This window comes from Camelus ferus, chromosome 3 (assembly GCF_009834535.1).
Source record: "Camelus ferus isolate YT-003-E chromosome 3, BCGSAC_Cfer_1.0, whole genome shotgun sequence".
Classification (NCBI taxonomy): domain Eukaryota; kingdom Metazoa; phylum Chordata; class Mammalia; order Artiodactyla; family Camelidae; genus Camelus; species Camelus ferus.
The window spans coordinates 48,100,281-48,172,062 of record NC_045698.1 but is presented as its reverse complement, the minus strand read 5'-3'; the positions used below and the strand labels follow the sequence as shown (position 1 = coordinate 48,172,062).

General features: G+C 43.7%; 1 protein-coding gene and 3 long non-coding RNA genes across 4 annotated transcripts; 2 read left to right on the top strand and 2 right to left on the bottom strand.

The window, feature by feature from the left end:
• Positions 1-36,629: 36,629 nt before the first annotated feature.
• LOC116661625 lies at positions 36,630-39,575 on the bottom strand. Its single transcript, XR_004317583.1, has 3 exons — positions 39,187-39,575; positions 37,807-37,893; positions 36,630-36,817 (listed from the first exon to the last, which is right to left on the bottom strand). It is a non-coding gene; the product is annotated as an uncharacterized LOC116661625 (long non-coding RNA).
• Positions 38,216-43,289, top strand: LOC116661647. The gene is made up of 3 exons (XR_004317595.1): positions 38,216-39,217; positions 41,074-41,176; positions 41,962-43,289. It is a non-coding gene; the product is annotated as an uncharacterized LOC116661647 (long non-coding RNA).
• Positions 43,290-50,414: 7,125 nt separating this feature from the next.
• LOC116661636 lies at positions 50,415-54,034 on the top strand. Its single transcript, XR_004317592.1, has 4 exons — positions 50,415-50,437; positions 50,728-51,911; positions 52,175-52,316; positions 53,892-54,034. It is a non-coding gene; the product is annotated as an uncharacterized LOC116661636 (long non-coding RNA).
• Positions 54,035-59,766: 5,732 nt separating this feature from the next.
• On the bottom strand, positions 59,767-64,077 carry TMEM174 (transmembrane protein 174). The gene is made up of 2 exons (XM_006176699.3): positions 63,364-64,077; positions 59,767-63,174 (listed from the first exon to the last, which is right to left on the bottom strand). The coding sequence occupies exons 1-2, from the start codon at positions 63,996-63,998 to the stop codon at positions 63,069-63,071; spliced, it is 741 nt and encodes a 246-aa protein (XP_006176761.1). The 5' UTR covers positions 63,999-64,077; the 3' UTR covers positions 59,767-63,068.
• Positions 64,078-71,782: the final 7,705 nt, after the last annotated feature.

The window sequence follows — 71,782 nt, the reverse complement described above, 5'->3', positions numbered from 1 at the left end:
GGAGGCTGTTGCAGTGATCCAGGTGAGAGAGAAATTCCTTAACTAGGGCCGTGAATGTAAGTGTAAGAGGAGGCAATAGATTCTAGAAGTATTTAGAAAGTAACATTGGTATGACCTGTGATGGTTTGGATTGGAAGAACTGGTAAACGAAAGTGATTGTAGATGATCCCCGCTTCTAGTTTGAGTGCTTGAGTCATTAGTAGAGCTTCTCACCAAGAGAGTATTAGAGGAGGAGTCTGGCTTGGGGGTCGAATGAAGAGTTCAGTTTTATACATGTTGCTTTTGAGGTGCTCATGGGACATCCAAGAGGGGGTGACCAGAAGACACCTTAATATAAGTGTTTGAAGCTCAGAGGGAGATATCAGGACTGGTGCCAAGACTTGGGAGGCCTCGACATATAGGTGGTGTGGTAGTCAGCCCCCAGGATGGCCCCTAATGATCCCTGCCTTCTTATATTTGTTCCCTTGTGTAGTCATTGGGTGAGAATTGGTCTGTATAATCAATAGATTGTACATATAGCATCACCAGCAGAAGTGATAGTATATGACCGCCAAACTTAGGTCACAAAAGAAATTGTGGTTTATGCCTTGGTCTTTCCCTTGGATCACCTGTTGTAGGAGAAAGTGGCTGCCCTATAGTGAGGACACTCAAGTAACCTTAGAGAGAGGGCCATATGAGTGAGCCATTGTGGAAGCAGATCCTCCAGCCCAGTCAAACCTCAGAGGACTGCAGCCCTGGCTGACAACTTGATTCCAACCTCACAAGAGATCCTGAACCACTCAGTTTGGCTGTTCTCAGATTTCTGACTCTTAGAAGGAAACTATGTGAGATGAGTATTTGCTGTTTTAGGCTACTAAGTTTTTTTTGGTGATTTTTTATGCAGCAATAGAGAAATAATGCAGGTGGTAATTAAAGTGGTGACCTCCTTCAGCTCCCCTCTCACTCTCAGCAGATGATCCCCACCCCTGACTTTGTAGGAAAAAAAAATATGCCAACAAGCTGTAACTCTTTCCATCTCCCATTCTATTATTCCTGGTCTCTAAAGGTATTAATTCTGCACCTGCACTTACCTTTCCTCCAGTCTTAAAGGAAGACTTACCTATCTGCTTTGGAGCAAAATGATGACTCTTTAACTTTATGATATTAATTTCCTGGGGCTCCTGTAACAAAGTGCCACGAACGGGGGTGGCTGAAGACAATAGAATTGTTTTTTCTAACTGTTCTGGAGGCCAGAAGTCTTAGATCGAAGTGTCAGCAGGGTCATCCTCTCTTTGAAGGATCTAAGGAAGGATCTGTTCCATGCTTTTTCCCTTAGCTTCAGTGTTTGCCAGCAATCCTTGATGTTCCTTGGTTTGCACTATGCAACTCCAGTCTCTGCCTCCGTTCTTTTTTCATATCTGTCCTTTCCCCTCTTAGAGGGACAACAGTCATATTAGATTAGGAGCCTATGTTACTCCAGTATACCTCATCTTAATTTATGTTTTAAATATGCAACAACCCTATTTCCAAATAAGGTGACATTCTGAGGTTCCAAGAGTTAGGATTTCAACATATCCTTTCCACCCACCTAAGCGTTCCTCAGTCTCCTCTGCTGACACCTCATCTTCCATCCATCTCTACTGGGGAGTTCCCTGGAGTTCAGTATTTGGCCTTTTCTTCCAAAGCTACATCCTAAATCTATTTAGTCCAGGCAACAATTCTGAGTCCAAGACCCATGTATGCAAATGGCAGCTAGACAGGCGAAGCTCAGAAGCCACCTGTCCAAAACCAGCCCAACTCTTGGTTTGCTCCTCCGTACCTGCTTCCCCTCTTGTAATCCCTTTCTTCTTCATTTCCCTCCGTCCCCGAGTCTCCTAAGTCAAATGTGTGGGGCTCATTTTTCATTTTCCTATCCTGTACCTGAGTCGTGTCACTCCTGCCTCCTAAAGGACCCCCGGATCTGGTCGCTCTGCATCACCTCTTGCCTGGTTCAGGCCCTCATCTTCTCTCTAATGAGGCCACACTGTCCTCACTAGTCTTCCAACTTCTACTCTCTGTCCCCTACTCAGTCTTCCACACTGCTGCCAGAATCCTCTTCTATAACTAATCTCATCTAATCATGTCACTCTTGTGCTTAAAACCCCTCAGTAGCTCTTCTTTGCTTTCAGGATACCATCCAAAATTTCCCCATGGCCCACAAGGTACATCACTAGATCCTGGCCCTGGCTGTCCTCTATGGCCAACCTCACACAAATCTCTTTCCCTTTTTATCACAGCCCAAACTCTAGCCAACAGGATTACTTATTTCAAACATGTTGAGTTCTTTCATGTTCCTGGGGGCCTCTGCCTCCTTCGCTCTCCTTTTCAAAATAACGAGCATGTGATGACGTGCGGGGAGCCTTGCGAGGGGAGGTGGGAAGATACGGCAGTGAAGTCTGTGGGAGCACATGGTACAAGGGTACCGTGTAAGGGCACCACGTAACAACTCCGTGTCCTGAGGCCTGTCCTGAAAGGGTCCTGGGTAGGCAGACCTGTCTATTACACTCACTTGAGGATTTACCTTTGCCATGTAAGGCCTCGCTAGTGGAGAGGGAGGAGGGTGCTTGCAAGGAGATAATTCTTCTGGGAATAAGCTGTTTGATAACCATTTCATGATTTCCTCTCCATGGTGATTCAGGTCAAAGTTAGAACAAGTTTGTTTCCTTTCCTCCTTCCTGTCTGATTGGGGGGAGGGTAATTAGGTTTATTTATTTATTTATTTTTAGAGGAGCTACTGGGGATTGAACCCAGGACCTCCTTCATGCTAAGCATGCGCTCTACCACTGAGCTATACCCTCCCCTCCTTTCCTCCTTCCTAAATCAATCTCACTTTTGTCCTTTTTACCCAGAATCACTTTTTTCAATACCCCTATGTAATACTTATTAGGCATACAGAAAAACGAGTTTTTTACCAAATGAATGGGTAATGTTTTAGAGCAATAGCCTGAAGCACATTATTTTAAGACCTAATACATTGCCCCATATCATTTCCATCTGAGGTGAACTCGGTGTGCTGGGTGGTACGTCCTGCCTGGGAGGAAGGTGGGTGCCTTTTTCTCTCCAGGTACTGCATTATCTGGTACAGGGCAAGGGTTTCAGAAATTTTTGAATGAATAAATTTTATCTGCTTTTCCCTTGTCTGCAACAAACTTAAAAATCAAGACTCATTTTCCATCTGCCAACTAGACTACATCTGAGATACTTCCCCAAACCAACTATGTGAATACCCAGAGAGTGGAAATTAATTTTCTTAACACTTTTCAAAAGACAAAAATATGGATACTCTCCCCACCCAAATAATAATTTTTTATCTTAATCCCTCTTGTCTAACATGAATAGTTTTTCCATTTCCATTGGTTGAATTTTCTGTAGCTCACTACTTGCCCTGATGGCCTGAATCCTTGAGAGTTAACTAAACCCTTTATTTGTAGGATGAGACACAGTCTAGATTCTAGCTTTGGGAAAAGTTTTGGCCCAATTTAAAAGCTGATTGTAATGAAATTAATGAATTTTTGGACAGCTGGCCCTCTCTTAAAACCCTAATCCACCGCTTTCAAATGTGAAAAGGACCTCACATCAAGAAGTCATGGAGGTTCCTTAGAGCCCTGTTTAAACTTTCTGTGAGCATCAATTAGGAAGGGCTGTTAATAGGTCTATGCAACACTGATTTATTTAGAGAATGTCATGTGCCTGAGCACTGCCTTGGCAAGGAACTGTGCTAAACATAGAGATACACACTCCGTGCCCACTGGGCTCACATAAAAGGGAAAAAGTATGCAATAGGGGTTTACCTCAGTGGGGTGAGGCTTGATATTTTCCAGATGGTGACACCACAAGTGAGTTCAATAGAAATATCTTTAGAAAAAGATGCTCGAATATTAAATAAGCAATGAATATACATCAAGCCCTGATCTGCTGCTGCATCTCTTTACATCTGGGCTGGGAGTGGCTCTCGTCCCTAGCTGCAGATGGGGTGGTCTCCTCTGTCAGTGGGAGGCCCCATTAGCTGTCCCATTAGGAAGACTCTTCTGGCAGGGCAAATGCTAGAACTGGAACATTGTCCACAAATAGATTTGGGACTTTTCTCAGGGTGAGGAAAGCAGCAAAGGAGGGACTTGGCTTGGTTGCAGGAGTTAAATTAATTATATGCATTGTGTGTGAAAGAGCTGGCATTTCTTCCTGAGTCAGGAGAAAGGTCAGTAAACACAACAGTTAGGAATGTTTGTCAAAATGATGATCGTGAAATACCTCAGGCACAAACTGACCGAGGCTCCAGAGAGTCATTGATAAGACAAGAAACTATGGAGAGGGAACACGAGTGAGCTGTTTGAGGGGAGGGATGGGGAAAATGGCTGCCTTACATCAAGCACAGTGTAGGTCTCTAAGGAAGTCAAGGCAATGATGAGAGTCTCACGGCATTGTCTGCTTTGCTACCCTGTGTGTGTGTGTGTGCGTGTGCGTGTGCGTGTGTGTGCGTGTGTGTGTGTGTTGGCAGATGGAGTTCAGGGGGTCCTGGGAGAAGAGGGGGAGGTGGTGAAGGCCTCGGGCCCTGCTTCCCTAGTGCCTGCACGATCCCTTCACTTGCTAAGGAGACACAACTTCCGGTTTTTGACTAAAGTATATAGAATGCTCAAGACAAATGAGTACTGCCAAAACTCTGGGTTTTGATGTCAGGCACTATCAGTGGACAGCTTTAGAGATATGCAGTTGTACCATGCTATCAGCTGCTTCAGCCCAGTCCCTGTCAGAAGCAGTGCCAATGAAGTCTTAAGTCTCATCTGCGTGAAGACAGAGCCAAATACTTCCCACAGAGTCTTTATACCGTTGGTGATGGGTTAATGTTCAAAGACTCATTGAAATGTCTCTGAAACCCTGACCTCTGGCAGTGTTTCCCAAATGTCCCTTAAGATGAGAATGACCTGGGTTGCTTCTTAAGCCACAGATTGCTGGGCTTCGATCCTCATGTACCAAGACAGAATTTTCTGGAAAAGGGATGTGGTTATCTATGTATTTAACAAATGTTTCAGGTGATATTTGTCATCAGGGTTCTCAGCCACGAGGTGCTTTTGAAAAATGCCTATACCCAAGTTCAGTGCCGCAGGGGTGCAGTGGCTCAGCTGTTGTGGGACAGGGCCCAGGCACTGGGTTCCTGGGGTGACTGTAAGAAGCACTCAGGTGACTCTGGGACCTGGCATGTGTAGTGGTTGTGCTTGCAAGGTGTGGAGTCAGGCTGCCCGGGTTCACCTCTGGGCTCTGCTGCTGCTTCTACCTGTGCAGCCCCAGCCAGTTCACTTAACTTCTCTAAGCCTCCGTCGCCTGACTCTAAAATACGAGCTGCGATATGACTTACCTCTGATTATTTTGAGGATTAAAGAGCTAATTGTGTGAAATACCAGGCACATTGCAAGCACTCAGTAGCTTTTAGCTTTCATTATTCATTTCACATGTGCCTCCGTGTTAAGAACTGGGACACAAAGATGAAGATGTGACCCCTGAGCCCTAAGGAAGTTTACTGTCTCTTAGGAGAGACGGACATGCAAGCTAATGGGTGATGGTAGGATAGGGCCCCAGGAGCAATATGGACAAAGCATGTGAGCTCAGAAGGAACAGTTAGCATGTCTAGCAGAAGGCTGTATCAGGGAGATGCAAGGGAGCTGGGGTTTGAAGAATGGGAAATATCCAACCTGACTCAGAAGGTAGCAGGTGGGCAATCGCAATGGGGAGAGCAGCACGTGAGCAGGGGGCGTGAGTGGTATCTCAGGAGATGGTGTTTCAGCGTGGCTGGGCTTAGTACTGGGGAGGTGAGCCTGAAAGGCAGATTGAGATCAAATTCTGAAGGTGATATTTGGGGTCTGGGTCTTTTAGTGACCCAGCACCAGAGGACTTTTCAGTTGATAAGTGACATAACTGGATCTCTGTTTTAGAGCAACAGTCTTGACAAAAGCTTGGCGGATGCTGATAGGAATACAGGATAGGGATGCAGGATGAGGAGGCAGGAGACTGGGTGAAGACAGGAGTGTAAATTTCATTAACTCATTTAGCAGATATCTTTTGGGCACCTGCTGATGGCAGACACTAGATGCTGATCTACAGCAGTGAACAGACCTAGTCACTGTGCCTGCAGTTAGAAGGTGGTTCCAGTAGTCCAGGGATGTGACGGGGAGGCCTGCAAGGACCAACGGGGTAAAGTAGGGGAGGAAGGGATGAATTGGGAAAGAAGTTGTGGAGGTCCAACCAACAGACTTGGGGAAAAATAATCCAGATAAGATGAATGTATCAGAAGAAGAGAGAAATTATATAGGACACCATGGTACCTAGGCGGTGCATACAGGTGAGACCACAAATCAGTGGTTCCAATTCTGAGGCTCCCACTGATAAGGAAGGATTATGGACTAGTTGCAACTTTTTAAAAAGCTGAATATGAATGTGTGTTTAGTCATTCCTATTAAGAAGGTGGATGGTAACTATGTTGGCTGGCTGTTGCTGTGTTACAAACTGCCCCCAAATGTAACAACCACTGACTTAAACAAACAACCATTTATTGCGCCTCACATTATGTGGAATTTAAGCAGGGCTTGGCGGGGCAATTTCTATTCCATGTGGCATTAACTGGGGTCATGAGGCAGAATTCAGCTGGTGGTCAGTCTGGTCTGGAGGCTCCAAGCTGGCTTCATTCACATGCCCAGCACCTTGATGAGGACATCTAGGGGCTGGGGCTCAGCTGGGCCTCTCTGCTTCTCCATGGAGATCAGAGCCTCTCCATGTGGTCTCTTTAGGCGGGTAATCTGACTTCTTACGTGGCAGCTGATAGTGCCAAAAGACCTCCTGGAGGAAACGGCTGGTATTCAAGCTTCAGTCCAGAACTTGCACTGTATCTTTTGTGTGTGTTCTATTGGTCAGAGTCATCAGGGGCCAGCCCAGATTCACAGGGAGAGGAAATGGGAAGATTATTAAGAATTTGCAGCCATCTTTCATCCAACCCATCAATTAAAATTTTAATTTTCTTTGCCTTTAAAAGCTGATATTATAGGAAACTAAGTTGTATTCTAAATTATATATCCTAAGTTATATAAGCATAAAATATAATTAGCAGTAATGACTGATTAAGTAGAAAGGGTAAAATTGGATCACAACATGAGCCCCTTGGGAAGTCCAATAAAATATAATAAAAGGATAATTATTATCACCCTTGTGATAAAAAGGTTGACAAGCACGCACTCTAAAATCTGAACTACCCCCCATGGCCCACCAGCCTACGAGGTCTGCCCCCTGCCCCCCTCATCCCAGGCTGTGCTCCCTCTCATTGTGCTCCAACCACCCTGTCTTCCTTTAGTGCCTTGATCTCTCCAAGCTTTGTCCGATGATAGAGCCTTGGTGCACACCTTTTCCTCTGTTTTTAGATTTTTTCACGATTGACTCTTTCTCATTCTTGGAGAGGCCTTTGCTGACCAGCCCATCTAGGTAGGTTCCTCATCCAGCCCTCCCATCACAAGTTATACTCTAAGACTGCCCTATTTATGCTCTTCGTGGTGTTCGTCACAAGTGCCCCCTCCCACCTCCCAGGATAGAATCCTGTGCAGGTAAAATGTTGACCATTTAGCTCCTTCCCGTATCCCTAGCACCTTGCACAGTGCCTAACCATAGCAGGCAGTCAATAAACATTTATTGAATGAATGAATCTTTGTCTCAGGCATCCCTAGAAAATTCTGTCATCACCTGTCAGAGAGCAGAGGAAGGGACTGCCTTGTTGGAATGATGCCAGTTATGACTTGGCAGAGACTATGTTGAGGGTGCTGAGCCCTGATCTTGGCAGAACATACTCACTGGCCCACAGAGGTTGCTGGTGAAAAGAATGAATGGGAAATGCTATCAGAAAATGTCAATTTGGAAGGTGAACATTTATGAACTGTAACACATGGCAAAGCTCTTAATAGACCCATTTCCTATATCCCGCCCGTCCCTGTATTCATCCTGGGTTGCTCCACGGACCTTTAAAATCTGGGTGACTTGGCATGATGCTGAAGAGGTAGGGAACTATTGTAGCCTGGACTTGATGTTTGGTGTATAGAATTATCATCATCTGGAATCAGTTGGGTTGTAAGTGAGAGCACCCTACCTAGAGAACTTAATAAAATGAATAACAAGCAACCTCACAGGCATCCAGAACTAGAAAACCAGAGTTATCTGGCCACAGTGGTCTGCACCAGGAAATAAAGAGCTGAAGCTCCTTCCTCCTCCTCTCCGTGCCTTGGCTCTGCTCCCTCACCTCTCTCCCCAGAGCAGCTGCTACTGCTTCCCATGGTTGACCACCTTATGACTTCAGTTGGCAAATGGATTGACTTCGGTTCTGACTCCAAATGACCTTTGGGCCATTACCATCCATCAACAGGCTGACTCAGTCTCTGTCTCCATATGTAAATACCCTTGGGAGGAGGGTTGTCTCAGCTGGTCTATAAATTGACTCCCCAATGGGTCAGGTGTCTCTCCTTGGTCCAATCATCTCAGGACAGATCTCTGAGTAAAAGAGGCAGCTGGAGCTGGGGCAGGGGTGGGGCTGAGGGAGAGGGGAAAGGGAAGTGGACCAAATAAAACAAAGTTTTCTTGAATGTAATTCTTGTAACACTCCAACCTCTAGTTGTACTGTTAAAAACAGCCTCAATGACGTGAGAAGAAAGTAAAAATAGCATTACCATCGTTTCAGAACATTTCCTAAAGTTTGCCCAGACTTAATAAGCCTGATGAAGTCTTAGTTTAAACTAGTAACTGAAATTTATTAAAGCAATATAATATTCTTTATGATTCAAGCAGGTCCCATTCTAACCTCCTAAAGCTTCTTTAAGATTATTTATCATAAAATATCTTTAAATTCTCTCAAATGGAAATAGGTCAAGTAACATTATTTGACTTAAATATTACTTAAACTCTAAGTCATTTTTATGTTTGAATTTTTAACAGACTATATTGTGATGTATATACATATATATTCATTCAGCATGCATATAGATCGTTCAGTTCTGTTGAGCTAACCAAAGCCTAATGGTTAATTCTAGAATTGAGTTTTTATAAGTCTGTTTCTTAAAAATCATGTTTGAAAAGAACAAAATCATGCATCAAATGAAACCAGAAAGACGCTTCAGACACAGAGGTCAGTGGAGATACAAAGCTAAAGGGGGTCATATTTTCTGCATCCTTAGTAATACACTCACATGGGGGGGGGGCGAAAATTATTAAGAAAGGAGACTTTGGGCCGGAATATGAGACAGTAAAATGTCAGTGTATGTCACCTGACTTAAAATGAAACTTCCAGAGTCTTCAGAGAGACATCTGTCCTGGCTCTCATGCACTTCCATGAGCTTGAACCATGACAGGGAGTCCTGAACAGCAAATGGGGGGATAAGGATATCTTCACCAAAGGTTTTTAGGAAGATTAAATGAGTAAAGCCATGTCAAGTGGTTGGAATACTATTTGGTACATGGTACAGCCTGTGGAAGAGTTGACCCTTACTATTGCATTGCAGCCATCCACCCCCTTACCTGCACTGAGAAGGTTTTGCCCAAGTCAATCACCTGCTTTGAGCTCTCTGCTCAGCTTACCTTCACTCCAGCCAACTCCGTGGTTACTCTTGGGATCCTGACCCCTCCCCAGTTCAATCAACACAGGCTCTGGGCGTTCTCTGTTAGAAATCTTTGAACCTGCAAACTGCCAACTTCTCTTCTATTTTCGTTTGAAATCACTACGCGGCATGAATGGTGAGAACTGTCACACAAACATGTCTCTGCTTACTCATGAACTCAAATATTTAGATTCCAAAGGAAGTGTAACTTTTTCTCTGCTGTCTCTCTTTTTCGCCACCTTGGAGGGGTGGGAGGGTGAAGAGTGGAATCCCAGAGAAATAGCTTTAGGAGCTGAGAGGAGCCAGAAATTCCGTACACTTAGGGCTCCCTTGTGAAAACACAAAAACAAAAATAAAAATGCCTCCTGCCACTTCAACATCTCTGTTCCACTGGTGCCCCCCACCATTCGCTTTAAAAACAAATGGAAAAAGCCGAGTGTTGATGACAGTCACTGGGGGGTTAGAGTATGTCCCAATATGGAAGAGGCGTGCTCTTTCACAAGAGACAGCTCTGTCTTGACTGACAAGCCCTTAAAAACAAAAGCCACAAGTAAAATGCCGGGGTGGGGGGGGTGCGTGTGCGTGCAAACTCATGGGTCGGTGGGAGGTGGACTTCCACCGGAGTCTGGATTTGATTTGCAGGATTATGAATTGTCTTGAGTATTTTGAGAAAAGTTGGAGGATTTGGTGGATATTTAAGAATTAGAAGTTTTATTTGAGGGACATTTAAGGATAAGGAGTTGGTTATTTGGGAAATATTTAGGGCAGACTCTGTCCTTAACTACTTTCACAAATCTCCTTTGTTTCCAGGAAGTTTGAGGTTCTTTAAAAGAGAAATTTGCTCCTAAAATTCAGGGGTGAAGATGAGTTGTAGTCAACTGTAAAGACAAGAAAAAGATAAGTGAAAAACCTCAATCACTGCTTAAAGTTCTTGCTCTAGATGTCCGTAACTTCTACTCTGAAAATTTAAGGTTCTGTATGTTGTATAAGTACTTTAAAACATCATACTAACCTGTGGACTAAGTGGGACAATATTTTTTCCTATTACATTTTTTAAAAATTTAATTTGATTACTAAGGAGGCCATACATCTTTCTGTGTGTGTATTTCCTTTCCTGTGAATTTTTTGTTCATGTTGTTTTGTCTTTGGTCATCACACACATACACACTCACAGACACACACATACACACAAAGTATTGAGTTACAAGTTTTTCAATTTTATGAGTGATAGTATACCAAACTTAGCATTCTGCAACTTGCTCTTTTTAAGCTCAATATTGTATTGCTGAGATTTATCCATTTCGACAAACTACAAGCCTGGTTCTTTCTTCTTAATGGCTAAATTGAATTCCACTGTATGACCAAACCATAAGTTATTTACTGTGCTGTAAGGGATCTCTTTGTATGATTATATATATTAACCCTATTTCTGGTTGGCGTGTGTGTGTGTTAGTTACAAATCTATTTCCCCATGTCTTCTTATTTTAATAATTTTTGTTTTTGCAGAAGTATAAAGTATTTTTATAGAGCTAAATCTGTTGACTGTTTCCCCTGTGATTTCTTCTGTTGCTTCAAAGCATACAGTGTGCTCACCCCTCCAAAGAAGAACTATTCTTTCATGTTTTCTTGTATTTTTTTCTGGGATTTGTATTTCTTTTTAGTTTAATTCTTCAGTTACAGTTAAAACCAGGAGGAGAGGTATGGTGGGAACACACACACACAAATCCCCCTGATATAATAATCAGTTGTCCCAGCAGGGTTTATTAAATTCTATTTTTCTTTGCTTATAACTTCTTCATCACATATTCTTATGTATGATAAGATTTATTTCTGGACTTTATATTCTACTTAATTCTTATGTTTGGTGTTATTTCAGTATTTGAATCCTATTTTATTGCTGTCATTTTAAAATATATTTTCAGAGCTGGCAGCCTCCATTGCTCTTCTTTCTCAAAATATGTCTTTGATATTCCTACACATTAATATTTATCAATTTTATTAAAATGTCATAGTTTTTAAGGAATATTTTTGCTGGGTTTGGGTTAAAACTACACATTAAGTTGAAAGAATTGATATTTCTTATTTTACTCTCCACTCCAAGGCAGTTTCCAGTTAATTCCTTTGTCTTTTCTTTTCTATACAGTCATCTCCAAAAAATTGCATTTTGACTGGTTATTTGAAATTTTTATTCACCTTGTATTATGTAAAATTTCCAAAATAATGTTAATGTTATTAAGGCCAACCATGTTCTGGATTATTTCAAGGGAACATTTAAAGTTATCTTTGCATAATTTTGGATACTGGCTTAAGAAAGTATCCTGTTTTCTGTTATCTTTTAATGTTTTTATGTGAACCTCTATTAAATGATCACATTCCCTCTTAGTGATTCTTATTAATATATAGTTATATCACTATATTCATAAACTTCCCTAAATTACAGTATCCTTGAATTGGGGGTAAATGTGATATTTTATGTATTGTACTTTGTATTCAACATATAATGTTCAATTTTGTCTCCCCAAATTTTGCATTTTCAAAATATCTTTAGGGTTTTTTTGTTTATATTTATTGGGTTTTATCAGAATTGTGTTTGCTCCAACAAATAGCCTGGGTACCTTTGCATGTGTGTGCACGTAGAGGAACATCTGTCTGTGTGACAATTTGGCTTTCTTCTGCTGGAGTGACTTATCTTATTGGTGCATTTAGGGTAGAGCAGGCCCTTACCTCCTTCCCTCCTCTTGGGAGCCAGCTTGCCCACAGAGAACATGCTTTCTGATCTATGGCTCTTGGCCACACATTTCACAAGACAAGCTCCGTGTGGGGGGCATGTGGTAATTCAGTGCTGCCTGTGCAAAGGGTGTGGATCATCCTAATGCTGAGGTTTAGTTCTGAAAGATCTATGGTTGTCACACATCTAAGCCACATCCTCCAATACATCATTTATTAGCAATAAAGCTATGATTTTGATTTCCATCTGTCTAATTTCCTTACCTGTCTCTCGATTAATTCTGACTTTTAATTGGCAGGAAAGGGCCCTCTAAAACCCGAACTGTCCAATATATGTTTAAAAGGAATTCCAGAAAGAGAGTTTAAAATGAATGGAAGAAAAACAATAATGGATGTTGAGGGTTACACAACTCTGTGAATATACTGGAACTACTGAAGTGTACACTTTAAATAGGTGAATTTTATGATATGTGAATAATATGTCAATAAAGATGCTTTTAATAAAAGATAATAGCTGAAAATTTTTCACAAGAAAAGATTTCACAATTTATACAAGAATGGCAGCTAGGTTAGCAGACTTCTCAACAAAAGCCAGAAGGCAATGGAATAATATCTGCAAAACACTGACAACTAGAATTCTACACTGGCTAAACCACTAGGTCAAAAGCCAGGGTGAAAAAAAGACCTTCTCAAAGTCTGAGATCATTTACCATTAATGCACCTCCACTGAATAAACCCAAAGTAGGAAGAAGGAAATAATAAGACAAGAGCAGAAATAGATCAAAGATAAGTCACACTTGAAATAAAAAGAATCACCAACGTCAATAATAGGTTCTTGGAAAAAAAAAACTAATAAAATAAGCAAACTGATTTAAAGACTGATCAAAAAAGAGAAAAAAAGCACAAATGTAGAAACTGAGCCTACCTAAAGATTTTTTTAAATTACAGGATCATTTTCAATAAGTCATTAAATTTGAAAACTTTAACAAGATGATCATTAATCCCAGAAGAATATAAATTATCCAAGCTACATATGAAATTAAAAACCTGAATAGAGTATTAGCCATTAAAAAATTGAATTCATAGTGAAAAACCTTCCAGTCATTTAAGGAACTGGTAATCCAAGTATTATACAAACTATTCCAAAGAAAGGTGGGAATGTCCCAAGTTATTTTATCTATGATTTCTGGGTCCTCATTCTTGTGTCTCAACTATTTTAGCTCCTGCCTCACTATTGATCTCTCTTATCTTCATTCTTGGTGATTCCAGTATACACTTAGATGACACTTCCAATAGTTTGAACACTCTGTTCCTTGAGCTCTTCTACTCTGGTGGTCTTGTCCTCCACCTGCTCACCCCTGTGGCTGGAACCCATCACAATCTAAATTTCATGTGTCCCCTCTAACCACCACCTCTAACCACCTTCTCATATCTTTCCAGCTCCTTATTTCTAGCACTCTGAATTTGAAAACCCTTGGACCTACCAGGGCCTCCATCCGCTGGTCCTGCCACCTTTTTCACTCCCTCTCCTGCCCTGATACTCTCCTCCCTTCCCACCTTGTCCAGCTGAAATTCCTCAGTACTGTTGCCCCTTTCCCCTTAGGCCTACTCATTTGGCAAAACCACGATCGTAGTTAAATCCAACTTCCCACCTACTCTGAGCCTGCAGAAGAAAAACACGTGCCCAATATGAAGGATTCATTTTAAAGCCAGGATCACAAACCTCAAGTGAGCCCTTTAATGCTCCCTGGCAGACGTACTGTATTTCCTAGTCCATTTATTTCCTGCTCTCATACTTGACTATATCATACCTTTTCCTTTGTTCTCATATTTCCAATACCTCACCCCACGTCCTCACCCACAGATAACCTTGCTTTCCACCTCAGTGAGAAAATTAAAACAATCAGAACTTCCCTCCATTTCAGAACTAGACATCATTTCCTCTGATTGAAGGGCTGGTAAAGGACATCTTTCCAGCAATTGCACTCTCTCTCTCTTTCTCTCTTTCTCTCTCTCTCTCTCTATTGGATCATTTTATTAGCATATAAACATGATTATTTCTTCCATCTTAAAAGAAACTTTCTCCTGACCCCCACCAGCTCCACTCAGTTTCTCTGCTCATCATTGTGGTGAAATTCCTTGAAAGGGTTGTCTACACTTACTTCTGTTCCTTTCCTCCTATTCTCTTTGAAATGGAGATTTCCATCAGGTTTTCCCCTGCCCCACTCCACTGAAAACACCCTTTTCCAGTCTCAGCAGCATTTAAAGATGGTCGGTCACTCCCTTCTCCCTGTTAGCCTTTCTTCACTTGGCTTCTAGGGTACTTCACTCTCTCAGTTTCCTCCTGTCACTGTTCACTCCTCAGTCTCCCCAGCTGGTTCTCCCTCTTGTTCCTGACTGCTTGACTTTGGCGTCCTCTTCTCTTCCAATACTTGTCCCTTCATTGTTCTCACTTAGTCACACAGCTTTACATGCTGTAAATAAGCAACAATTGCCAATGTTCTCTTTCCAGACCACACCTCTCCCCTGTGCCCCAGACTCATATATCCAACTGCCTAATAGCCACCTCCACTTAGATATCCAGTAGGCACCTCAAGCTTAACATGGCCAATACTGAAATTCTGACGTCCCAGCAACCTATTCCACCCCAGTCTTTCCATCTCGGTTGTTAGTGATGTCATCATTCTGGTAGCTTAACCCTACATTCTTACAGTCTAAACCCTGTTTCTCCTAATATTCCATATCCAACAGGAAATTCTGTTGCTTATACCTCAAAACATACCTAAAATCTGACCACTTATCACTTATCCCACTGCTACTGCCCTGCTCTGAGCTTCTATCTCTCACCTGGACTCCAGTAATAGCCTCCTGACTGGTCTCCTGCATCATCCTCCCCCTTCTGTTGTCCAGAAATCCCTTAAAAAGTAAACAAGTTCATGTGTTTCCTCTGTTCAAACCTCCACAGGCCCTCTACAGGGAGAATGCTTACCCTACCCACACACCCTCCTCCATCCCTTATTTCCATCTCACCTCTGACCTCATCTTCAACCCCTCTCCTACTCCATCCCTCCACTCCAGCCACACCAGCCAACTCTCTGTTCCTTGAATAGCCAGGCTCCCACTTTAGAGCTTGTGCTGTCACTGTTTCCTCCACCTGAGATGTTCTTCTCCAGATATCTGCATAGGTAATGCCCTAATGCCTTCATTCCAAGTTTTTGCCCAAAGAGCATCTCAAACAGGTCTTCTCTAAAAATTGCAAGCAACCACGCCACCACCACCACTACACTCCCCATCATCATACCCTGATTTATTCTTATGAGCTTTCTTAAGATAGAATTCACATACCATGAAATATACTCATTTAAAGTGTACAATTCAATGGTGTTTATTATCTTCACAGAATCGCTGCAATTAATTTTAGGACATTTTCATTGCCTCCCAAAACACCCTGTACTGATTACAGTCATTCCCCATTTCCTTCAAATTTCCCTCCCTTCAGCCCCTGGCAACCACTAATCCACTTTTTGTGTCTGTGGATTTGCCTATTTCTGACATCTTATATAAATGGAGTCATACAATATGCAATCCTCTGTGATTGGCTTCTTTCACTTAGCATTAAGTTTTTAAGTTTCACCCACCTTGTAACATGTATCAGTACTTCATTTATTTTTATGGCCAAATAAAATATATCATATTTCATTTATCCATTCATCTGTTGATGGGCAGTTGGGTTTTTCCACTTTGGGGCTATTTTGAATAATGCTGCTATAAGCATTTGTGTACACATTTTTGTGTGGACATAAGTGTTCATTTTTCTTGGATATATACTTAGGAATAGAATTGCTGGACCATATGGTAACTCCATGTTTAAACTTTTGAGTAATTGCCAGACTGTTTTCCAAAGTGGCTAGACCATTTTATATTTCTACCTACAGTGTATGAATTCTTCCATGTCTCCTCCAACAAATTTTATTGTCTTTTTTAAATTCTTGCTTTATTTTTACAATAGCACTTATCATCTTCCAATATGCTGTATCATTTATTTCTTACATGTTTTATTGTCTGTCTCTCCACTATAATGTAAACTCCATGAAGGCAGGGATTTTTGGCTTCTTTCATCTATTTTGTTTGCTGTTGAGACTGCCTAGAACATAGGAAGCACTCAATAAATGTTTGTGGATTGGAATGGAGTGGGTTTAGTATAACAGATACCAAAACCAGACAATAGCAAGAGAAAAGGAAGTCTGAGTGTGTCTCAGTATCAACGCAGTCACAAATTGAAATAAAATGTTACCAGTGAAATAGATTAAGATTATGAAAACCATGTGTCCCTCAGACAATATAAACTAAAAAAGATAAAGCTAGCTACATATTAGCCAGCTACTGGGAGAAGAGACACAGGGCCAACGAGTCCATGGCAATGTAAAACAAAAAGTCACAGCTGAATTTTGCTTCCTACAGGGCCCATAGCTCATTAACCATGAAAGAAGCAGAAAAACAAATCAAGGAACCCGTTTTTCCTTCAGGAAGCCAGCAGATCAAATGGATGCCAACTTGGCACCAAGTTTTGTTATAACTCGGGCAGGCTCAACCAGGCTTCTGCACAGGCACACTGGGTCTTAGCAAAGCTAGAGTAGAAAGGAAAAACTAAACAGGAAGTGGGTGGGGGGACTAATAGCCTAGCGGCTTGATGCAGTGCAGAATTCTTGTGAGCTTAGGCTGGTATGCCATGGGGTCCAATTCAGTGTGTGGTGTGAATATTGAGTCAAGCAGTCAGCTCTCCCAATTACCAGTCCATTCCCAGCAGGGCCCCAGCCACTGGCCAAGATGTAAAGGACAGGATTCTGTTCCATCTACCCCAGGGGTTCCTGGCAGAGATCAGACAGGGTGTCAAACCAGCCAAATGGGTGGAGGGCAGGTTGAAGCCCAGGGGTAGGGGTAGGGGTAGGGGTCAGGGTAAGGGGTAGGAGAGGAGGGAGAAGGATCTGGATGGCCAAGAAGTCTGGCTGTGGGAAGTGAATATAGTATGGTTTATGTGATATATTGGAGGGAGCAGGGTAGGAGAAGATGACAAGGGACACAGTTTTAGATGTTTGGCACTTGTTCTTTAATACCTTGTTGTGTTTTGTTTTTTTCAAGGGGAGATGTTTATCTGGTCCCTGTAGGACCTTTCCAGCCCACATCTAAATGTTGCATTCCCCACTCCACTGTAGCAGGGCCCAGCAGAGTAGCCAATAAGCCTTTATAATTTATAAGTTGGCCCCCATTTCCTGAATGAAGAGACTTTCCACAGTATAGAATCTGCACCCACACAGTCTTCCCAACACTTGCTTTCTTCCTTTGGGCAGCCCCAGATCGCCCCCAGGGCAGGGCGTGAGATTCATGGGACATCTGAACTCTGCCCACAACACTTTTTAACCCTACGGCTACCCCTCTGACTGCGCTGACCTTTGATTGAGGAGCGGGGTGCGGGGAGGCAAGAAAACTACCCTCTTTTTACTCCTTGTTATCCCACCCTGTCACCTCCGTTTTCTACGAAACACATGTACGTTTGGGGGAAAAAAAGTCTTTCATCTTGGATGTGTTTTCTTTAGTAACAACTGTGTGTGGGAGGGGACGGGGGAAGGGAGAGAGGGCAGGGAAGGGGGTACCAAAGTGCCCAGCAGCAGGAGCACCTACAAAAACAATCCTCACTTGATGAGGCACCGAGGGAAAATCTTACTAAGGAAAGTGACTTGCAACTCCAGGAAGGCTGGGCGTCTCACGGTGGGCAGTCCAGGACGGCGATGGGGAGCGGGAGGGATGAAGGGAAAAGAGACGGAGAGGGGGAAGGGTAGGAGGAGGGGGAGGGGGCGGTCCCGAGCAATTCAATGGCGCTTTGATTTAACAACTCCAAGCCCTTTGAAAACATTTTGCCAAGAAAAGCTTGCCATCAACACGTATAATCTCTTATCAGAGGCCCCTGAAAGCCCGGGCCCCGGGGTTAATTCCCCCATCGCAATGAGTTTGAATCAGCTCTAAACCCGCAGTGACATGAAAGCGCCCGAGCCTCGGGCCGCACAGAACCCACTGCGATCCGCCGACCGGGGAGGATTACGGGGCCTGTTCCGCGGCGAGCTCGCCGGCGGGACGGGCAGGCTCAAAAGAAAAAGAATAATTAGGGATAATTGCTTGTGTCCAAACACAAGCATTAAGGCCCCCTGTTCCCCTTTGGGACTTTGTGAGCCAGAATGAAAGAGACACCCCCTGTTTTGACAGCTGGACCAGCGGCCTGGATCCGTGACCGAGGGAGGAAGCGCTCCCGGCTGCTGGGAACGCGGCCGAGCCGGGCCGCGGGTGGGCGGAGGCCCCGGGGCCCGGAGCCGACCGAATCCACGCGCGGGGCCCGCTTTCGCGCTCAGTCTTCCCGGAGCTCGGAAAAAGCGGATTGTCTCCCCTCCCGGCGCCTGCGGCCTCGAGGCTGGGAAGCGGAGGCCAGCGCCCAGCTCACGGCGGCGGGTTGGCGGAAGGCGGTCAGGGACTTGGCGCCCGAGCCGCCCAGGGCGTCGGGTGCAGCAGAGCTCTGGTGGTTCCTCTAGGCAGATTTGCACCCGGAGCCCCAAGGGGTCTCTTCAGACGCACTAAAGTTCACAAGATGGGAATGAATATCCAATCCCACATCGCTGGGCCTGGGGCGGCCTGCGCCACAGTTGGAGACAGCCGAATCCCAGGGTGGTCCCAGCCACATCCGGCTGAGCCCTTGAAGCTGAAGCCCGCGTAGGAGGCCTCCCTTCGTAGCTTGGAAGTGACAAGAGAATTAAACGCAACTAGGGAAATGAGCTTAATGTACTCGTTGCATCAGGGCTCACCAGCGTGGCCCACAATCCCGAAACTAGCTTGATGTTGGGGTTTGGGGCCAGGGCTTTCCGGAGGACTGAACAGGCCTCAGCCAACAATCTCGGGGCGGGGTGTTGGGAACAGGGGCGAAGTTTCTGGGAACTTGGCTAGTTTGTCCTTCGTAGTCCAGGAAGCTTCCTTGCCCAATAAGACCAAGCCAGGTCTAGAGGGATCTTTGAAGGAGCAGGGTGGCGGTGGGGGACAAAAAATGGCTCGTGCCAGCTGGATACCAGCTCCTGAAGCGAGGGGAGGAGAAGAGAGGGAGGAAGGTGGAGAAGGGAGAGAACCTGATGGAAATACGGTCTTCGAGACCACCCGCAACACCTGGACCACCCAGGCCGAGGCCTGGAACTGCGAAGCCTTGGGGCCTGCGTGGCCAACCGGCTAGAAAGTCCGTAGCGGCAAGTGGATCTTACAGAAGGCGGGTCCCCCAGAGTATTACGAACTGGGGTCTCCATGGCGGCAGGCAGGCCGGCGGCCAGCGGAGTCCACACATGCGCCACCCCCAGATGCTCCGCTTCCAAATACAGATCATATGCGGGACTGAAGGAAGAGTGGGGAAGCGGCGCGGCAGACACGAGGGCATGAGTGATTAATTAAAGGGAAACCACATCCGACAAGGAAAGAGTTTTCAGAAAGAAGCCGAGTCCGAGAGGAGCTCTGACCCTGCAGCTGTGGCCCAGACGGATCCGCCCGCTTCTGGGCCCTCCCCACGCATTAGAGGACACGCGCTGGGGCCTGCTGGGAGTCGGCTTGCAAAAACTGTGTGCTTTAAATAAAGCTCAAGGTGAAAAGTTTCTGGGTTGGCCTGGGACTAGAGGAGGTGACTGGAGTGATCTCTGGGCATCTCCTGGCTGCTGCAGTCACCTGGGTCCTCCACAGTGGCCTTAGAGCACTAGCGGGTTATATACAGGCCCCACAGGGGTCGCCTACGTTCACCTGGCCAAGCAAAGCCAGCTTGGGTTCACCAGACGTGACTATGCTGGAGAGAGATTTAAGATGGAAATGTTCAGATCCAGACAAACGCGTACTTGCTCACATTTTTCTGTCCTTCCTCTCACCCCGTGGCAAGGGTGAGGGGGCATCCAATGACAGCAACATTGCCAAGAAATAGAGAAAATGCTATTTGCTGAATATTTTCATTTTCCTTCTAATTGCCAGTGTTTATTAAAATACCTTCAGCTTGTTGATAATTAAATATAAAATAAAGCTTATAACTTTAGTAGATTTTGAAATTTTTGTAATTATAGGCTTCGGATAATTTTCTTGGCCAGAGAATAGTGGGACGATTCTAAATGAGGAAAGGTATTGTGTTTCTATGCCATAAAATGATGAGCTTTCCCACCTCCCTCTGGGGAGTGTAAAAGTCAGGACGTCTTTTAAAAGCCTTGATTTGCGAAGTTTCCTTCCTAGAAATGGGTGATGCTATCTAAATTTTCGAACTACATCACACTTTTCAGGTTAGGCCTCAGGTTTAGAGGCAATTACGGCTTTATTTATTTGTTTTGGGGGAAGGGGAGGGTGCTATTCTGATGACAGCAAGGGAGAACTTCCTGCTCCTTTCTCCTGATTCCGAAATCTTCCCTCTTCTCTCTCCAGCTGCTTGACCAGGCTGCCCTAAAGAGAAGGCTTTGGTTTGGGGTTTTGTTTTGTTTTGTTTTTGAGATTTAATACTGCATGTATTTCATCACGCCACACTGGTTTCGACAACATATAAAAGCCATGAAATTTAATATTCAATTTCAGAACCTTGGCCAAGAGATGAAATTATTATACAAGAAGAAAAAAAATTGATTCTTGGGGAAAAGAGAACTATCGAATTTATACTTCCTCGGAATTATAACACTTTTGCTTGCGCTGCCTGTTGCCTTGGTGGGCTCAAAATAGGCGAGACAAACCGAAAAAGGAGGTGTGACAATGACATAATACGTCTGAATCCATGCCCCGAAAACGTCAGTTTGGCGTTCCAGAGTTACTCCATAGTTAGCCAGCGGGCCGCACCCCAAACAGCTTGGTTACCAGAGAGCGCGATGCAGGAGGGAGGGAGGGAGGGTACCGGCCAGCGGCGGCCGAGAGGCAGGCGGGCCGCCGCGGGGAGTTGCGTGTCTGCGCTTAGACCGGACGGGGCGGGGGTGGGAGGTAGGGGTACCGTTAAATAAAGAACACGATTCGGAATCCAGAATTGCTAGCGCCCCTCGCAGGGATTTGGAAGGATAGTGCAAGTGAAGGACCCAGAAGTTTAAGCTTCGTGAGTTTGGCGGTAAATTCGCTTTGGGGTTTTAAAAATATATCTGTTTGCCCCACGAGTCCAAACTGCTCAGGCCTGCTTGGAAGCCCGCTGGTTCAACGAGGCTTGGGGTCCGCGTGACGCGGCCCTTGGGCGGTGAGGAACCTCGGCATAGTTTACGAATGTCCCTCTGGAGCTTGGGAATTTTTTAAGGAGCTCCCCCTCGAAGAGGGGAGACCCAGGCGTGAGCGCCTCCAGCCAGAATCCTCGGCGCTTCGACGGGCCCCGCTCCGATTTTAGCCCCGCGGCCGGGGAGCGCTGGGAGACCAGGGCTGGGTCTTCCAGCGCGGGTCGCGACCCGCTGGAGGTGCGCTTGTGCCCTGCGAGTCCCGCAAGGTCAAGATCGCGGGTCCAGCGAGCCCGCAAGCTGGGCCTGCGCCCGCCTCGGCCGTGCAGGCGCCGGGCGTAGCGGGCTCACAGCCGCTGCCCAGGACGCGCGTCTCCGGATTCGCTCGGCCAGGTGGGCCCCGGGGTCGGGGGAGAGGGCAGCAAGCAAGATCTTTCTTCCGATAACAAGGCCTCCTTTCTGCCGTACCAGGCCACGCAAATCCTCCTGGGAACCCAAGGTCCAGGGAGATTGCTGGCAGTCGCTGGCCCTGGCCAAATGGCGGGAGTTCAGTTTTAAAACAGATTTCAGGCGTTGAGGTTTTGCTGATGGACTCAGCTTCTCCTTTTAAGAGGCAAACCCAAGTTCGGATGGAAAAAGCTAAAAGGTGTTATCCACTTTTGAGTCTTCCTCTTTCTCCAAAGAGCTGCATGTCCCCCATCCTTCACAGCTGCCTGCACTATTACAGCAATGAAACATTTATTTTGTGGGCTATGTTAGAATTAATGACACGAAGATCTATAATTTTTAAGGAGGAAATAGATATTTTTACCATTGTTCCTATACACATTATATGTGTGCGTATCTATACAATCATATTTAAATACGTGTATATTTGCTAGAGTATACTGTGGACTTAAATTTGCATTCTAAGACTGCAAAAATACAGTCATGTATTACATCACACATGCTGTGCTTCTCAAAGGCCAGTTACAATACTATTTTCTTTCTTTCTTTCTTTGATTGAAGTATAGTCACTTTACAGTGTGTCGATTCTGGTGTACAGCATAATGTTTCAGTCATACATATGCATACATATATTCATTTTCATATTCTTTTTCATTATAGGTTACTACAAGATATTGAATAGAGTTCCCTGTGTTATACAACAAGTAAAATGCAATTTTCTTTTAGTTTTTATTTAGAACCTCTAAAATAGGATCAGACTCTGTTTCTAGAATGTACCTACTCCACACATGAAAAGATAACATGTATAAATTGTACTTACAATGGAATGTTTAAAATTCATTTCTTTCTCTAATATAACCTGACTTCAGGGCATGGGGGCTTCTACTCTTGGAGGGACCCTTAGGCACAGTCAGTTCTTGGCTCCAGAGCAGTGCCTGATGCTATAAAACACTACATCTGGACAGATTTACACAGAACAGAAGCTTTAATTTCACTATTCAAATTCCAGCCAAACAGCTTTGGGAATTTTTCTATGTTCCAGACCTCCTGAATGTTTTTCCAGGTTGTATGGTTAAGCCCTTAGCCTATGGCAGCTCAACCAAAATCATGACATTATTAGACACAGAAATGAGATGTGTTATGATGTTTTTTTAAAATTGTGTCTACACTGTGGAACAGACATTTTATTTTAAAGATGCAACTACTATAACATTGATGAAACATTTTATGTGTATATGACAAAAATTTGGAGCTGGGCTTTTACATGTGAGGGATATTTTATTTGTAGTCCTTTACTTGAAACTGTCTTCACACAGTTCTATTTTTTCTAAATAACAATTTTACAGAGACAGAAATAAAGAAGGTATTCAAGGTCATTCTTCCAGACATCATCTGAATGAAACTGATTTCTTCCTATTGAGACAGGCATGGATTATCTTCTAATTTTAAGATAAATGAATACTAACCCTCATGCACTGTTGATGGTAATGTAAATTGGTGCAGCCACTATGGAAAACAGTACAGAGGTGCCTCAAAAAACTAAAAATAGAACTACTATACAATCCAGCAATTCCACTGGGAAAAAAATGAAAACACTAATTAGAAAAGATATATGTACCCCTATGTTCATTGCAGCATTATTTACAAAAGCCAAGATATGGAAGCAACCTAAATGTCCATCAGTAGATGAATGGATAAAGAAGACATGAGACATATCTATATATCTATCCCTCCCCACATATATATATATATACAAATATATACATACACATACATATGCACAATGGAATATTACTCAGCCATAAAAAGAATGGACTCACGCCATTGTGACAACATGGACAGAGCTAGAGAGTATTACTAAGTGAAACAATTCAGACAGAGAAAGACAAATACTGTATGATTTCACTTATATGTGGAATCTAAAAAACAAAACACATGAACACACATAACAAAACAGAAACAGACTCATAGATTCAAAGAACAAATAGGTGGTTTCCAGATAGGAAGGATGTAGGGGGAGGAGAGAAATAGGTGAGGGAGATTAAGAAGCACAAAATTCCAGTTGCAAAATAAATGAATCACAGTTATGAAACGTACAGTGTGAGGAATATACTCAATAATTAGGTAATATCTTTGTATGGTAACAGATGGTAACTAGACTTTGTGGTAATCATTTTGAAATATATAGAAATCTTGAATCACTATGTTGTGTACCAGGAACTAACATAGTTTTGTAGGTCAATTATACTTCAAAGACAAACAAACAAACTCATAGAAAAAGAGATCAGATTTGTGATTACCAAGTAGGAGTTGGGGAGAGAGGGAATTGGATGAAGGCAGTCAAAAGGTACAAACTTCCAGTTATAAGATAAATAAGCGCTAGGGATACAATACAATATGATAAATATAATTAACACTGCTGTCTGTTATATATGAAAGTTGTTAAAAGAGTAAATCCTGAGTTCTCATCACAAGGAAAAAATACTTTTTTCTGTTTCTTTAATTTTGTATCTCTATGTAATAATGGAAGTTCATGGAACTTATTGTGGTAATCACTTCGTGACATATGTAAGTCAAATCATTATGTTGTATACCTTAAACTTATATGATGCTTTATGTCAATTATATTATAATAAAACTGGAAGAAAAAAATTAAAATGTAAAATAAAATACGTGACTGCTATTTACATTGGTAGAAAGACCACTCAGAAAGCTGTTTTCCTCTACTGCTAATGAAAAGTATTTTGCATTTCCCCCAAATGAAGCCTGGAATATTTTAACTGGACTGCCAGGTGAATCACCTGGCATTGATGTGCTGTTCTGGGGGATTGGAAGTTCTTCTGGTAGGCCCTGGTACGTAGCGTTATACTCTCAAGATGCTTATAACTTACCACGAATACACTTCAGGACATACATTATGAGAAAAGATGCAAGTCAAATACATATGTACATTCTGCAAAAGCAAAGAAATTTGCATTATAAGAATTAGGACAGAGAATAAACTAAAAAGAATTCTCCCTGATGCTAAATCCATTTATAGCTGGTAAAATAATTATGAACATTTCCCCCCCTACATATATTTAGTCACATATATATGAAGCTTGGTGCAACCATGCTATGTAGCAGCATTTCTGCAGAGCCCCCTCCAAGCACCTAAGAAGTCTCAAATAGTTAAGGTACCCCCTACATCTTCCTTCCTCTACAGGTCCTGCTTGTGGAGAATAGTGGAAAGTACAATGTACTGAGTTAAACAAATATTTAACTTGCTCCATATCCAAGGCAAGTCAGATTTCAGGCCAACATATGGGCTCCAGCTCAGGGCTGGAGACCTGGCCTCAGGTTGGGCCTCAGAGTGAATGATGTGTGGCCATTGTTGGAGGCCCTGGCTGAGACAAACAGACTCTGGGTCACTCACCTTTCCCAGGACTGTGGAGAGACTGAGGTCTGTTTAATTCCAGAACCCATCACAGCTTAAAGCTCTCTGAGGTAGGCCCAGCATGGTTGATCTTGATTCGGAATTTAACTTATTTGTCCAGCTGAGTTCCTTTAGGGCAGGCACTCTGACTTATTGATTTGGGGTTCCCCACATTTGGCACCATGGTAAGCATTTGATAACAGGTGTGATAGGTGACTAAAATCATTTAAGTTCCTAATATGGAAGATCTCCTTAGTTAGGGTCTTTGGGTCTTTTGGTGGCTGCAAAGCATCTAGATGTGTGCTGGGCTACAGTGGCCATGAGTCACATGTGGCCACTGCTGCTTGGAACGTAGCTTGTCCAAACTGATAGATGCTATAAGCATAAAATACATACTGGATTCTCACAGGTTAGTACTAAAGAAGAATGTAAAATAACCATTTTATATTGGTTATATGTTAAATAATACTTTAGATCTATCTGGGTAAAATATATTTGTGGTAGTTACCTCGAAGATGACCCCCTGTGACCCCAGCCTCCTGGTATTCATGCCCATGTGTAATTCCCTCCCCTAGAACATATGCTGGACTTAATGGTTCAATTCTAACAGAATTTGTCAGGAGTGATGGGATGTAACTTCCAACATGAGATCACAAAAAGACTGCAGCACCTTTCTTAGAGGCTCCTTCTCTCCCTCACTAGCTTGCTTCCCGCCCCCCCCCCTTCTATCTCAGAGCCCACTCACCAGGGAAGAACAGACTCTCATGGGGAGGATGCCAGATGGAGAAGAGAGACCCCGGGGGATGAGAGGTCACATGGAAGAGAACTGTGGCTTCTCAGTCAACAGCCAGCAGCAACTGCCCGCCATGGGAGCCATGATTTTTGGAAGTGGACCATCATGCCCGAGTCAGTTCAGAAGATGTAGCCAGGCCGACAGCTTGACTGCAAACTCAAGAGAAACCCTGAGCTAGAACTATCCAGCTAAGCAGCTTGGGTTGACCTATAGCAACTGTAAAATAATACAGGTGAGTTTAAGGTAAGTTTTGGGGTAATGTGTCAGTTACACAGCAATAAATAACTAATACACTGCTATTTAAATTAATTTCACTGGTTCCTTTTTACTTTTAAAAAAGTGATTACTAGACAATTTTAAATTGTGTGGTGCACATTATATTTCTTTGGGCACCACTGAGTGCTTCAAGTTTAATTTGGGACTTTAGGGAGATGGACTCAAATTTATGATATAGATAACCATGAAATATGTAGGTATAAATCTTACAAAATATGTTATAATCTCTAATCGTTTGGCTAAGCCAATTTCTGATGTTTACATATTAAAGAGCTGTGGATTGAGAGTTGAGTTACTCTCTTCCCATTTTAGCCCCCAGTTAGTCGGAAACTGTACCCAGAGAGATCACTTTAATGTTCCGTCCAGCTCTAACATTTTGTGATTCAACAACTGCTCATTTCAGCATTTTTTTGCTACCAAAGAGTAACAGCAGCATTGGTGATCACTAGGTCAGCGGTTCATGTGATAATGAACCAGCATTAGCAGCTCCACTTGTCCCAAATGGTCTCTTAGCAGAGAGTGGTGAGAGGGTCAGGATAGGGTGTGGACAAGCTTAGACAATGGGACACTCTCCAGCACACCCCTAATTGCCTCTGCTGTCCTCTGTCACCCTCCAGTCTTTCCTGGAATCTTTGCATCTCTGTTCTTCACCAGTCCTGACATCAAGAACACCAGAAAACTGTGTTTTCATTTAGGAGTATTGTAGCTAAGCTTGAAATTGGGAAGAAATAAAGGACTTAGCTTTCTATTTATTTGTATTTGCAGAACCACAGAGAGCCAAAGTGCGAATTAGAAAACTATTTTAGAAAACTGTATTTTGACTGGATTTTATTTTCCTAGTACAGTGACAAGTTCTCACAAGTCTTCAATGATTTTTCCTTCTTTTGACCTCTACTCTATTTACAGATAATCATAGAATAGGACCATGTTACAAGAATAAACATAGTGTTCTGTGCTTTTCTTCTACACTTAGTTAAGAAATTCTTTTCCTTATGTCTTAAATACATTTTATTTTGAGAGCGTAGTTGCAGATGTAATACACTGTACTTCAAAAGGGATGACTTCTATAGCAATAGTTTAACCGAAAGCAGATAGTCTACTAAAAGGCTATCATTGATAGTTTCAGTCACTTAAAAGTGACCCTTGATAAATGTTGCTGAAAATATTCCAGCTTTGGACTTACTGGGTGATGAAATGAAGGGCAAGGACTGTTATACAAGCCATTATTTCATAAATGATAGTGGATAGTGGCCACTCTGACATTTTGTATTAAAAAACTAAGCAGGTTACTAATATAAATTAGCATTACTTTGGCAGATGGCACTTACTGTTTTGTTGCATTTGATTCTTCTTTATTTTTTAACTTCATTTATTTTTTGGAGGGTAATTAAGCTTATTTATTTATTTTTATTAGAGGTCCTGGGGATTGAACCCAGGACCCCATGCATGTAAGTCACACACCCTGCCACTGAGCTATACCCTCCCCACTTGTTCCATTATATTTATTTCTATTAGTTCTTTCATTTTCAAATTTTTATAAAAATATTTTAGTAGATTTTAGACTTTCCTTTAGAGACGAGTTTTAGAAAGCTCTTGCTAAACTGTAGAGGTAGTCCTATAAGGGAATGGTAAAGTGATGTCACTAGTATGGAGACAATTACAACTCAGAGCTTTGTATTACGGTGACAATTTTAATTCTAGATTTTGATTTTCAGTTTTCTAAATGTACATGATATTTTTCCTAAATAAAATCATTAGTGTTTGTCTAAGTACACGAAATAAGTAAATCAACCATTTCAGATGATCCCAAAAGCTTTCCCAAGTTTCCAAAATAATAGGATTAAAGTCATGTGTGTGCTATTCTGTTTTCCATAGGCACTAACTCCAGACATTGCTTCACAGAACTAAGCAAGTCGGCTTTCAAAACATACTCAACATATGCTTCTGATAACTTTCTAAAACAAGTAATGAACAGCACAGTATGTTAGAGTAGGCTTATGTAAATTAATGTCCAAGAAGTGATAGTTCTTAGTCTCTCATTTTTATTCTAATTTTAAAACCAATTTTCTTTGCTTTAGCGTTGAATATTAAGCAATATTCACCCAAACCTTGGAGAGGTTTTTTTGTTTGTTTGTTTTGTTTTGTTTGTTTGTTTTTTCACATTTGCAGGCACAACATACTTTTTTTTTAAGTAAAGAAAGCCATTATTTTACCAATGAAATTCTATTACTGCCTTCAGGGAATGATGATTTATATTATAAAGGTTTAGAATGTGGAAATTTATATCTTCAGTTCTTGGAATCCAATCAAACCATTTTCTTGCCTTTGCCTCCTCTTTAATCCTCCTCTTCCTCCCTCCTCCTCATTCACCTCCTTGACCATTTCACATCCTCCCCAGCCACACACAATCTCATTCTTCATTGTCTATTGGTCTCTCTCCAAGGTGGACCTTGGTGATCCTATCACATCAGCTGACTGCTTCTGGTTCCTGAGCCTCAGACTAATCCAGCCACTGGTGAAGAATTCTGTTCCTTCCTCCCCTCGCTCCCTCCACCTCCCCCACCCACACCACACTCCACAGCAGGTAGGATGCTCTCCCTTCCTGTCTCCCCACGGGGCTTGCCACACAGACCCAGCTTCAGCAAAGGAAAGTGCTCACGGGGTGAGGAGAGGAAGAGGGAGAACTGAGGACTTACATTAACATCCAAAACAAGGAAAAGGGTTGACATGCAGCTTTAAGTGTGTGCAGGATGCCTGCAGCTGTCTTTCTCCCCAGGGGCCCCCAGGGCACTCCCACATAATTTGCTGTTACCAGCCATGCAAATATTTTTCCAATTCCCAATTCTAATCCCCCATCACAAACAGGTGCCTTTTAGTGCACTCAGGATAAAATACACGTGTGGTTATTACTCTATTGCTTTGAAAAGGTGACGAAGGGCATAGGGCCTATCAGGCCAGGCCATCCCTGGGTAATTTGCCGTGAGCCTGCGTGTGGGTCCAGACCCTCCCTTTGTTTGAGATCAAGCACGTGATTCCTGCAGATGACTGACAAGGGTGGACTTGTAACAACATTATTTCAGGAGGATATTAACCAGCCACCATAAATTCCTTTTTTAATAGCTTATTGCAGGTTGTAGGCTGTTGACGATGACTTTATTTTAAACACGAAGGAAAATAGTTCCTTGTTGCTGCTAGTCCTAAAACCACTTTAAGGCTTTTTAGTACCCTCGGAGAAGACCTAGGCTTTCCACTTTCATAAATAGTTGGGGTAAGAAAACCACTATTAAATAGAAAAAGAGAAGAAGGGAAGAGTAAAAGAAATATCTGAGATACAAAAGATACACTCTGGGAGCTGCTCCCATGTGAATGAAATGTAACCCATCTTTCATCCTTTGACGTCTTACTTTCCTGGGTGATAAGTGAGATTGAACAACGAAATATCTAAAAGCCCTAACCATAACTATATAGAAGAATGAAAACGAGTTGGGGACTAGCTCATTCTCAGGTTAGAAGGAGGAACTCTGGGTTTCATTTCATTTCTTCTTCTGTTGGGCCCATCAGGTCTTTACTAACTCTTTGCAACGAAAACGAGACATTACAATTTTCATCAAAAATCTCATGTTTTGTTAGGATTCCTACATCTTGACTTCAAGTGATGCTGCAAGAGATCTTTACCACTCTGTCAGTTCTTGTAGTTTTAGACCATACACCGGTTCCTATGCCGTAAGTGGCCATCATGAAATAGAAAATAATTTTATGGACGTTTAATTAGAAGGGAAAGTTTCTAAGAGCGTGTGCATCTATTTTTCCTTTCCTTTAAAAATGTGTTGTCTTTCATTGGAAAAATGTATAAGCCCTAAAACATCATTTTAAACAGCAACTCTTATAAAACAGGCAGTGTTAAAACCATGCAAGTCAGGTACATATGTGACTAATCATATTTTTTGATATATCTCTCTGCCTAATCATTAACTTTAAATGCCATATAAGAATTTGTAATCCACAGTAAATTATTTCATAGAAATAATAATTTAAGAGGGCTGCTGACTAATGTGAAACATTCTAGTTTCCACCAGCAGTTGGCTGCCAAACACTGTTAAAAAAAAAAAAAAAAAAGAGTTCCAGATAAAAGTAGACATAAATTATCATGAATATAAATCTCTAATGATCAAGTGGTGGTTAGAGATTATTGCGTTTAGAAGATAGGGAAAAACATATTAAACACCATGGAGTCTTTCCTGGTTCCATTTTACATATTAGGAAATTGGATCTTTTAAAAAAAATCCCCTCAAAGCCTTTTAAGTTCTTTAATGCCCTAGACTCAATGACGTACGTTTCAAAATATATTGCAACAGTTAGACTTTATTGAGCATAGAAAATAAAGGGGAAATTATATTATAATTACCAGAAAGACTGCTTAAGCTCTATTTTTAAAATGTAAGTTAGAAAATTTAGTCTTAAACTAACACTTTGAATCTTCTTCAGATGTTTCTCTCAGGGTAACCCTTCTGCAGCAAAAATCAGAATAACTCAAAGTGATAATTATCCAAATCGTAGTTATGAGGGGTTTTCTCCCTTTCAAATTCTTAGGTCCTCTGCAAAGCCGGGAACATTTGAGTGGAAATAATGTTCAGATTATAAAAAGCAGCAGCACATGAGTGAAATCAGGCAGAATTGGCCTGACAGGGGGTCAGAAACCAGAAACAGTGACATGCAGCCACTCGAATGGCAGCATTATTCAGGTAGAAATCCATAATTAGCTGAATTTTTGGAGTTTAAAGGATTACTAAAAGTGCAAGGGGGAAAATAGTAAGTCTGGTTGAGAAAATTAATTCCCGTTTCAAATCTTCATCCTTTCCTTCAAGATGTGACTCCAAAGAAAGGCAATTACGTCAAAGAAGGTTAGGCGCCCAATGCTGAACACTGCTTTTTAAGCCCATTCTAGAGGCCTATTAGACATCACGTAAACTGTAGACAGCAGCGTTTCTACCACCCCAATACTGCACATCTGTGTACCAGCTTCTTGGGAGCAGAAATGGAGACATATGCATTTTTAACATATTCCAAGAATACAGTCACAGGGGAAAATCTACCTTTCACCATATATGGCCATTGTGCAACTCTATCCAAGACTTTGTGCAGATATTTATGTAATATCTCTGCTCCCTCTCCCCTCAGCTTGGCAGAAGTTTAAGGAAATACTTTGGGGAGGCCCCTGCAAAGTCAGTCTTCTAAACTGTGAATGGTGCGATAGAAAAAGCTGAAATGTCTTTTTGAACATGAATTGGACTATATGTGGGGTATGTCAGAGAAATTTTTACAAATCATTCTAAAAAATATTGACAAAAATTTATAGTTATTATATACACTAAACATTTTATTTGTGCCAGAGATTTTTTTTTTTTTTTGGTAAATTGTGATCTTGACCCATTTCTTTGAGGACTATCTCAGTATGCATTCGGACTCTAGTGGTGGAAAAAAGGATCCACGGAATAAAGTGAATACTAAATGATATTTTATAAGTGACTTTAAATGACTTTGGGAAATTGTCCACACGGCTAGATTAACTGCTTGCTGATAAATACAGAGGAGAAATACAATTAGTGGGCAGAATTACGATAATGGTATTCCAAAAGAGATGTAGTGTTAAAAATGACACTTAAAAATTTTTATGAGTATAACTTTCATAATTAAACCAGTGTGAAATTAGCATGCTGGAGTGTAGTGGACATTTAAAGAACATACAGCAGGTGTGATAATGTAGTGGAATAAGAAACTATGATGCTTTATTACAGGACTTTAAGTATGTGGAGGGGAGGTGTCAGAAGGCCTGGATTCTAATTGTGCTCTGATTTTGTTTTGTTTTGCTTTTTAACTAGCTTTCTGACTATGGCTAAGTCTCCTCATCAGAAAGAAATGGAGATGGTAATATTTGTCCTTCTTGCCTCACATTTATTACAAAGATAAAGTAAGAGAACACATAGAAAAGTGCCTTGAAGACTGTCAAATACTGCAGAAGCAAGAGATAGATTATCATCATATTCTCAACCATCCCTCAGTAATAGGATACCATTTTCACGTCAGTGCTAATGTAGGACTCCCACTGGGAAGAGAATTATCAAAAGAAATGCAGCTGCCTACACTCTGAAGGGAGCCCTCTGAGCACTAAGGCAGGGCCATGCGCCCTGGCTAAGCACCACCCACTGCTCCCCACGCTCACTGGGAGGGCTTCGCTCTGTGAACCACCCTCACCTGCGCGTCTCCCACACGTTACTGATAAAAGCTCTTCTCAGACCTCCGGGATCAGCATACACCTTTGGAGAAAAGAGAAACTGCAAATCGCCAATGCTGCCTGGCCTTCCCCCTGAACGCAGCTGTACGGCACTTACTGCTTCTCTACTCAGCTCACCCTTCCTGCAAAATACATTATATTTAAAACGTGTTCAGTAAATTGTTACCTAGGAGAGATTTTAGCTCTGGGAGCAGGAGGGGAGACCTTAAAAATGTTAATTATCTGGAGCATAGAGCTTAACATTCTGGACTCCAAGATGGTTTTTAAGCCTATTTAGATTTTCTCCGAATTCTTCAAGGCTAATGCAACTTCTGAATGTATCTAGTAACCTCTAATTATATGTGGAAGTGGGAGATGTGAGAAGACCAGATTAAATCCATAGATAATCCCAAAATCTCATTTTAGCCAACAGCACAGCTCTTTCCCCACCAAGCCCAGCATCAGAAGGACCATTAAGAAGAGCGAGGCTGCGTGGAGTTCCAAGCTCCCTGTTCTCCTGTCTACCCTCTGCTGGGGATGTTAATGAACCAGCCGAACAGCCAGGAAAAAAGAGCCAGCAGAAAGCAAAGTGGAAAATCAGGGTCCTGCGCCACTGCCAAGCCAGAAAAGCAGACACTGAGGAACTAGAAGGCACCAGGGCCCTGCCCTAGAGGAGCAACCCACCAGCCAGCCCTGGCAGTCCTGGGCTACAGGTTCCAGGAGCAGGACCTTTCTACTTTACAAAGCTGCCACACTCAGATCATTGCTCTCTGCCCAGTTTGACCATCTGTGTGTTCACCCAAGATGAACAAGCCAAACTGTAATCAGGCCATTCCTCTCCAGTTCAAAGCACCAAAGGGGTGGACTGAGCCAAGTGCTCTCCTCAGCCGAACACAATTTACTCACAGGATGAGGAAAGGAAGAGGAAGAGGAAGATTTTGTTTTTAGGACTACTTTGTAAATCCCACTGGCCTTCAACTTGGTGTTTCCCTTCTTGGTGCTTTTTATTTTTTCTAACTCGATGGTTTATTAACATCAGAGCAGTAGCGTTTCACTTTCGAATCCAGGTCTACTTTTCATGAACGTAAAATTTTTACACATGCCTTAAGGATATTTGACATTTCAAAATAAATATCATCCGTGACAGAAATCAACGCAAGTCATTTTAGAATAAAGTTTTTTTAAAAAAGAATATTTTATTAAACAATGTAATGCCTACTCAGTACCTGCAAAGATGCCGTTTGACGTTGGATGGACTTACTGTACCCCCTCCTTCCTTTCTGGGCCACTTCCGTTTATGTCGGAGCTCTCTGGACTAGAACTTTTGGCTAGCTTTGGCTTAAACGCGTCAGGAATAAATTTAAAAGCGGGAAGAAAAAGAAATGGGGACGATCTGATGAAGGGAACCGGGCTTACAAGAACTTCTTGGGGGAATAATGAAAATGTGCTAAAGTTTGTACTAGGAGATAAAAGAGCTGGCGTTGAGGGGCCGCGGTCGGAGAACACAGGAAAAGCAATGGTGTTCACCCAATTCGATATAAAAAGTGGGCTCCTGAATTTAAACTTCGTGTACCACAGAGCTCAGGAGTAGCAGAACTGATTTATGGTCTCAATTACGTCCTTTAGGTTCACGACACCTCCAGGCCTCTGTATCTGCAAAACGGGGGGCAATACCGGTCTCCAGGCGCTGGGAGGGCCAGGTGATACGGAGGACAGAAGGCATGCGGGGAGCAGCGGGCCACCTTCCTTCCCAGGGCGGCCTCCCTCTGGAAAGCTGCGGAGATGGTGCCCAAGCTCTCGGGGCGGCGGGGCTCCTCCGCGGGCACAGCGCCCTCGCTCCCGAGCGTCCAGCGCGCAGGCTCCGGCAGCGGCGGAGGGCGCGGCCATGTCCAGGGCTCCCGCCCGGAGCTTGCGCTGTGCCCCGCCAGCCCCGCGCTCCGGGCGTGCCCGGCTCTTCGGCGGGTCAGTGTCCTCGGTCCCGCTGTCCTGCCCCCCTGCGGCCATCGCAGGGAGGGCAGCGCTGCCGCTCCCCCGCCCCGGGCCAGCCGGGGTCGCAGCCGCTGCCACCTTGACGGTGAGCACCTGGGTCGCTCGCGGGTGCGCCGCGGTTAGGAGGGGCGGGAAAGGCTGCACTCCGAAGAGGGCAGAGGTGATTCCCTCCGAACCGAGGCCCTCTGGGATCTTCGAGAAGGTTCAGGTTACCGTCCCCCCACGCCCCCTCGGTCCAGAACAATGAAGGCAAGCGGGGGAAACCCTCTCCCAGCGCCCAGGCTGGCCGCCTTGTTGACGATAACTTGATTATCGCGGGAGGGCGGTGGTCTGCAGTGCGGAGGTAGGAGATGGGGGGAGGGGTGCAACCTGGGATTTAGGGCAACAGAAGGAACTATGACAGCCACCACCTTTGCACATCCGGGCTTAGGTGTTTATTTCATTCTAAGGCGCCCCTTTCGCTGCCTCTACTAGCCTAGAGGGAGTCACAAACGACTTCCACATCCTGGTAGTACGTGGGTGCGGGGCCTTTCCCTTAGCCAACCCAGCCAGCCAGGTTTCAGCTGCCAGAAAATGTGTTTCCCATCTAACGCTTCTTTCCCAAGGACAAAATATAATGTGTCTAAAAATGGTGAACTTCCTGTCTGGGCTTCCCTCACCCACCCCGCTTCCCCACTTAGGAATAAGACTTGAGTAACAAAAATTAGTTGGAAACCTATTTTCCTTTGTACATCCCAGATCTCTGCTGGTTCAGTGTCTCGTGTCAGGTGAAATTATTCATGAGGCTCTGAACAGAGTTGATAAGTCTTACTCCTTCCCCCTAGAAATTCCAAGTGGATTTAAATCACTCCCTGGTTGCTGCAGAGGGTCTGTGTTTTATGGGAGTTCTCTAGTGGGCTTTGAAGTATTTGCTTACCAAATCTGTTTCTCAGCTTCCAGCTCCTGAATAAATTACCCGCCCCTTCTCTCTGCTGCCACTCCCCTCCCCCGCCTCAAATGTGAACAGTGGAGATGTCCTCTGGACAATAGCTTGGAATGTGAGTTCTGGAACATATCAGTCAGTTGCCAGTCCTGGGACACCCATTTGCTACACACTTGACTGAGAGATTTTGATTGTCTAATGGACTAGGCCCTTGGACCTTATTCTGTGCACAGATTTATTCCTTGCTTGCAGGATCACTTAACCAGTGTCCCCATTTACCATCTTGAGCCAGGTTGTCTTGTCAGGAAAATGGCCATGAGAATATGCATTTAGAGAGCACATCAAAATCCTCGTGTTGAAAACATCTTGGAGCATCTTTGAGGATTGCCACTTGACAGAGGTTAGTGTTAATTGATGTCAGGCTGTTCTTTTGGGAAGACTGTAGCCTTCTATTTATTTTGGTGTTTGTATAAGGGCTAGAGAGGGTAAAGGGAAAATGGGCAGCCACGGCCCTTTGGTGAGCCAGGAGGCATTTCGCATTATCGGTCAAGCTACTTTAAAAAGCATTGTCATCCAGCCTTCCATGTGAGTGGGATGGGGCAGGACTAAGTCATCCATTTCAATGCCTGCTCTTTCTGTCCCCTTGTCCAGCATGTCACTAAAATCACCATTTCCCTCACTCACTCCACGTGTGGAAAAGGTAATTAAAGACTCCCCGAGAGATTCAAGAGCAGCCACTTCTGGGGTTGAGATTTGTCACATTTCTACGCTTCACCTCACCAGGGGCCTCGGCTGCACCAGGATTCCTTGATTCTCCAGCGGGGCCTTTCCGGGCAAGGACAGGGACCCTGGTACCCTCTTCCTATTTAGTGTTTTACTAAAACAACATCACCATAAACAAAAAGTAAAACAAACAGGAAATCAAAATATGCAAAAGCATAGACGTCTGGCGTGTTTACAAAGCACAGATTTCTTACCCTAAAATAATTAAAGCCTGGCAGACTTGGCCAATTCTGCCTCTGGCTGGGCTCACGCCTTCAGATTCCTTGTCGCCCACATCACTGCTGCTGCATTAGAAGAACGAGGTTCCCACCACTCTGCTCCTTGGTCCTCTTCTGTGGGGAAAGGGGGTTTCTGGCTTAGCTGGACTTCTGCTTTCGTGCACCTCCCTACCTGAGAGGCTGAGAAAAGCATTTTCCAGTCCAGGGTCGAGGTTCCTCCCTGTGCCCCTTGGCGGTCCCAGGATTTCCCTGAGTGCCGTGCAGGGAAGTTCAGAGCTATCACCTGTCACTGTCTGCTCTCAGGCAGCAACCCCAGGCTTCAGCCCTGGGCCCCACCCTTCCAGAAGCCTTCCTACTTTGTATTCACCCGTTCTCTCCCCCCTCTCTCCCCCAGCCAGCCAGCACCACTGAAAACCACCTCTTCTGTGTTTTGAAAGCCTGGAAGCACCCCTATCCTCCACCCTCGCAGACCTCCCACTGAGTTTCAGTTTCCTATCCAAACTCCAGATTTGAGTTCTCAGCTCATTTGAAGAACATAAGAAGAGCTCACGGCACATTCAATTCAAGTCTTTCCTTCCTGGCTGGGCTTGCCAGTGGTCCCCAATTCAGGGGAGGTGTGGTCTTGTCAAGTTCCAAGTCTGGCAGGGGCAATCCTCAGACTTGTCAGAGGTTAGAGTGCCTGCAAAGTCGCAGTCATCTCTGCAGGACACCATGTCACCGATTAGTCCCCTCAGATTCAGCAAGAACTGACCCTGCTTTGGCATGTGCTGTACTTTGAAGTCACAACTACCATAAACAGGTTCACACACACACACACACACACACAGACACACACACACACACACACAAGAGGAACTAAATTGAAGTCCCTGATTGGCAGTTTCTGAATATTCTGGCCATGCTAATTTAATTTGTTCAGCAATTGTTTTAGCTTTCTGCCAGCATTTGCTACCAGGTAACCAAGAGCAGTTATCAAAGGTTGGAGAAAAACCTAGAGAAGTTAAAAAATTTTAAATTGACAGAGCTCTCCCCATATAGTAAGCGGAATAATAGCCTCCCCAAAATGTCCACATCCTAAGCCCCAGAACCCATGTGACTCTTACCTTACATAGCAAACGGGACTTTGCAGATGCGATAGAGTTAAAGATCTTGCGATGGAGACATTGTCCTGAGTTGTCTGGATGGGCCCACTGGAATCACAACGGTAATCATAAGTGAAAGAGGCAGGCTGAAGAGTCAGAGTCAGAGTCGGAGGGAGATTTGAAGATGCTAAAGTGCTGGCTTTGAAGATGGAGGAAGAGGCCAAGAGCCACAGAATGCCGGAAGCCTCTAGAAGATGGAAAAGACAAGGGAACAGATCCTCCACTAGAGCCTCCAGAAGGAGCAGCCCTGCCCACATCTGAATTTTAGTCCAGTGAACCCCATTTCAGACTTCTGACTTCTAGAACTGTAAGATTATAAATTTGCATTATTTCAAGCCACTAAGTTTGTGGTAATTTGTTACAGCAGCATCAGTACTCTCCATTTACTTAGTTGTGTGTGTGACTTGAGAAAAGAATACCTTCTTTTGGATTTAACGGGAACACTCTGGTACAACATGAAGAATGAAACAGCATCCCCATTCACTTTTTTTTTCTCCAGTTGTTTCCGTTTGTCATTTATTCACTGCTGACACCAAGCCAAGGCCTGTGCTAGTCACTGATAGACCAGCAAGAACCTTTCGCAGTGAGTACTGTTACGCACTTATTACAGAGAAGGAAACTGAGGCTCAGCATAGGACAGTGACAGCCCCAAGGCCGCACATCAGTGGCCGATAGGTGGAGAGCCTACAGGGATACACACGCTGCTTCAGCTAATTCCTTGCTATTTCCTCCAACCCATCTTTATGCCCCTTCTTGAAGCGGAGTTTACAAGCCACTCTTTTTCAACCGCATCCTGTTCCAGCTACAGGAATACTCTCATACAGTCAGAGAAATGCCTTTTTCTGCCATGGTGGGTGGCAGGCCACAGTCCAAACTGCTGCTTGCAAAGCAAATAAGGTTGAGGTTGAGCCTTTGGCTAGTGGGAAGTCTTAATGTGACACTGGGTGTTAGGTTCTGTTAATGCACTCGTCTGGGTGTCAGTTTATAGGATAATGTGTGCATTTCATAGCACAGGAGCGGGCAATTCAGGGCTTCTCTATCCTGGCAGGACCTCCGCCCTATCCCAGCTACTCATAGCCCCACACCCTTGGGAGGAGTAAGGATGGCACCTGGCTGTCGTACCCTTTGCCCAGAATCAGTGATTCTCCATTCTGGCTGCTAGTTCAAACCACGTCAGAAACTAGAAAAACCTGTTAACATTGGGCCCCACCCCAGCCAAGTAAACCACGTTCAGTATGGCCAGGCCTGGGCTTCAACGTGCAGGTCAGAGTCTCCCCGGTGATTCTGGTGTGCAGTCAGGGGCACTGCAGGCCCTCTAACCGGACAGGTTATATCCTTTACCTGAGCTGTGTGGACGCCTCCTGCCGCCACGGTGAGTGCTTGTCTGGGCATGTCAGCTCTGCCAAGTCAGTAAGCACCGGGGCTTCAGAGCACTCCTGTGCCCCTCTCAGAAGAGCAGGTGGAATCTCATTCACAGGACCCTGCATGGCTGAGAAAGCAGAAGGTGACCCTTAGGGTGACCAGCCATCCCACTTTGCCCAGGACTTTAGAGGAGAGGGGTGTTCCTGATATGTGAGATGTTAAGTGCTAAAACCAGGAAAGTCCCTGGCCTTTGAACAAAGAACTAGGAGTCTGAAATCCACGGGAGTAAACTCTTCCTGCTTGGGTGGGAGCAGTCTGACATCAGAGGGGTGTGTCTGTGCTTGTGTGTGAGGGAGCGAGGGAGAGGGTGTGTGTACATACGTTAAGTGTGTGCGTGCCTGCGTGTGTGTAAGAGCTTGTGAGAACGTGAGAGTTGTGCATTTGTGTACGGGAGTGTGTGCATCGTGTGAGGACGGGCATGAGGGCATGTGTGCATGAATGTGGGTGGGTGTGTTTGTGTGAGAGTGTAGGCTTTTTGGGGACAGCAGACCTCACCAGCCCAGAATCGCCCCACTGCAGTGGCATCTAACATATCCAAGCTTGTGCCAACCGAGCTGGCCCTGAGTACTACCAGAGAGCAGCCCTGAGTGGTTCAGTGAGCCCAGGGGTAGACATTGTACATTTATTTCGCTCTATGACAGTATAATTAGCTTTCCCTCCTGTGAGGAATGAAGGGGCAGCATGCTTTCTGACAGCTGTGGGAGCTGCCTTCCTGCCTGGATAAATCTAGCATCCACCGATATGGTTACACCTGTTTAAACAAGGAACAAAATAGGTATTTATTTGAAGTTCAAGAGGCCATATGAGCCATGGCCTAAACATAGGCCTGGATATAATTATAAAGATACTTAATTCCTTGTTCTGAAAGAATTTTGCAGCCCGCTGTTCCCTCAGAGGCTTGGGCAGTTTCCTTAAACACGTGTACTTCCCAGAATGAGGCCAGGCGGGGGCAGGAATTCCTTGTGGAGGCTGGGGTACAAGGCTGGGGGGCACAGAGGAGCGATGACCCCCAGACCTGGCCGATCCTTGCTCAGAAGCACCAGGAGGAGGCTTGATAAAGATGCAGGATTCCTGCTCCTCCCCGTAGACCAGGCTTGCTTGCGTCTTGGAATGGAGGGCAAGAATCTGCATTTTTATTTTTTATCTTTATTTTTATTGAGTTATAGTTAGTTTACAATGTTGTGTCAATTTCCAGTGTAGAGCACAATTTTTCAGTTATACATGAACATACATATATTCATTGTCACATTCTTTTTCACTGTGAGCTACCACAAGATCTTGTATATATTTCCCTGTGCTATACAGTAAAAAAGAAAGAAAGAAAGAGACAAATGAACATAAATACAAAACAGAAACAGACTCCTAGACATAGAATACAAACTTGTGGTTGCCAGGGGGGAGGAGGGTGGGAAGGGACAGACTGGGAGTTCAAAACTTGTAGATACTGACAGGCATATGTGGAATCTGCATTTTTAAAGCTCCTCAGGTGGTTCTGCTGGCTACCCAAGTTTGGGAACCCCTGAGCTACAGCTTGGGGGTAGGGGACTCCTTCCTGCCAGGCATTTCTGGAACTAGGTCAGGGAGGCTAATAATTGCTGTTTCCTGAGGACCCTGCCACACAGACCCCCATCATTACTCCCAGTTTGCGGACGAGATGACTGAGTTCTTTTGTTCATTTCTGTGCTGATACCCAAGCACCTCAAGGCAGGAGTTCACCAAGTTTTTTAGGTCACAGGCCCTTTTAAGACTCTGTTAAAGCTATAAACCCTCTCAGTGAAAAACAGCACATACACAGATTTTGCACAGTTTTGCAGGGTTCGTGGAGCCCCTTGAAGCCTGCCCAAGGCCCTCTGTTTAAGAATGCCCATCCTACAGAATATTCCCTAAGACGAGTCTGCAAACAAGCAAGGTAAGCTGGACCCTCAGCAGCCTGAGGAAGGGTTTATGGGGCACTTACTATGGGGTGGACAGTGTTTCAGGGCACGTTGAGGGGAGCTGTAGATACAAGAAGTGAGGGTGGGATGCAGCCCCTGCTTCCAGTTTAGCTGGAAAGACAAGACTGCACAGGAAGAAAGACAATATGAAGTTCAAGGTGGTTTATGCCAAGCCCAGACGAGGGCTGGCACCATACGCCACAGCTCAGTGAGCTGAACCATCAACCATCGTGAGCTGTAGGAGTGCCAAGAGGTGGGAGGTGAGGCCCAGCCTGGCAGGAGCCTGGCCTGAGCTCGGCAGGAAGGAGAGAGTTCTGGGCAGGGAGGCTTGGTGGGTATTTAGGGGAGGAGGGAAGAAGGCTAGGGCAGAGACAAGGAAAGTCAGGCCATTAAAGGGGAAAAAAAAAAGAGATTCTGTATGCTAAGAAATGAATCCCAACCCCACCTGCCCCAGAAAAAGGAAGGAAGAAAGAAAAGGATACAAAAAAGAAATGCTTAAGAGAGTGATAACCTTTGTGGTCATTTTATAATATGCTTACATCGAACAATTAAATATTTTAACATAAAACATAATGCTAGATAATTATGCTTTACAATTATAGAAACAATTATGATTACAATTACAAAAATTACAGAATTTATTTTAAAAAATACATTAATTTACAGTTCTCCACATGGTGTGGTCCAGTAACAGGACCCAAGATAAAGTTGCATAGGAACATGTCAGTTTGTTGGAGACTGTGCATGACCTCCTTTGCAGATTACCTCAGAAGTCTAAACTTGAGGCTCATAAATGAAAATGGAGTTTAAGCCAAATGGTTCTCCTGCCTACCCTCCCTACCCTCCACCCAGGGATAGACCCTGTCACGGTGTGGCTGAAGGTCCTTGCAGAGGGTAAGTGAGGGAAATGGAGGTGTGGGTTTGGAGGGGATTGGAGGCCATGGACCCCCACTGAATTTCCTCCTCGGTCCTGTAGGGGGAGCTGCTGCAGCTTTGAGGGAAGTCCCTGGAGTCCCAGTAAGGCAAAGGGCAGAGGACTTGGTGTGCAAGAAACTGGAGGCTGGCAGACTGGCCAAGAAACAATTACAGAGGGGCAGATGCAAGAAGGAGAGGCTGGACGAGGGCCAGGGAAGGGCAGATTCCAAGAAGGAAGGATTATGCAGCCCGAGGGACCGGGGGAGAGAGATAGAAAGAGGAGCTCTGGTTTTGCAGGACGGTGACTGAGCAATGGTGGCTCCACAGACAGAATCAGAATTCCTGGGGTCTGAAGGGTGAAGACCACAAGCTCAGTGTTGGTTCATCCTCTGGCAGGAGGCAGGGAGACTTTCCCCATAAGGCATCTCAACTGCGTTTCTTTCCATTAAGAGTGTCCTGATAGTTCCTTAACAGACAAACACTGCAGGCAGGGTCCTCTGCTCTCCTGGCACTGTTACCTGAAGGGTGTTCAGATTCAGGGGAGCACTGCTTTTGCCAGCTGTGTGCTCTGCCCATAACATGGCACCATAATGTGAGATGTGGGTTCTTTAAACAGAAAAGTGATTTCAGCAACTCCAGGGCAAGCTGCCTTGCAGATACATGCAAAATGTTTTAGTAACAACATTTGTTCAACTATGGTTAATATGAAAATTAATAATAAAAAACAAAGCCAGAAATGAAATCTTTAACGTTGGGTGGAGGCTGAAGTGGGGCAATGTACAGGCTGGGATGGACTTTACTCTGTGAGAACAGCAGGAATAAACACAGAAGTAAGCTTATGTGGAAGAAGGAAGGGTGGAGTCAGATGCCTATTTCCCCCAGGGGTCCAGGTCCCTAGGAGTTTCAGAAATGCCCATTGCCACTGTCTGGGATAGTGAACTGATTTCTTAAGCAAATAAAGTCGTTTCCTGCTTCTGAATGTAATTTCTTTGCATAACAATGAGCTTACTAAACAGACCCAGGACTTATTACAAGATCCTTTAACCCATTTTTAAAAACTGATTGAAAACATGCCATGAATCTCATTTCTCATGTTTAGACAAAGCTACATAGGACCACTTTTGAAGAATAGTAGCAACATAAAGATACATTTAGCTCTATTTTCATTTAAAAGAACCCCTTGCAGTGAGCAGGGACTTGTGACTAGTTCTGGCCAGAGAATGTGAATCATCTGCTCCCAGCAGATACCAGATAAGCAGGTGCCATGATCTTGGACTTCCCCGCCTCCAGACTGTGAGAAATACATGTTTGTTGTTTATAAGCCACCCCATTTCAGGTATTTCTATTATAGCAGACCGAACAGACTCAGCTGATGGCCATTGGCATCGTTTCCAGATTTTCATTATTATTTACGATGCTGCAGTTGGTATCTTTCACGCCTCTCTGTGCTCAGATGTGTGTGTTTCTCCAGGGAGTGTGACAAAAAACAGAATTGTTGGCAATATGCATTTTCAGTTCTGCTTGATATTGCCAAATGATTCTTGAAGAGGCTGGACCAGTTTATACTGAGGGCAGCTATTTTTCAAGCTTACATTTGATCCTCATAATTTTGCCCTGTGTCCTAACACAATGTTGCATTTCACCTCTAGAGATCTTCTAAACCAACTACTCTCATCCCAGATGGCTGTGTTTTATGACCTTTGTAAGTGTTTTTTCTGAGACATATTCATTTGTAATAAATAAATACATAAAACAATTCATAAAGGTACGAAGAACAAGGTAAAAATACCTGAAATCCTACTATCCAAAGAAAACCACCATTAATTTTTTTTGAATATTCTCCCAAATGCTTCTGATGGAAATGAATGTGTGTGACGTTACATGAATGGAAAATGGCTATCCTGGTTTATTGCCTGCCTCTTCTCTCCACAGTCTGTTATGAACACCTTGAGGTAATTTTCCAAATTGACAGAGCTCCTTTGATCTCCTTCCCTTTGGCCTGGGGTTGCTTTGAGGTTAAAAGATGAGAGGAAAGGAAGAGAGAAGTGAGAACTAACAATGGGGAAGGATTTAATCTACACTCCATCTGATTTTCTTGTCCCAGCCATTCTGGGAGGCAGGTGCTGCTGCCCATTGCACAGATGGGGAAATTAAGGTCTCAGCAACAGGGGGCAATGGAGTCAGCATTCCGTAAGGTTGTCGCTTACTCCACTTCATTTACTCCATCTACTCACCTGTTACCCATCTTCCGCTGGGCTCCCCCACATCCTCTGTGGATGCCAAGGGTGATGGGGATTTGAAGACCCAGAAGGTGCAAGGCCCAGGCCTCCCCACAATCTTGGTGAATCATGGTGAGAATATAAAAAATCTGCCCCCCCTGAGGTAGGCATCTGCTTTCCCTTCTCCCAGACCTGGAGAGGGGAAGGGAGGGTCAGGGAACATGAAGAGGCAGAGATTTGGTAGCTAGTAGATGCCAAGTCTGTGGCCAGTACGGAGGTGAGCTGTGAGGGTCTCTCTAGCTTCAAGAGGGCCCAGAAGACTGTGAGGACTGGGGTCAGCTGTGGCTTCCTGTAGCCCAAGGAGCAACGGGAAAGGAGGCACTGCCAGCACCCAAGGGCGTAGCCTCCTTCTCATCCCCTGCCATTGTTTAGTGCCACATAAACCCAGGTTTCCTATAGCGCCCTCATTTTTTGGAGGCTAAATTTTTTAAATTGAACTATAGTTGATTTATAATATTGTGTTAGTTTCAGGTGTACAGCAACATGATTCAGGTATATATATTTTTTTCAGGTTATTTTCCATTATAGATTATTACAAGATATTGAATATAGTTCCCTGTGTCATACATTAAGTCCTTGTTGCTTATCTATTTTATGTGTAGTTGTATCTTTTAATCTCATGCTCCTAATTTGTTCACCCTGCCTTCTCTCCCCTTTGGGAACCCTAAGTTTGTTTCCTGTGTCTGTGAGTCTGTTTCTGTTTTGTATATAGATTCATTTGTATTATTTTTCAGATTCCACATATAAGTGATAACCATATAGTATTTGTCTTTCTCTGTCTGACTTAACTTCACTTAGTATGATAATCTCTAGGTCCATCCACATTGCTGCCAATGGCAATAGTTCGTTCTTTTTTAATGGCTGAGCAATATTATATATGTATCATATCTTCTTAAACCAATTGTCTATTGATGGGCATCTGGGTTGCTTCCATGTCTTGGCTATTGGAAATAGTGCTGCTATGAACATTGGGGTGATGTGTCTTTTCAAATTAGAATTTTCATCTTTTCTGGATATGTGCCTAGGAGTGGGATTGCTGGATCATATGATAACTCTATTTTTAATTTTTAAAGGAGCTGCCATACAGTTTTTCATAGTGGCTTCACCAATTTGCACTCCCACCAACAGTGTAGGTGGAGTCTAAATTTTATTTTGGAGAAACAGAGGAATGTGATATTCCTTGAATTTGATATTGTCGCCTGAAGCGCAGGGCTGATGGACAATGTGGTCATGTGGCTCGTGCAGTCACCCAGAGCCTCATGCTTAGAAGAGCCCTGCACTTGATTTAATGTTCTGCTGTCATCATCTTGAAACTCTCAATTTCTGAACAAGGAGCCCCACATTGTCATTTTTGCCCTCATGTGTGAATTATGTAGCTGGTCCTGCAAAAATGCATGCCCGCTGCATCCGCACTTAGCAGAAGTTTCCAAGTCTTATTACATCATTAGGAAAAGTCCTCACTGAAGGTTGGAGTGATTAAAGAGGTTGCCAACAGGCCAGACCCACTCTGTGCCCACGCAGTGTGCCCACCTCGCGTTTGCTCACGCGTTTATATTTCTATAAGCAATTATCATTCACCAAAGTGTTGGTTACCCACGTCTGAAAACAGAACTAAATATAAACTTAATATGTATTATTATAAAATTAAATGTGAAAACCATGGTGGCACATAGAAATGAGAGCCAAGATGGAAGTGAAGCTGCAGGGGGCTGGGACATTTCGGGGTGGATTTCAATGGAGAGGGCTTGAAAGTGCCAGAGAGGCCTGAATGGTAACACGGGTGTCCCAAGCGTCCCAGCCTGTTCCCAGTCCGCCTAGTGCTGACAGTTTGGAGCATTTCTCCCGGCAGAGCTCCTCTTGTTCTGTGGCATTTCATTTGTGCAGATCTTCGGAAGTTATACATCAATGTGGGGTCTTTGTATATGTTTGGAACTGAATAATCTACTTTTGAAGCCGTCAGATCCTGACATTTAGAATGTCTCGGCAATTGGTTCCCAGTTCTTGGGACTTAATGTGACTTTTTTAAGGAGCGAGGACACTTTTTTCCCAAGGTTCTGAAATTCACACTTCTCTGGCCTGAGGCTTCCAGAAGCCCCTGTAGTCTCCTGAGTGTATGTAGGTGCTGGACAGAAATGTACTCAGGAATGAGGGGTTTGGGGCGACGGATGCGACCAGGAGCTAGAAGACCGGGCGCAGTGTCCCTATGACACAGGCTCCTCCACGCCTTCGCTCCCCACCCTCCCTCACTATAGTCTACTTTCCTTGTAATTGACACAGACATGCTCCCTCTGTTTTGTGATAGGTAGCATCAATCACTCACCAAGTATGTATTCAGGCACGCATCAAAGTGCTAAGAGGAGAGAGATGTTGTCAGTGCCTTCAAGCTAGATTTTAAGCGCTTACTGTATTTCAGGCGCTGCTCTAAGTGTTTCTTGGGAGTGATTCTGTTTAACTCTCGAAACTGCCTAGTGAAGCAGGCACTCATCTCCATGTAACAGGTGAGAAAAATGAGACTGTGAGACACCAAAGGAAGCTGATGCAAGCCAGCAAGTGTTGGAGCCAGAATTCAAAACCCAACTGAGCCCACTAGTATTACCCTACACGTGCTACCCAGCAAGCAGGGAGAAAGAGGCGGCTAATTATAACAAAACCTCCTGAGCAAGGGTGCGTGCTGACACCCAGTGAGAAATTTGGGGTGTCTGGGTGCGAGTGAGGCCAGGAGGCAGCATTGGTGAGATGGTAACGCCAACCACTAGGGAGGCACTGGCACCGTTATACTCCCAGGCAGTGACCAGACAAGGATGGGGCCCCCTCTGGGGGCCAAGTCAGGCCAGGGGCACAGGTGAGCAGTCAGTGAAGAGGGACCATTCTGAGCACCGCCCAGAGCTTGTCACTCAGACTGTCTTTTGGTCCAGCCCCCACCAAGGGCACTGGGGTAGCCTCTCCAGGAGAAGGTGCTATCACCTGAAGGAAAACCTGGTTCAAAGAAATATCTGGTTCACCATAAGCTTGAGGGAACCTGAGAGAGAGCTTGTTTTGCGTTGTGCCCTAATGAGGAAATGTAAGGCAGGTGGGAAGAGTCTTTGCTCCAGGTAATAGACACAGCTGTCAGAACTAAACAGAGGACTGGTCCCATCCAATGCAAGAGAGGGAGTATCAGGGTGGACCTCAAGAAGCTGCCATTAAGGTAGGTAAAAAACAGTAGATTATGGGGAATTGCACTAGTTAATTCTAGTTCAACCCAGCCAGCAGAGTGTCGGCTGTGGCCAGGAGAAGGTAGGTTAACATAGTAGACAGGGAGCAGCCGGCATGGGGTGGGCAGACACGCTGGGTCAGGGCAGAGGACAGAAGGGGCCTGAGATATTCAAGAGAGCCGTTGAGCCCAGAGGAAGGAGCTTGCTGTGGATGAAGCACTTCCCTGAGTAGGAGCTGGAGGCCAAGCCCTGTGTTCTGAAAATATCGTTCAAATCCTGTTCTGAGCTGGCGTGACCTGGGAATGTGGGTTATGCCGACAGACAGGCGGAGATGGCCAGGCTGGCAGTGTCAGCTGTCATGGGCAACCCATGGGCTGGGTGATCAGGGGAAGCTTCTTGGTGGAGATGGACGTTGAGTGAATCCTTCAAGGATGGGTGGGAATTAACACAGGTGCAGAGAAGAAAAGAGGGTGAGAGCTGGAAAAAGCTACAGTTCAACAGATATTTTCAAACAGAAAGTCACAAAATATGGCTTGGTTCCTTTTTTGTTAAAATGTGTATGAACATGTACATATGCATACAGACCCTCATATGCATTCCTTGAATGATACATGGAAGGATATTTATTAAACTGTTAACTGTGTTGTCGTCATTGGGTGCTAACTTTCTTTGTCCTTATCTGTATTTTCTCATTGTTCTGCAGTAAGCACTTTTTACTCATGTAACATGTTTTAAAGGGTAAAAAATATAGGCTGCCCAAAGTCCTGTCAGTGTATATACGCGCTGTGAGAGAAAGCTGCTATCTGAGTGTGTTGGGATTCTTCCAGGGTGTTACTGAAATAGTGAACTCCACAGGTTTTCCACAGCAACCAGTATACATAACATAATAGCTTATGAGCATGCACTCTGTAGGTTTTTTTTTTAATTGAAGTATAATCAGTTTACAATGTTGTGTTAATTTCTGGTGTACAGCATAGTGTTTCAGTTATATATATTCCTTTTCATATTGTTTTTCACTATAGGCTATTACAAGATATTGGAGATAGTTCCCTGGGCTATACAGTAGGACCTTATTGTTTATCTATTTTATATATAGTAGTTAGTATCTGCAAATCTTGAACTTCTAATTTATTCCTTCCTGCCTCCTTTCCCTCCAGTAACCATAAGTTTGTTTTCTATGATTATGAGTTTGTTTCTGTTTTGTAAAGAATTTCATTTGTGTCAATTTTTTTAGATTCCACATATGAGTGTTATAGTATTTTTCTTTCTCTTTCTGGCTTACTTAACTTAGTATGACGATCTCTAGGTCCATCTCTGTTGCTGCAAATGGCATTATTTCATCGAATTAATGGCTGAGTAATATTCCATTGTATAGATACCACGACTTCTTTATCCAGTCATCTGTCAATGGACACTTAGGTTGTTTCCATGTCTCGGCAATTGTAAATAGTGCTACTATGAACATGGGGGGTTGTATCTTTTCGAATTAGCACTCTGTAGATTTGATTCTATTGCCACAACTTGCTAGCTAGTAAAGTAGAATAATGACAGGACCTACCTCTGAGGCTCTTTTTGAGCACTCAGAAAATGTTACGATTGGCTCCTCTCTCCCTCACACACACACACTCTCACATACAGTCTTCCTTGAACACAGCTCTCAGCCATCCACATGAAGGTAGCGTAGACCAACCAGGGCTTCTCAGGCTTTATTATGCATATGAGTGGCCCAGGAATCTTGTTAAAATGCAGGTTCCAGCTCCAGAGGTCTGAGCTGGAGCCTGAGACTCTGCGTTTCTCACGAGCTCCAGATGATGTCACGCTGCTGATCCATGGACCACGCTTTGAGATGTGAAGGTGGGAATGAGTTAATGTCCTTTTAGGACGTCCAGGAACAAGATGCTCTTAAATGTATTCCAATATTAACTGTCACGTGGATTCTTATCTCTCCCTGGCGGTCTTACGTCATCCTGTTCATCAGGAAACATAAACCCCTACTTCTGTGTGTAAGACCTTGTGCTGGATTCTGGGGAATCAAAGTCTCTGTTATAAAACAGAGCCCCTGCCTTAAGGAGCTTATATTCAACACCTGAACATAAAAATTTAGGCAGCCAGCAGAAGAACCTATTCTGGGTGCCAAATGAGGGCTACAGACAGTGACTGAGAGCAGGACTCCAGGGTCTATTCTAAGTTCTGTAGAGAACTTCAGTCCAAATGCTTTCTTTGAAATGTTGAGGAGTAACACATGCCCCAGATGCAGGACCGCATTAATACGTCTTAACTTTTAATGCAAGAGTCATGTCTCTGTGTATAAATATAGGTTCCCCTAGGATATGTGAGGCTGTGGTGTATTGTTTTCATAGTCGCCAGACTTCCTCATTCCTCGTTAGCAGGGGAGCCGTGGCTGAGATACAGAAGTCATCTAGAACATAAGTACACGGGCTTGTGGCCACCCCACACCATCGTCGCCATTGTTTAAGGAACTGGTTTGCCTCATTCAGCTGCCTTTTGTGGGGTTTTCAGCTCCTACTTGAAGACTAGTATTTGTTTATGGAAACAGTGATACCAAATTGGTGTAGGTGGTGCTCGGGGCCAACAATAAACACAAAATAGTCCAGCAGCCGTGGTGAGTTATTATTAGGCCTTGGAGTTGCCCGTTGGTGCAAGGCCCCCTCCTAAGCCCTCAGTTTTGGGCGGGGCAGTCTGCCAGGTGGGGTGGGGGTGGGGTGGCACGCTTGGGAGCAAATGTCCAAGGTGTCTTCGAATACACCAGCCCTGCTGAAACAGGACGTGGTCTGCCCGCAGGAGCAGTGGGGAAGAAAAGAGAGGGGACCTCGTGGGGTACATTAAGGTAAGTGATGATTATTAGCATGTTTTCTTGAGTGGTATTGCCTTAGGAAGCAAGAACTGTTTTTGGAGATAAGGAATTTTGATCAGGCAGGGACACTTTGGAATGGGAACTCTGAGAAAATGAGGCTTTCTGGGGATCCTTGGGGTTGAGCAGAGGTGAAGTTGGCAGGAACTGCCATGGGATACCGGGGGGCCCAGGACCCTTTAGACCGTGCCCATGGGGAGGGGAGATGTAAACAAGACTGCTCAGTCATATCAGCTCTTTTTTATCAGGTGCTAATTATATTCTAGGCATCATATCCTTTGATTCTCCCAATAAACCTTCTGACCTGGAGAGCGGGGTTGCTTCCTTCCATCCTGCAGACCTGGAAACTGAGACTTGGGAAGCGCAAGAACTTGCCAAAGCCATAACAGAGTGATGGAGAGAGATGAGTCTGTTCTGACTCCAGAAGCTGCTTTCTTAAACACCATTCTGTGTCCTAAAAGAAAAAAAACTGAAGCACAACATAAGAGTTCGAATGCATTCTGCTAAAAGTGTTAGCTATCACGAGGGCCATGAAACACACACAGCCATCAGATCAGGGCCCGGGGAGACCTGGAGTGTGGCCAGGCTCCATCTGCCTGCTTTCACCTGGTGAAGGCAGTGAAGTCATAGTCCCGGAGGCCAGGCCCAGGATATCACCTCCTCACAGGGCTCCTCCCAGGGCTCTGGGCCTGTGCTGAACCTCATGGCAACGTTGAGGCCCAAACCCTTCCTGGACAGTTAAGGGAGACAGAGGCAGGGCAGTGTCGGGGGTGTCCTCAGAGTCCCCTAGCCAGTAAGGGGCCAAGCCTTTGGCTACAGACTTCAGCTCTTGACTCCTGTGCTCTCCTGTGTGCTGGCCAGAGGCCTGGCGGCTGCAGGTGAGCTTGAGAACCACCTGAGGACCAGGACTACGTCCAGGACAGTGTCAGAGGCTCCTTGACTGTGGCCTTTGACAAGGCTGAGGGAGGACTGAGGCCAGAAGAACCCTCAGCCAAATTTACGACTATTTAACCACACGTCCAGGGCCACTGTCTCCCTTTCAGCGCCTAGAACGTTCATCTTGACCTCTGGCCCCCCAGTGGGGTTTGCCGCTGCACCGCTCACCTGTGCACAAGGCCCACAGTATCACGGGGTGATCCCCTTGGTCCAAACACCCGGCCTTCAGTGAGGGCAGGGGAGGCTGGCAGGGCCCTTTGACCTGGGGCCTCAGCTCGAGGGTGAAGTTGAGTGAGGATGAGGCAGCCTCACAAATGCTGGTTTCTCCCTTAAACTTTGTCCTCTAAGTCTTCCCACAGGGACTGAAAACTCAGAGAAGACGAAAAGAAAATAAATTCCCAGCAGAAAGCATAAATGGAACACCAGTCCTGGTTCTAATGGCATCAGGACCTGAGAGGGAAAGAGGCTCCGATTCCACAAACCAGGGCAGAGTCTGGATGAGGTGTGCAGCCCGGTAAGGATGACGGGTATGGAAACAGTGCTGTGCAAACTCTGAAGTGACACTTGCATGTGGGTTGCTGTTTTAATTTCATAAAATACATGTCTTAGGAAATATCCAAGAGATGCTGCTCAGGAATTGGGGCAGATTAAAAGTGAAATCTGGGATCATGTAAGCCATTCAGGAACCCCAAATCATGCAGGGCCTTCATTTTTCACCCCAGTCACAGGTTGCTGGTTTGAGGCCCAATTTCTAGATTTCCTTTTATTTCTTTCCAGAAGACATACCCATCTCCCTACTGTCCTCTGTCACCTCTGCACTTCTCCACCCCCTGGCCTGTGACATATGTCTGTGCAGTTTGTCCCCAGCAAGCTGCAGGAGGAGCCATTCACATCAAAGTCTACGTGAGTCAGAACACAGGTTTGTAAACTTGGCTGCACACTGGAATCACTCGGGGGACTTAAAGGTGATTGATGTCTTGTTCCCTCCTTCAGAGTCTGATTTAATTGGTCTGTGGTGCAATCTGGGCACTGGGATTTTTTTAAGCTGCTCAGTTGATTCTAATATGCAGTCATCTTTGAGAACCCCTGAATCAGACTATGTTGTGAATGACGTCCCCTCGGGATATGTGGTATACAACCTACCCGCACTTCAGATTGGCCCTGCTCGCTCCCATACGTGATCTTCAATGACCTGAACTTGCTAGTAGGAGACATCACTGATGAAATACATACTTTTCTGCCTTTTGAGTCTGATTTTCCCGAGGGTTGGGATTGAGGTTAAGGAGAACGTAGGTACTGACCTCTGAGCCTTTGAAGGCTCTCTTACACTTCCTGCATCCTTCTGAGAGACGCGGTAGAGGCAGGGGTCTAATCCCGCTGAAAACTGGGAATTTTGCAAGCCTGGTTTTGGAGGCTGCCCAGCTCCGGTGCTCCGCCCAGGGTGAGCATGCTGTTTTGATCGCCTGGCTGAGAGAGTGATTTAGGCCCTCGGAAGAATCTGGCTTATTTCCCCTGGTGCCTAGGTCATTCCCTGATTATAAATCAGCCACTGTTAGCAGCTGCATTTCACTCTCCCAGGCCTCAAGGGAACTGTGCAATTTTTTACTGAATTAGCAACTTAATTGCACTAAATATAGCTCTAATGTCCCAAAGAAGTTGTGGCAGCTCCCAGAGGTGTCTGGCTTCCCACATTACCCGACCCCTACCCCACACCCCACCACCCTAAATTCAGGGAGCAAGTTAAACTCTGAACAATTTGAGTTTATTAAGTCACAGCTTCTGGAATAAACTCACTTTGTTTTGCATATGTCAATAGCATCAAATCCTGCCATCGAAATTTAATGTCACTGTTTCCATAACAACTAATGTCCTTCAAATGAGACGATGGGGGAGACCAAAAATCCCACAGAAACCTGGAGAAATGAGGCAAATATGTGACACAAGCCAAGTCCTTTGGGTCGAGGTTCAGTCAAAGGCTTGCCTATTTTACAACTTAGATGCTCTGTAACTCACTGATGCTCCCCCGCTGATGAGTGCATCTGTCATTCTAAAATTACTAGTCTAACTTCTTTGGCTAAAACCTTGCATCTGGCATGTGTATTTATGCTTGGTATTTCAAAGTTAATATTTTTGGTTCAGCAGAGGGATTTAAAACAAACATTTTCTGAAAAGTTCCAAATTCTTGAGTAGATATTTGAATCTAAACTAAAGAGAGAGAGAGAGAGAGAGAGAGGGAACCAAGTATGGAAGAGGCTGCTAGTTGCTTACCCAACATCTAGTCTACTTGTTTCCCTTTGTAATAGAACAACAGTAATTTTTAAAAACTACATTTCCCTGACTCCTTTGCAGCATGGTATGGCCACGGGACCAAATTCTGGTCAAAGAGGTAGAAGTGGAAGACATGGAACTTCCAAGAAGGCTTTCTCTAAAAGAGTTGAGTCAGGTATGAGGTGTGTCGTTTTATCTTTTCTTTTTATCCTTCCTTCTGGGATAGAGACATAATGCTGGAGCTTCGGCAGCCATCAGGGATCACAAGACAATTGAAGAGGAAAGCCAGGTGCTGAATGAAGATGGCAGAAGAATAGGCCACTGATGGGAGGCATCAGTCCTGGACTACCTACCTTCAGATTTTTTGTATGTGAGAGAAATAAATTTATCTTCTTTAAGTTAAAGTTATTTGAGGGGTTTAGTCATATGAAAACAGATCTAATCCTAAGTGATATCTGAGGATAGGGTAAAATTAATTTAAAAAGTCATCTCTTATATTATGTCAGCACATCTTTTGCCCATTTTAGTCCATCTACTAGAGCGAGCAGCATTAGTCAAAAACATGGACATAACTATTTCTTGTGTTGAGCAAAGTTAAGCATTATGCCTGAGGTCACCCAGCCAATAAGTGGCAGAGGCAGTCTTCTAACTCAGCCAAGGCTTTTACTTGAACCTGCTTTCCCTGTCAGGGGAGCATGAATTAATAACTAACTCTAGAGTTTATAGTTTTTAATCAACAATATTATCATGTTTAATCCTCAGCAGGCCATGCAGTGATCAGGTCTGGCCTGAATCCATCCCAAACCCAAGGAGCCTGGGAGGGATTTGCTTACTGCAAAGATGCTGTCCCTCCTGGAATCTCCTGGCCTTTGTGAGTAAGGCTTCTGTATATCTCTCCTTCATCCACTCCCCACCTATGATGCCCCCCATAAATGGTGATAGACTGTGTAACAGGAGGGAAGAGACTATTGAGGTTTCACAGAAAGTTGCCTTTGCTTGGAGGATTTTAGTTACAGATGGTTCCATGGACAAGGTTTGTCGGCCTCCTACAACTAGTCTTCCAAATCCAGCCAGTTACTATGTTGATAATGTAGCAGGAGAGAGCCTTCAGCAACTGACGTGGCTAATCAGGGATATGTCAGCCGATCAAAATTAAGGAGAGGGAAGAGAGAAGCCTCTTTGTTTATTCGGGACATCATTCTGATTCAGTGAGTGTGGGTGACAATGACATTTATTCAAGACAACTTTAAGTCATGTCCTGGAAATACCAGTTAAGTGACAAGCTGTCTGCTTCTCTCTCCAGACCGAGAATAGTCTGTTATCCTAACGTGGGGCCCACAGCAGAGCAGTGAGGGCAGTGCTGGGTCCTGGAGTAAGGTGGTTCCCCCCAGGGACCACAAGGGCTCCCCAGTGCCTGGCCCACTGCCTGCCAGTAGGATGGGCTCCTCAATGTTCATTGCTCAAGGAGCTGAATGAATTTCTGAGTGCCTAGAATACCAACCCCAAATAAGGCTTTTTCAGCATCACACCTTAAGGCAGTGGTTGACATGGAATAAAACCCAATCTTAGAAATACCTGTGAAATAAATATATAATCCCCATAAAAATGGGTCTTTTGTAGCTGATCTTAGCACATTGTCACAGAATTAGGTTTTGCTACATATAACAGAAAAACTGAAATAATAGTGGCTTAAACAACATTTCAAAGTTTATTTCTCTCTCATTTAAAAGAACTCTAATAATCTAAAAAAAAAAAAAAAAAAAGGACTCTAAAGTAATAGTCATGCAGCATCATGGCCATGAGCAGCCTAGCCTTCTTCTATCTTCCTGCTCCATCTTTGCAACAAGTAGCCTGCATCCTCAAGGTGACCTCATGGTGTAAGGTAGCTGCTGAAGCTTCTGGGGTCATACACAAGCGGTAGACTTCAAGGATGAAAAACAGAAAGTCAGAAACGGAATTTCCCCAGCTATCTGTTCTCTAGGCAGTCTTCGAGGAAGCCCCTTCCAAAAACTTCTGCTTATATCCAGTTAGCCAGAACTTAGTCATATGGCCAAACCTGGCTGCAAAGGAGGCTTGAAAGTGTAGTCTTTGAACTGGGCACACTGCCACCTCTCCCAACCCCCCCAGTATGTTGAATGTTATATAGGCCAGCAGTTATCAATCTTTTTGATCTTGAAAACCTTTTATACCCATAAAATTTATTGAGGAACTCAAAGAATTTTTGTTTATGTAATACCTTTTAGTATTTACCATGTACCACATTAGAAATTAAAACCAAAAAAGGATAAAATATTTTTTTATTCATTTAAAAATGATAATACATATACCAAATCATCACACTATACATTGTAAATATCTTACAATTTTATTTGTGAATTATCCCTCAGTAAAGCTGGGAAAAAATTAAAATAGCCCCAGGACCTTCAAAATTTTTAAATGTAAAAATTACAGTTACACTTATAAACCCTTGCTGTGTTAATTAACATATTTTTCCAAAGCAAAAAAAAAAAAAAAAAAAGTGAGACATGATATCGTTTTCCATTTTTGCAGATTTCTTTAATACCTGGCTTAGCAGAAGACAGCCAGACTCTCACATCTCATATCTGCTTCTGCACTGAATCTTTGCCATATGTTGTTTTGGTTGAATTGTATGAAGAGAATCTCATCTCACACAGATGTGTAGTTGGAAAGTATAGAAGCATTTTAAAAGCTTTTCAGACAGTTGTGGGTACTCTTCTTGGCTACGAGACCAAAACCCACATGGTAATTTCCCAAAGGCTGGTTGTGATGTGGACTCTGAAATGATATCAATGAATATTTTGTACTCTAGCACGTTAAAATCCATTGGTCTGTCCTGCACACTGAATGCACTTTTCCCACACATGATTTTGTAATATCGTGTCGTGGCCATGTGGAAAATACTCATTCACTGAGTTATGCTGACCTTTCAAATGGTGACTTGTTTCATCATATAAATTTTTAAAAATTACATTTTAAAATATCAATACTGAGCTCAAAAGCAAGTCTGCTTTTGGAGAAGTTGTCAAGCTCACAATGGCAAATATAAGTTTTCAGAAATTCTAATTTTCACTTGAGAGGTTGAATGTTATCATTGGCAACAAATCCTGTCAGTTATTTCCCTGCAAGTGACAGGCTCACTTTGTTCCATTTTGAAAAAATGTCTGCCAAATACGTGAGTGGGTAACTATAGTGCCTCCTGCCATGGGGCTTTGGGGACCACAGAGTAAGCTGGGAAGTCAGTCAAGGTGTCACTTGAGCACAGGGACCAGAAAGGTCACCCCCACCATGGCTTCCAAGGGCCTCTAATGAGGCACAGACACCCTCTAGTCTAACCCTGTCCACTTTGAGCTTTGTAGACAGAGCTTTTTGTTTTCCCTTGGCAATCTGCTTGCCTTCTGAAAAATTCCAAGCATGTCTTTGCTGCTCCTGTTCAGGGATCAGGGCGTCCTTCCTAGCTGAAGTGGGAACAGGCCAGCCCCACAAGCCTCAGGGAGGAGCCCCAGCCCAACAGCAGAAGGGAAAGGGCGGCTGCTATGGGTGTGATTCCCTCCCGCACCCACCAGGAGGGGGAAATGGTGCAAAGGTAACTCCTGTAGCTCCTTCTGATAAGGAATCAGTTTACTTCAGTTTCGCCTCTGAAGGTCCAAAGGTGATGGCTCTTTGGTAAGTGAATTGCAGTCTGCTGTGAACACTTTTTCCAAGTGTGAAGGTAGAGGCTAGGTTGAGAAGAACCATCAAAGGAAGAACTATGTGGAATCAGATTCATGACTCTGTATGATGCTGTTACATTGACATTGGTCAGTGTTTACCTTGCTGGCTGAGGACTTCAGCAACAACATATTTATGTGAAAATTCTTTCATACACACAATCACTGTTCTGTTTTCCCCTACCAGAGACCTTATGTGTGTGTTTGTGCAGGCAGAAGTGTTATTCCTATTACAATGCATTTGCGTCCACAAAGATGTATGTATGCGTATCACATTTGTTTCTATGTGTCTTGTGTGTGTTTATCTGTTACATATATAAGCAGCAGCGGCAATGAAAATTATGTACTCTGGGACTAAAGAAGATGAGGTTAACAGTAAAAGTACATGGAGAGAGATCGTTTCCTTCTCTTCTTCCTGTACTCTGAAAATAATTTTTTGAACAGGCAATATATGAACTTGGTAAAAAAAAAATCATTCATGGGCATAAAGTAAAGTGAAAAATGTCTCCCATCCTCTGCCCCGGAAATGATTATTACCAGTTCTTATGTCTTCTTCAAGAGATATTCTATATATTTTAAAAAGAGTATAGACATACACATCTCCTTTTAAAAAAAAAGTGTTCTTTTAAACTAATGGAAGGTTAGAACAGGAAAATCACATAAGCTTCATTTCCAGCCCCTTGTGTGTAAGCGCAGACCCCAGCACACATATTTGTGTCTATGATTTACACATGTGTAGGTTTTATGCTGGCGGACAAATTCTTTGTTGTAAGAAAACTTCTGGAACCTAGAAAACTGATTTCCTTTGCAGTTCATCTGGTGATTAATCTTCCTAAAAGCTTAAGACAAATAAAATTCCCATATCTGAGACCTTTGTGGTATCCCAGAGGCAGGTGAGAATCATTCCCGTGGAGTTGTCTTCACTTTCTGATATGTCATCAATTCTTAAGAGCAATCCAGTCAGGGTTTATTTAGTACAGCTCTCTGTTGATTTTATAACCAACTGCTGACTGCTTGGGACATAAAACTCTGGTTGATTTACAAGTAGTGAGTGAGCAAGGAATCCATAAATCACATTCTATAATAAGAGAGTGTAGGTGAACTCACACACACACACACACACACACACATCTACTTTCAAAGGAAGAGTTGTAGGCATGTCCAGAAAATATATTCATTTTTAATTTGAGAATTGAGAACTCATTGGTAAGAGGCCCACAGTCAGTGACCTCAGAGAGCTCAGTTGTACCAGGTAATATGTTAAAGTAGTGCAAGAGATTTTATTTCTTAAAAGGGAGACTCTGGTTCTCACTTTTGAAATGTTCAAATGAGTTTTTATGGTCTCTGGAGGGAAGAACTTTTTTTTTTCTAAAATGATTCACCAACCAAGCCAAAAATGCTGGCGGTTATCAGTTTTTTGATATTATTGAAACTCTTGAAACTACTATGCAACGGATATTTCTCAAACACTCAAAGATCTCTTTTTCTTTTCATGTCATTTTTTTCCCCAGCACTGTGTTTAGAAAAATCTCTGATAATATGCTAAACGTAGAAAAAATAAGTTTCTAATTCCAGGGGAATCCTAGAGTTTCAGGTAACTGACAGAAAGGGAAATAATGTGAAATATCTTGAAAAACATTTTTGTTTGGAAAGTGAAATTTAATAAATATAAATCTGCTACTGTGAATAGTTTGCCAACTGTCTGCCTGCCAAAACGTAGTATATTAGAGCTGGAAATGTAGGATGCATTTAGCAAAAAGCTTATTTCATTTGGATCCTGATTCAAACAAAGAGGTAAAAATGAAATAAAATAAATAGAGAAAATTGAGGAAGTTGAACACTTGACTAAATATTTGATGATGTTAGGAATTATTATAAATTTGGGGGTGTAATAATGGTGTTGTATTTTATAGAGTGTACATAGGGCTTCATATACTATTCTCTCTACTCTTGTATTGGTTTGAAATTTTTCATAATTAAAAAAAAAAAGAGCTAAGTTGAACTAGAGTGGTTGTCGGTAATCTCTTCGAAAAGTTCTTCGTTTATTCATTTCACACAGTTATTCAACAGGAACCGAGCATCGGTTATATAGAAGGCTCTGCGAGAGGCCTTGGTGACGGCCAAAAGGTGTGAGCTGCAGGCTCTGGAGAAGTGCCTGGTGTGGCAGGCGGGGACACTGCTGGGAACTCGGCCGCACCCACCTCTCTTCTCTTGGTTGGTAAGAGGGCATCTGCACGCTTCTGTCTTGGGGGGAACACCAGCTGCCCAGAGGTGTGGGACTTCAGCTCAGCCCTGCTCCACTGACCTAAGAGTCAACAAGGCCGATGAGGAGCCCCAGAGGTCAGAAGCTGAAAACAGACACCCAAGGCCAGCTCGTCACAAACAAGAGGTTTATTTTTACACCGTATACCCCACCCCACCCCTCCAAAAAAAAGTGGAGAGAGCATTTAAAGGGCTGTTTTGGAGCAGAGCCTCTTGGTGCATCTGAAACTTAGATCTGTGCCTGGCTCAATGGAGCAAAAAGGAAGACGACTGTCATCTCCGCAGGGTACCTACCTCCCAGGGCCTGCAGGAGGGAGTGGACGAGAGCCACACCGCACAAGAGGAGAAAGGAGTGTAAGGGCTTTGTGAGAGCTTCTTCCCCTTGGTGCTTTGGCCTCCTTTCCTGGGCTTGAATGCCCCATCAAGGCCATCAGCTGTCATCAATGTCTCCAGCCAAAAGGCCCAGCCCAAATTGGCTCCCGAGAGATGTTAACGTTAAGTTCTTAAGAAATCTGTCTCCTTTAACAAGACCTTGTAGCTTTATTTTGAATTAAGTGTAGAGCCCAGCCACAGAACCCCAGCAAAGACTGTGGGTAGAGGAGACGGATGTCTCCTGGTACTCTGGTCACTGAGATCTGGACTTCACCAGCAAGGTCAATATCACAGCCTATGAGCCTCTGGTTTGTCCTAACTAGCAAGTGTTCAGACTCTAATCGCAGCTCCCTCATCATTAAAATATTTCAGTGGCTTCCCAATTGCTCTGCAGACACAGAATAAGATGTTTGACAATGCCCCATGGGTCCTGGCCTGGACACTGGACCTTTGAGCATGTGCCGAAAGCCAGGGCCGCATCCCACACCAGTAATCTCAGGGTGGTAGCACAGCCAGGACCAGAGACCCCAACTCACTATCCCCACATCACAGTTCTCTATTCAGCCCTGAAAAGAGACTGAGAGAGAGAATGATAAAAGGCAAATACCCAGACAACAGACCTGAAACTCTGCCAGGAGTGTGTCCTCTCTGGTCCAAGAGACCAGCAAAGACCTGGCGTCAGAGTCCAGGGGCCACTCAGTGGGCTTCCTGTCATGTTGGCCCCTGCAACCCCCAAGTTAAGAGAGAAAGAGAGAATGGTGGGGTTGTCTCAAAGCCAGAGAGCTTGTGGATATGAGTACCTAGGTACTAGAAGGCAGCTCCAAGGGCTATAGCAGCAGTGGAATAAAAAGGTTTACACAGCCTGCCAGGTGTGTCCTAACCCCGCCTCCCACTCTGGGATCTTGCCAGGCCTCCCATCCTCCTCTTTGTCTAGCACCAGCTACCGGTCCTTTAGCTCCCAGCACAGTCCTCAGAGGTTCAGAGAGTCCAGTGGCACGGCTGTCCATGTAACAGTGCTCCCGGGGTAGAGCAGGGTAGTGGCCCTGACTTCAGCTTCCCAAGTAAGCCCTGGTGACCCTCCCAACTAGTCCAAATCCCTCTTCTGGCTCCAGGATCCCTCTTGGGTATCTGGGAATAAGTGGTCAGTATCTGTCTCCCTCTCTAGACCAGAAGATCCACCAGGGAAGCCATATCTGCTCTTCTGTGGGTTTGGTTCTTCACTGTTATGTCTGCACTCGATGCCCAGGTCTTGACACAGAGGAGATGCTCAATAAATCAGTGCTGAGTTCCTATTTTCTGAGCTCCACCTCCCACGTTGAGCTGTCAGCTCTGACGCACAGTCTTCAGAAGCATAAATTACCTCTATGTTAGCACTTTTTCTTTGTTTTGGAACAGGGACAGTTGATGCTAAATGACTCTGCCTCCTGGAGCTAAAACCCCCCAAGGCCCCTTCCCTGCATATCAGACTCCAGGCATCACTGAGACTAACTGGCTGTCCTAGCCTCCCATCTTCACACTCGAATGTCCTTTTCTGACATCTCTTTCCCTTTTGAGCCACTCTTGATGCTCACTGGAACCCCAATCCAGGAATATAAAGTTGTGCGGTGGGTGAGGATGAGGCAGGAAAGGGGTGAGGGAAGCAGGTGTGCAGCCACTGCTGGTGGGCACGCCACCGTGATGCTCCACCATGTCCCTGTCACCAGACTTCCTCCCCAAAACTGATGGGCCTCAGCCAGGAAGCCGGCATTTCATGAATACATTGAGTATAAAGCTAGTTTCCGTAAACTGAATCATATTTTTCAATCACCTTCTATCGTTAAACCTGAAAATGAATTCTCATGTAAAGAGATTTTGTCCCTAAGGTATAATACAAATCAAAATAATATACCAAGCTAATTTTAATCATATGCTTGAAAAACTAGTTATTTCTGATAAAAATTACTAAAAATCACTCCAAATACACACACAGTACCAAAACTTTAAAGGATTGCTAAATCCCATTTTCCTTTGAGATGAGCCACCAATTGAATAGCCTTACTTTTGCAGCCTAGGGGAAATATTTCCTTTCAAACCCCCATGGTTTTACCTGTCTCTCCTAAAATCTGTGAGTCTGTTCTGGTTATTTAATCCAGATTCAGGGAGATTAAGGGCACCAAAGTTTTTTTATAAAGAAGGTGAACTTATCTTTATGATAAAGACTGTTTCCATGATTTGTGATTTTCCATGGCAGCTCTATTCTAATTCAACAGATCTCATCTGTGGGCGCATAGGGAAGTGCCTGTGTTCTGTTGGCCACTGGGCCCAGTCAGTTCATGTCCTGCACCAGCCCTGTCCTGGAGTGGCCACCTCGAGCCTCAGCCTTGCCGAAGAGAACGTCAGCGGCCAACTGTCGCTGTGACTTAGTGATAACGTAAGGACTTATTGACAGTTGTCCTATTACTATTTATTTTGTATGTTTTACCTAGCTATCTAATACTATTCTAATAGGAGACGTTATTTTATTTTATTCCATTTTACTTATTTATTTATTTGCAGCCTTTAAGATACCCAGAGTCCTCCAGGGACACCAGATGGCAAGTTCTTTTAAATATGCAAATCCCTTTGGGGCCTGGGAACAGGCACTGGGAAACCTCCGGTTGACTCTTTTTTCCGTTCCCTGCTTCCTTCTCACCCCCTACTCTCACCACAGTGGAAACTCCCAAAGTCACAGCAGTACTGATTTTTCCCTTGGCTGCTGGAGTTCCAATTAAGACACTAGTGCCTTCTAGTGGGAAAGGGATGGGTGGTAGATAAACAGGTGAAATTCCTGATCCTGAACCACATGCAGGGGATTTCTAGCTCTACCGGAAGGGAATTTCCCCACCCCAGCCTAATTCTTCCCAGTCAGAGAGATTCTACCTCCCACTTCCCCTTTCCCTGGCCCAAATGGTATCCGTCAGGCTGCCTGGGCTGCTCTGCTGTCTAACGTCTGAAGGTCATAGCATAGAACACTTTAGTGTCAGCAACAATACTAAAAGGCTGTTCCCTTGGCCTCATAGTCTCTAGAGAGGGACGGAGCATACTTCCTCGTAGGGAGGAGGAGAGAAGCAAGCAGAGTCCTCATCTCCCAGCTGTGTCTCTTCCAACTGCTCAGCATCAGGGCTGGACCTGAAATGGGGGCAGAAAGCACAGATTTGTTACAGCCCACAGCACCACTCTCAGAACCAATGCCACCATCCTGGCAATGGGCCACACAGAGGTTTGCCTTCTCTCATCACCTTCCTTCCAGACCAAACACAGCCATAGACTGTGACTGCGACAGGTAGAAGGGGAATGTCCCCTCTGCAAACTCCATACCTGTCATTTCCACCATCCACAAAGGAAGGGTAGTCCTGGTCGTCAACAAAGGCAGCATTCTCTGGAGGATAGATGGTGTAGTACTGAGGAGGGCTTGGCATGGCGGCTGCCAACCCTCCAGACGGTAGGAGACCACATGGGTTCACCACTGGCTGCAGGTAGGTGCTGTTCATCCCAATGGGCTCTTGAGAGCCATAAGGAGGAGGGATATACTGCACCACAGTGGCCCCATGGAAGGTGATGGGTTGGTTGATACCAGTGAAAACGAACGATTGTCCTCCCGCCGTCTGCTCCGAGTCCAGGACCCTTTCCTCATTTTCTTTGCACAACTGGCAGGAGAGCATTTTGAACTTGCACACAGCAATCAGGATGAACGTCACCCCCACCGACAGCAGGATGGGCCCAAGGAGCTGGGTCCATTCAAAGTGGGAGACTCCTTGGTATTTGATCCAGCCCATGATGGTGAACGTGATCCCCACCAGTCCCAGGAAGATGCCTGAGAAGAGCAAGGTGGCCCCTGCCTTGTCGTCGTCCGACACCTGGATGTCAGCGGTACTGGGTGTGTAAGGAGTGACTGAAAGCACATTAAGAGGGAAGTCCTCCAAACGGGTGCAGCCCTGCTCCATCGTCCTCATGCTTCTCGAGGGAAAAGGGAGTGTGAGAGCTCCTGAGAGCAGAGCAAAGGAATCACAGGTCCAGGTTAGTTATGGAAGAACTTTGGGCTTCTGTGGTTAACAGAGTATAACATGCAGAGGTCTGAACTTTGTTTAGAAGAATAAAGGTCTGGGAAATGAAGCCTGAAGTTTTCTCATGTTGTCAATAATTGGACATCTCAGATTTGCAATTCAATGACAAGCACTATCTCATCCACATTCATTCATTCAGCTCCTTCAAAACCCCATCTTCTGTGTTAGGTGGCACTTTTCTAGATGCTTTAGACACTGTTCTAAGGCTGTTTGCAACCTACCAAAATCAAGACTGTAGAAAGGCAGAGGACCTCCAGGGCCTCTGGTGGTGCAGGGGCCCTTGATATGTCCACCACATGCTCAAGAATCTAACCCAGCTTTCCTGCCGGGCAGCCGATTAGAAATAGGCGGATACCTGTTTCATGACTGTCTGTGTTTTCCTTCGCACCTCAGGCATCTCTAGTTGTGATGACACTTAAACTTTCGTAGGAACTCTCGCAAAGCTCTGAGGTCCTTTTCTTTCCTGACCAGCTTCAAGGGCCCTTTCTTTGAACATCTGGGGAATAATGCCAGCCGTAGGAGAGGAAGGACAGCCTAGGAAGCCTCTCCATGCACCACACCATTGGCAGAGCATAAGGTCTGACCTGGGGTCTCAGGGACACGTACTTCAGACCCTTGCCCAGTGGTGAGAGTGCAGTCCCTGGTTTCCGAAGTGAAGCAAGCAGCTGCATTTTCGAGCCTGCTGTGTTTTGCAACCAAACCCAAGCTGATTTAGAGAAGAAAACTTGCCCTTCAATGTCATTAGCTGTCATTCGTAATTACAGAACTTCAGAACAGCCCCATGAAGTGCCTCCTCCACATTATAGTCACTGTAGCCCTCTTTCTTTCCTAGACAGATTTTCTCCAAACAGGTGTCTCTCCACAAGTGGTTAAATATTGTATCAGCTCCCTTTTGCAGGCGTGAGCTCAAGGTCTGGGAAAAGAGTTGCCCTCTTGCCCTAAGGCAGGGCTTCCCAAACTTCCCGGATGATAAAAATCACCTGGGGCATTTTTTTTTTTTAAACGGCAAAATCTGAGTTCCCAACTCATCTCAACAGAACCAAAATTTCCAAGGGAGAGTAAGAACCAAAATTTCCAAGGGAGAGTAAATGCCCAGGTGTCTCTTATCGTCAGGAATCTTTGGAAACCCTCCTCCAAGTTAATCCCAAATGCTTCTGGGAGACCAGAGGACTTACTTCTCCTCCAAAATGCCTCTCCTTGCTACAGGACAAGACTTGTGATCTTCAACTTCACTGCCAAACAGATGGGAAAGCAAGCAGGTGACCCCTCAGGTATCTCCCTATGTGTGTCCTGGAGCTGCAAGGATGGAGTGGTCTTGCAGTAGGATTGGTCTGCCCCTTTCCCCACGGAGCCAGACCAGATATCCAGGAGAGCCAGCTTTTCTCTTTAACTGTAAAAATTCTAAATCAACTGGTCTGACATTCTTTTCAGGCTCTCAACCCCTGAGTTAACAGTTAAAACAGTCCCTGGCATTTAGAAAAAGCTAGGCTCTCAAAATGATTCTTCTAAATCACTCAGTTTATGGGAAGCATAAACTGTCTTCAGCTACACTCACTTGCAATTAAGAAAACAACTGGGAACACTGAAAAGCAGGGAAGAGAGATCACCTTCGTGTCAACAGCCCATGAGTGCAAAACTGGAATGGCTTTCAGAGAAGACTGGTCAGGAAATGCTAAGTTATACTTTCTTTTTATTTTATGTATTTTTTATTTAGGTATAGTTGATTTACAATATTATGTTAGTGTCAGGTGTACAACAAAGTGATTCAAAATTTTATAGATTATACTCCATTTAAAATCATTATAAGACACCGGCTAGATTCCCTTTCCTATACAGTGTATCCTTGTAGCTCATTTACTTTATACCTAGTAGTTCAGACCTCTTAATCCTCTACCCTGTCTTGCCCCTCCCCCTCCCCTCTCCCTACTGGTAACCATTAGTTTGATCTCTCTGTGATTCTGTTTCTGTTTTGTTATATTCATTTGTTTTATTTTTAGATTCCACATATAAGTGATAACATACAGTACTTGTCATTCTCTATCTGACTTATTTCTCCAAGCATAATACCCTCCAAGTCCATCCATGTTGTTGCAAAAGACAAAATTTCATTCTTTTTAATGGCTGAGTAATATTCCACTGTGTATGTAAATATATATTGGCAATTATAAATAATGCTGCTGTGAACATTGGGGTACATGTATCTTTTTGAATTAGTGTTTTTGGTTTTTTCAGATTTATACCTAGGAGTGGAATTTCTGGATCAAATGGTAATTCTGTTTTTAGTTTTTTGAGAAACCTCCCTACTGTTTTCCATAATGGCTGTATCAATTTATCTTCCAACCAACAGTGTACAAGAGTTCTTTATTCTCCACATCTTTGCCAACATTTGTTATCTGTGTTCTTTTTGATGATAACCGTTCTGACAGGTGTGAGGCAATATCTCATTCTGGTTTTGATTTTCATTTCTCTGATGGTTATCAATGTTGAGCATTTTTTCATGTGCCTGTTGGCCATGTGACCTTTTGAAAAATGTCTATTCAGGTCTTCTACCCTTTTAAAAAGTGAGTTGTTTGTTTTTTGATATTGAGTCGTATAAGCTGTTTATATATTTTGGATATTAATCCCTTATCAGTCATATCATTTGCAAATATTTCCTCCCATGCAGTATGTTGTCTTTTTGTTTTGTTGATGGTTTCCTTTGCTGTGCAAAAGCTTTTAAGTTTAATTAGGTCCCATTTGTTTGTTTTTATTTTTGTTTTTGTTTCCTTTGCTTTAGGAGACAAATTAAAAAACTACTGCTGTGATTTATGTCAAAGAGTGTTCTGCCTAGGTTTCCTTCTAGGAGCTTTATTAAGGTTTCTAGTCTTACATTTAGTCTTACATTTACTATTTTGAGTTTATTTTTGTTTATGACGTGAGGGAGTGTTCTAACTTCATTGATTTACATGTGGCTGTTCAGTTTTCTCAACACCACTTATTGAAGAGACTGTCTTTTCTCCATTGTATATTTTTGCCTCCTTTGTCATAAATTAATAGACCGTAAGTGTGTATTGTTTATTTCTGTGCCTTTTATTCTGTTCCATTGATCTGTGTGTCTGTTTTTGTGCCAGTACTGCAGTGTTTTGATTTTTGTAATTTTGTAGTATAGTCTGAAGTTAGGGAGCATGATGCCTTCACCTCTGTACTTCTTTCTCAAGATTGCTTTGGTTATTCGGGGTCTTTTGTGCTACCATACAAGTTTTAAAATTATTTGTCCTAGATCTGTGAAAAATGCCATTGGTATTTTGATAGGGATTGAATTGAATATGTAGATTGCCTTGAGTAGTGTTGTCATTTTAACAATATTAATTTTTCCAATCCATGGACCCATAATATTTTTCTGTTTGTGTTGTCTTCAGTTTATTTCATCAGTGTCTCATACTTAGTTCTGAGTACAGATCTTTCACCTCCTTAGTTAGATTTATTTCTAGGTATTTTATTCTTTTTCATGCAATTGTAAACCCTAATTTTCTCTTTCTGTAAGTTTGTTGTTGGTATATAGAAATGCAACAGATTTCTGTATATTGATTTTTGTGTCCTGCAACTTTACCAAATTCATTGATGAGCTCTGATACTTTTTTGGTGGTGTCTTTAGGATTTTCTGTGCATAATATGTCATCTGCAAAGTGTGACAGTTTTACTTCTTCCTTTTGAATTTGGATTCCTTTTATTTCTTTTCTTAACTGCTTTCTATGGTTAGAACTGCCAATGTTATGTTGAATATAAGTGGCAAGAGTGGGCATCCTTGTCTTGTTCCTGATCTTACAGGAAATGCTTTCGGCTTTTCACTGTTGAGTATGATATTAGCTGTGGCCTTATATGTGGAGGTATGTTCCCTCTACCTATTTCATGGAGTTTTTATCAACTGGAGGATAAATTTTATCAAAAGGTTTTTCTGCATCTATTGAGATGATCATAATATTTTTATATTACAATTTGTTAATGTGATGTATCACACTGATTGATTTGTGGATATTGAAAAATCCTTGCATCCCTGGGATAAATCTCATTTGATCAGGGTGTATGGTACTCTTAACGTATTGTTGGATTCAGTTTGCTAATATTTTGTTGAAAATATTTGCATGTATGTTCATTAGCGATATTGGCCTTTAATTTCCTTTTATTTTTGTGATATTTTTGGTATCAGAGTGATGCTGTCCTCGCAGAATGAGTTTAGACACACCTCCTCTGCAAACTTTTGGGATAGTTTGAGAAGTAAAGCTGTTAATTCTTTTCTAAATGTTTGCTAGAAATCACCTATGAAGCCATCCGGTCCTGGACTTCCGTTTTGGGGGAGGTATTTTTTTATTATTACTGATTCAAATTAATCTCAGTCTCTTATTGATCGTTCAAATATGGCTTTTTAGCACATTAAAATGTATGTTTTGTTATGAGCACTCTTTTCAGTTTGGTTGCCTCTTTCGACCTAAATTTTTTTTCAGCCACATCTGAAGTATAGCGCCACCTCCTTTTGAAGCACTCATGACACTGATCTTGCAGGATTTCACATGGTGTTTTATTGCTGGTTTGACTGCAGTTTTTAATTAGTATGGACTTTGCTTCTTATTAACCCTTTGTATCTATGCTTCCAGTCTATTTTTTCGTACAAGTTTACATATTTCATAGAACTGGAATCATCTGGAACTTCGTTATTCTTCAACTCTCTTTTGACCTAATAGCTCATATTTCCCAAATCCATACAACTTATTTTTTAATATTCTGACAAAGATAATTGTTTGATGCAATTATAGCTGGGAGTTTCTTAAACCAAAGATATCAAGGTATCAAATAGAAATCAAGGATTAAGTTCATTTTTTTTGCAACAATAATAAAATTTATAATTTGAGTAAGAATCCAGGGTAAACAAATTTTAAACTTTGGTAATGCATTCTTGGGGCAAGAGTGTAAGAAAACAGTCAACTTTAAATCTGATCGGTGACAGTATAACTTGATACAACTTTTTTTGGAGAGGAGCAATTTGGCAACGTCTATTAAAATTTAGAATGTCCATACAGTTGAATTCTATTGAATTATAGGATTATAACCTATATATATACTTTAGATACCTGAACAAACGAGTATTTTAACAGAATAGATAACAAATCACTATCCTTGGGGGAAAAACCTAGTGGACTAGATAAATGAGTCATGGTGATAAATAACGGGGTAACGTTGCCACTGTTTAAGAGTAAGGCAGGTCTCTATGAACAGGTGTGATAATCTCTAAGATATGTTGTTGATTGAAAAAAAAAGCAAAGTGAATAGTGTATTTATTTACTGTGCTACCATTTGCAAAGGGAGAGAGGTAAACTTGTCATTGAATGAATGTGCATAAAATATCACTGAAAGGACATAATAAATTGAGAAAGAGAATTGGGAGAATTTTCCAATTACATAACAAACTACCCCCAAGCTTTGTGGCTTAACACACAATTTTGGAGGTTGACTGAGTTTTGCTGGGTAGTCACCTAGGATTACAGTCATTCATAAGCCCAGCTGAGTTGGATGCTCAAGCTGCTTCACTCACGTGGCTGAGAGTTATTCTGGCTGTTGCTGGGAGTTCATTCAGTGGCGGTTGTCTACCAGAGCACCTACCTGTGGTCTTTCCTTGTGATTTCTCCCAGCATGGCAACTGGGTTTCAAGAGAGAGTATCCTAAGAGTGAGGGTTCCAAGAGTCCCCGGTGGAAGCCATAAGGTGTCTTATGTCTAGCTTTCGAAGTCTCAGAATATCACTTCCATTTTATTCTGTTGCTCAAGCAAGCCAACCCAGATACAAAAGGAAGAGAATTAGATTCTTCCTCTCAAGGGGAAGAATGCTAAGGTTGCAGTGCAGAAGAACATGTGGGATAACACACATTATTGCCACTCTCTGGAAAATACAATCTTCCAGGGGAACAGACTTTTCACTGTTTTGTCTGTGTTTCTGCTTCAATTTTTGTCCATGTAGACATCCAAGTATGTCCCACAATTTTAGATCAAGCATATTTGTCTACTCCTTCGCTTATGGTTGGTTAGTAACCTCATCCTTCTTCACTGGCAAGTTCATGATGGAACCTACATGGGGAACTCTGTTGCAGTCATCAGTAATGTCAAGTTCTGATTTGCCCTGAGTTTCTTGTATATTTTCACTGTTTTTCAGACTTAAACATCAAACTTCCGATTTTTAACCACCAATCCACATTCTTAGTTAAAAATTGTAATTTTGAAATGATTACAGGTCAAAGAGATGAATGAAAAGTGACACTAAAACCACAAAAACAATTTTCAGAGCTTATCAGAGAACTCTTACGGGAAATGAAACTAAATACAGTCACAGATTTAACAAAACACTTGACTGAACACATTGTGGTGGGAAGTCAATTGCTTTGTGAAAGCTGTGTGTGTGTGATTAAGTGCCTTTTTCAAAAAGTTTGGTAAAGTGACAAATTTCCTCTTTCAAGAATCTAGCTGCTCAGGCCATGACCCTGCAGGATAACTGGTTTTGCCGCAGCGTGGGCCACATTCACTTTGACTTGACTATAGATGAAATACTGCCAGTTCTCTAATAACAAAAAAGTCCCAAATATTTCAACCACTCAAAGCACAGAAAAGACAAAATCAAATAAAACAAAGCCATGAACCTGGACAGCGTGGGAAAACAGCAATCTACTAGTTTTGCTTTCAAATATGTGTCTCAGAACCCTTCAAGTTTTCCAAAATTCAGAAGGAATTTCTTCCCAAACATTTGGGTAGAAATGACACCATGTGGCTTCCCCTACCCCTAGCACACTGTGGGAGGGGGAGGGGAGTAGAGGGGGTTGGAGAGGAACAGAGAAGCAGCAGGATGGAGGCTGGTTGCTCTGCTCTGCCCAGTAGGACTCTGTCACTGCCACCATCATCCCGCAACCGTGAGAAGATTAACAAAATCAGAAAAGATTTGGAGGGCATGATTGGGTTCTCAAAGAAACTGGTCCACGGGCACAACTCTGCACTGAGCCAGAAGAGGAAAACAGGGTCAGGACACAAACTCCTGATCCTGCTAGGAAATCCAGGATCTAGACAGGTCCTGATGTCCCACAGAAGGCAGGTACCTCCTCCAAGACATGCCTGGTCATTAGAGCTAGAGCATGGAAAGCAGGCAGCTGTCATGGAGAGAGATGGCTAGGGTGCAGAAGCCATGCCCCAACCAGCTCTGCCCTCAGGACCGAAACTGCAGACTTTGGGGAACACGAGCAAGGCCACATATGCTACTCAGCTGCACCCCAACAGGGACTCGTGGAGCGAGGACCGATGCACAATAAGGGCCTGGGATGGAACAGACATAGAACCTCCGTCCTGAGAGATGACTCTGCACTTAAATGAGTGTCAGGTGTCTGTGAGTCAGTTGGAGGTACTGGGGGAATCTCAATAGCAGGAATTATCTACTGCTAACTAACCTGTTTTATTTACTTGAATTGCGTCTGTGGGGGCAGATGGTTATATTCATCTTTTACAATCAAAAGACGTGTGGTTGAATCATAGCTGTACTATCGCAGGTAGACACAGTCATGTTGAAAATCAGAATGGTCCCCAAGTATTTTCCTTTGTTACAAGAGTATGGGGGCAGGGGGAGGGGAAGGGCAGGGAGCATTGTTGTGCAGATTCTGTGCATTTA

Excerpts from the sequence above, each read along its gene's own strand:
- TMEM174 (XM_006176699.3), bottom strand. The coding sequence starts at position 63,998 with ATGAGGACGATGGAGCAGGGCTGCACCCGTTTGGAGGACTTCCCTCTT. Across the intron at positions 63,175-63,363 it reads GTGGATGGTGGAAATGACAG|GTCCAGCCCTGATGCTGAGC; the intron begins GTATGGAGTTTG and ends CCCCCATTTCAG.